The sequence below is a fragment of the Anomaloglossus baeobatrachus genome, chromosome 5 (assembly GCF_048569485.1).
Source record: "Anomaloglossus baeobatrachus isolate aAnoBae1 chromosome 5, aAnoBae1.hap1, whole genome shotgun sequence".
Lineage (NCBI taxonomy): Eukaryota > Metazoa > Chordata > Amphibia > Anura > Aromobatidae > Anomaloglossus > Anomaloglossus baeobatrachus.
Genome location: NC_134357.1, coordinates 316,141,923 through 316,214,011, shown reverse-complemented (window position 1 = coordinate 316,214,011; position 72,089 = coordinate 316,141,923). Strand labels below are relative to the sequence as shown.

Sequence of the window (72,089 nt, the reverse complement as noted above, 5' to 3'; positions counted from 1 at the left end):
ATCTAGCCACGCCAACCTCCTCCTTGGTCGGTGGCAGGCTCTCTCCACTTGGCGACGTATGGTTCTAACACGTCTCCGTTCAGTGGGGGCGGGATTATATCTCCCATGGCTACAGGATGGAATTCTGTCCACCCGCCAAACAGATTTTTTCTGTCAACTCCTCCCGGCTCCAAGGCCGCCGTCTTCTCACAGGCCGTGGCATTTCTTGCAGGCCAATGGAGTAATTGTACCGGTTCCCGACTGGGAACGGTTCTGAGATTTTTGCTCCGACCTGGATCTTTAGCTTTTCAAGCATGGTCAGGTGTGGCGTTTTCACATGGAGTCTCGGTCTTGTTCCGTGTGTTTTTTCACCGGATCAATCAAGAACCCAAGGAGATTCCCTAGCAGCCATCGGCATCAGAGATGCCTTTCTGCAGGGGTCAATCGCAGTTTCACACCAGCGTTGACTACGTTTTGCCATCGGAGTGGTCCAATTCGTGGCTCTTTCCTTGGAGTTAGCCACGGCCCCTCGAGTATTCTCATTGGGGCTGCTGTGATTAGGGTCCTGCACCCCTAGGGATTGGCAGTGATCGTTTGCCCTGGACGGCCTTCTTCTCGGGGCTTCATCCAGTGCAGACTCTTAGCAGAGTACTTTGCTTACTCTCGCCACGCTAACCTATTCGGGTGGCTTGTCATTCTGTCCAAGTCCACTCTGACTTCGAACCAGAGGTTCTCAGGGACGCAATTCGAGACTCTGTCGGCACTTGTGAAGCTGCTCTTAGTCGATCAGTAGTCCCTCCGCTGGCGGTCGACGTCGTTCTATCAGACACCAAATACAGGTGCTGGTCAGACGGTGGCGTCAATGGAAGCGATTCCTTGCCCAGTTTCTCCTGCGTCCTCTGAGACTGGATGTTTTCCGCTGTACACGCGAACTCCCTCCTTCCACGGGGTGGTGGCTTTGCCACTGACCAGGGGCTCGTTTCAGTGGTGGTTTCGGCCACTCTGTCTCAGGGACGCTCCTTCCTGGCCCCGTCCCGGGTGATCCTCACCAGGATGCTGGTCTTTCCACCTTGGGAGCAGTATATCTCCACCGTGGAGCGCAGGGCGCTTGGACTCTGTCCGAATCAGCCCTCTGGATCAATGTGCTGGAAATCAGAGCTGTATTTCTAGCTCTCTAAGCCTTCACCATCTGTTGGCGGCTAGGCACATTCGAGTCCAGTCGGACAACGTGACAGCGTTTTCCTACATCAACTTCCAGGGCGGGACACTCAGCCGCCTGGCAATCTTGGCGCCTCAACATTCTTCAGTGGACAAGGGACTCCTAGTCCACCGTATCCGCAGCCCACATCCTAGATGTGAAAACTGCGAGGCAGACTATTTCAGCTGTCCAACCGTGGTCCACAATCCTCAGGTTTTGCGGTAGACACACTGGTTCATGTTTGATCCCAGCTTCATCTCTACCTCTTGCCCAGAGTCCTGCGCAAGATCAGTAAAGGGGGCCGTCGGGTCATTCTCAAACTCCAGACTGACCCAGGCAGGCTTGGTACCCTGACCTGCTCCTTCTGTCCGTTGGGTTGCCATGGCATCTTCCGGACCGTCCAGACCTTTTCTCAAAAGGTCCGTTTTTTTCCGTCAGAATTCTGGATTCTCAGATTGACGGCGTAGCTATTGAGTCCTGGATCTTGGCGACTTCTGGTATCCTTCCTGAAGTCATCTCCGCTATGACTCGAGCTCCAAAGTGTCCTTTGACCTTTTTAGCCTTGCCGACCCTCCTGTCCCTTCCACAGTCCGGTCTACAGCTAGGACTATCCCTCATTAAGGGACAGGTCTCGGCTCTGTCAGTATGTGCCAGCGGCGTATCGTCCGGCTGGCTCCGGTGCGCTCCTTTAAGGGCGCATCTCACATCATTCCGCCTTTCCGGCGGCCTATGGAGCCCTGGGACCTTTAATCCGGTCCTCCCGGTTCCCGGAAACCCCCCTTTGCGCCTCTTAGGGAGGTTTCTTTGTTTCATCTTTCACAGAAAGTAGTCTTTCTAGTGGCTATAATTTCCCGCCAGAGAGTTCTGGCTGCACTCTCTCGGAGTCACCCCCTTTTTTGGTCTTTTGCATCAAGACAAGGTGGTCTCCGTCCGACTCCGGACTTTTTTCCCTAAGGTGGTTACTGCTTCCACCTTATCCGGGGCAATTTTCCTGCCTTCCTTTTGTCCGGCTCCTGTTCATCGCTTTGAGGAAGCGTTGCATATCCTGGATCTGGTGCGGGCGCTCCGGATCTATGTGTCTCGCACCGCCGTTATTAGGCGGTGCACCTCTCTCTGGTACTGACTGCTAGTCAGCGTAGCGGTCTCTCGGCATCTAAGCCGACCCTGGTTCGTTGGCTTAGGTCGGCCATTTCCGAGGCCTACAAGTGTACTCAAGTGCCTTCCCCGCCGGGGATCAGAGCACATTTGATCAGACCTGTCGGTGCCTTTTGGGCTTTCAGGCACCAGGCTACGGCTCAGTAGGTCTGTCAGACTGCAGCTCGAATTAGTCTGCATACTTTTTCTAAGCTCTATCCAAGGCATGCTCATGCTTTGGCAGACGCGGGCTTGGGCAGACGCATCTTTCAGGCGTCTGTCGCCCATTTGTGAAGTTAGGTTTGCCTGCTTCTCAGTTGTCTGTTTATTCCCACCCATGGACTGCTTTTGAACGTCCCATGGTCTGGGTCTCCCATAGGAACGATAAAGAAAAAGAGAATTTTGTTACTTACCGTAAATTCTTTTTCTTATAGTTCCGTCATGGGAGACCCAGCACCCTCCCTATTGCCTGTTGGCAGGTTTCTTGTTCCGTGTGTCTTCACCGGCTGTTATTGTTGTAGACAGAGGTTCCGGTTCTTCCGGATTTTACTCTGTCTCTTCTTGTGGGTGGATGTCCTCCTTCAGCTTTTGCACTAAACTGGCTAGGACTGGCTAGCAGGGGGTGTATATGCTAGGAGGGAGGAGCTACACGTTTTGAGTGTAGTAACTTTGTGTGTCCTCCGGGGGCAGTAGCTATACACCCATGGTCTTGGGTCTCCCATGACGGAACTATAAGAAAAAGAATTTACGGTAAGTAACAAAATTCTCTTTTTTCCGAAGCTTAGCAAAAAAATAAATCCTTTTTCCAAACTAGTGTTTGTTTGTTTTTTTTTTTTTCTTTTGTACCTGATCTACTTATAGACCTATTCCATTAGCAGGACTTGCCAGACACACATGGTGTCTTTACCAATTCCTGGGGGAGTGGACTTTGTCAGGACATTATTCTGTGTGGGACATAATGTTTAAGGGAGATGTGTGGGGGCATCATTCTCAGTGGGGACATACTCCTGTGCAGTGAGGCTATGTAGCCACCTACTGCGTCTTGGGTGGGGGGGGGGGGGGGTGGGGGGGGGGGGGGGTTTGGTGTCTGGGAACATCATACTGTATGTGGGGGGCATTGGTGAGCAGATGGTAGGCATCTTACTGTGTTGGAAGCTGTTGATCAAGGTAAATCAAGACTGAAAATCATGAACGTAGAAATTAGAGATAGGATTTACTACTTTTTAGATAATTTCCAATGGTTTTGAATAGTTGCTAATGCCCCCTGCCACAACATCACAAGTATTAATGTGATGCCCTGGCAAAATCAGGTAGTCACAGTTAGGCCCCTGCATTACACCAGTCTCTCATTAGGAAACACACAGCCAACCAGAAACCCTAGTCACCCCCCCCCCTCCTTAGGGAAAGATAGACACATCAGTGGGCGTGACCAGGTGGTTGGGACATGCCCACCAAGGGGTCCAGAGAGCCCGGGGTGGGAAAACAAGCAGTCTGAGTCAGATAAGCTTTAAGTTCCGTTTGGAGAGGAGTGTGGGCTGGAGCTAAGTGTAGCTCCAGCAGGAAAATCCAAGTTGAACAGTACCAGGGTAGGAGCCCTGGTGCCACTGGCTAGGAGGCAGACTGTCTCCGGAAGCAGGAGACGGGAAGACGGCTCGGCAGAACCGAGGTGGACCGGGACAGGGTTGTAGCCCGCCGCTACCGTCACGTGGAACCAACCCGGAAACCGTAGCACAAAGGGGGGTACTCGGACCCTGAAGCCAGGAGCGGAACTGGTTAATTAACCGATTGAGGCCAGGACTAGAGGTCCTGTCCCACCCAAAGTCCCTCATAGAAGACAAAAGCCCACCGATTAGGGATAAGAGGTTACCACCAGGGCCCATAGATCCCACGGGCCAGCGTCTGCGGGCACGGCTCCTTAGACCACATCCAGCCGGGAGCGAACTCCTGAGTTTCACACTAGGAAAGTCCCACCTTACACACAGCAGTGCAGGAAAAGGATAGAATGCAACTGGCCGTGGCACCGCCCACCATCACCTTGGTTTGCCAGAGACTTGTGTGTTTTACTAACAGTGAGTACACCAGCACCCCCTGCGGTCGCCATCCCCGCCACCGGGTCCTGGGGCCACCATCCCTACCCACGGAGGGGTTAACAACTTGCTGCAGAACATCTCCCCCAGGTGCCCCGTAACAGCAGTGGTGGTGTCCCACCTCACCACACACCGTGGGTGGCGTCACAAACTTACTATGGCCTAGCCCGTACATCTACGTCCCCCCATTTATTCAGCGTGTCCGCGAGACCCCTGGGTCCAGAGACCCTTGAGCCACCACCCCTGAAGGCCCGGATCCGAGCAGTGTCGGCTGCTGGCACGGGGGTGGCACATTAACAGTAGCAGTGAGTAAGCAGACTTAATTCTGAGTAGTATTAAGTGATATAAAGTAATAATAATGAGCAGAATTAAGTTTGACCGTTTGGTTCAGCCCTCCACAACAGTCTCAGTATCTGAGGCCTTGTGAAAAAATTGAATTACCCACCCCTGGCTTATATGGTCCATTACACTATTCATGTACTGCAGTGTGATATCCAGCCTAGGCAATGTTACACTGGCAGGTAGCCTATAATATGCCACCTCCAGCAATATCTAAGTATTTTTGGGCCTCTGTAGCCATAGCATGTATTGTGGAGTATTGATAAAGGCCACCTCCTCCCTCAGATGCTGTGGCTATTGACCATTAAACTGCTGGAATCAGAGCTAGCTCTGGCAACAGAAGATGCAACAATAGCTTAGCTGTATAATACGGCTATCTTCTCATGCTAACTATTGGGCCGGGTTCAGATGAGGAATGTAAAATTGTCTATTTCTGCAAGAAAAAGAGGAATTTTCATCTGTATTATCATTCACATTCCATCCGTATGTTCATCTTTTATATCCATATGCTATTGATATAATTGTACTTGCATCTATGCAACATCCATATGTCTGCTTTTTCCATCCATGTGCCATCTGCACACTCCTTTTTACATTCACATGCCATCCGTATGTCTATTTCTTTTTTTTTTTTTTTAACATTCATATATCCGTATATCCATTTTTCACATTCCATGTGTACGTCCATTTTTTAAATTCATCTGCCATCTGTATGTCTGTTTTCTTACATCCATGTACCATCCGTATGCTCGTTTTTCCATCTATATGCCAATTTTTGCGTTCGTATGCCATCTTATAGCTGTACACGATCAAGAGACAGCTTTCAGACCCTTTTGGTTTATTACTGTTTCTGCCTTCCCGATCGCTATATACACAGTGCTGAAGAAGCATTGCTTACAGTAATAAGGATGTATATTAGTGCTTTTTCTTCTAAAACTAGTGGTCATGTGATCACTGGGTGTATGGAGGAAGCAGGAGCTGTTGAGTCCTCTGAGACCCACATCAGCTTTACTATGCAGGAGGTTGCATTTCTACTGTAACTAGGGTTAATATACCAGGCCAAGTTATAGGGGAAATCGGATTTACAATTAAAATAAGTATTTAAAGAGTAGCTGTCCTTTCATCTCATAAATGAACCGTACACATGAAAATAAGCAACTTTGTAATATTCTAGTCTATGTAGACATGTGTGGGTAAAAGGAGAAGGGGACCTCTACTTCTAAATCCTTTTTCCCTAAAGAATCTTTTCAGTAGCAACTGCCATCTCCTATCTCCATAATGAATCAGTCCTGGAGGAGAAAGAGAAGCAAATATTTCTCTAATAAAATATATACAAAAGTTTCTCATGTTCCTGTGTGCTATTCATTCATGAGAGTAAAACCATAATCTTTAAATGCCCACCAGAGTTTTTGTTTGGCTTCATGGGGGGCACAAAATGTGATGTAATGTAAAATACATAAATTAAAAACAAGAGAAAATTAAATAAAAAAGCTACTGCCAATCCAAATCAGTGTCACTATGTCACTAGCCCCGTCCTGGTTGACAAAACAGAGTCCAATGTATAAAAATAATTTTACATTTTAAGATTTGGTCCCCTTTTTTGTATTTTAATGGTCCTTTGTGGTCATAAAAAAAGAATAAATTGAAAAAAATGTTAAAATACCGGTTTCATTTGTTATCCCGCTGATATCACCTGGTATCTTTAAAAAAATAAAATAAAAACAAAAAAATAATAATAATATAGAAGTTAAGTGCCATGTATCAGGAAATTTTATTATTTTTATGAATCAGAAAAAAGTTAGTTCTTTAAACTGCATGTATGAAAAAAATCGAAACACGTGCCTGGTCAGTATTCAGGGTTAACGGCCTAGTTAATGGGCAGTATGCATATACAGGGCAGTCTGTTATCCCAAATTGACAGTATAGCCCCTATTTATCCAGACTGGCGGTTTGCACAAGAATCTTGCTGGACAAAGGTGCACCAAATTCATTAAGAGCCGTGAACCTCTTAATGAATTTGGAAGATCTTTTAGCAGCTGTTCGCTACTTCTAGAAATGTACCAGAGTCAAAGCTTGGTGCACATTTCAGTTCTGACTTACACCACTTTTACAATGAATTTGTTTGGTGCGCTCACCTTCCAAGTTAATTTTCTAAAACGTTGGCGCAGCTGGTCGGCACTGGCTTAAAAACACAAACAAATTTAGCGATACTTTAAGCAGTTTTATGCCAGACAGTTGGTGTTTACTGCTTGACAATTCTTCCCTATGTGCTTTCATCTCCGTTCTACCGAAACTGAAGCTTAATCAAACATGCTAATTAGTGTGCTCGGCACAATGTTCTGCTCACTGGGTTTGCATGCCCACACCTGCCTCAGTGGTGACAGTACGCTTGCCCGGCGTGAGCACTGTCTGTATAGAAAACGCTGGCAAGTCATCACTGTCAATCACCAGGGAGAGAAGTGTGGGCATGAAAAGAGAGGGTGGAACTGGGCCTTGTGGCCATGTCAAGGGTGTGCCAAGCGCATTAATTAGGATATATTATTATATTTCTGACAGACCGCGATACACGGAACAGCTGTCGGTGTCCTGACTCGTACTCTACAACCTCATAAGCATGATACGAAGCTTGGGTCAGGAGACTCTGCGATTTACAAACTGATATCGAATGTGCATAGCCTGGTTTAGGTTGTAATCACATTACGTTTCTGCTTCACATCCACGATCTATCTGAATCTGTCGTGGGCGGGGGACAGATCACAACCGGGGGACTGCTCGAGGCACTCTGATTTGGGCGGTGGCTGTGGCTCGAGTGACAACCGGATCCGGGGCTCACGCAGCCATCCGTCGCCCACGAGTGAAAAGGGGATATTTACAGGGGAGTTGTCTCTGACGCCACCCGTGGGTTGCGGTGAGGGATGGTGACCCTGCCGCTGCCTTGTATGTGGGTGCCTGGGCTGATGGAGCGGGGCAGCAAGGTGGGATCCCCTCCATGGGTAGCGGAGGTGTAGTCCCGGGCCCAGAGTATTGTGTGGGATTGCAGGGAGCAAGAAACTCACAGGTCAGTTGTCGTGGTGCTGGATGAGCTGCTGATAACTTGGATGGTCAGTAACCACACACAGTCTGTATTGTAAACCAAATTGCTAATGGCTGGTCATCTTTGGCGGGTATCTTCGGGTCCCACACCCAGATATACAGCCAGGGGCCCTTCCTTCCACACTCTCTGCCTGTCTCTTGTCTGGACTAGTCCTCTTGAACGGCCTCCGGACCGGATCCCCTCTCTCGGCACCGGCGAGCTACAACCCTGCCCCGGTCTGCCTCAGGTTCCCCGTGACTGAATCTTCGTCACCTGTGGTCCTGACTACCACCTAGTCCGGTAGTCCAGGGCTCCAACCCTGACTACCACCTTCTCCAGGAAGCTCCAACTCCCTCCTGTCAGCTCTTCACTGACTACAGCACAAACTGAAACTTAACTCCTCTCTGCACTTACTAAGCTCTTCCCGATCCCTCCCATTTTCCTGGGGGGGATGGTGAGTAGGGCCTGATTGGCTGGTGTATATTTGTGTGGGGACTGTGTTGGTGCCTAGGAGGATTAACTGTTTTTGTGACTACCTGGTTTTGCCAGGGTGTCACATTAACCCTTGGTTGAATACAGCCCGTCCGCGGGCTGTCCGGCCCTGACTTTTTTTTTTATTTTAACTGCTTCTGAAAAGCAAAGAAGGTTACATGAAAAAAAAAAGCATTTCATCCCCCTAAAGGGGAGGCACATCACTTTAAACGTTTTAACTTTTAACTGTCCTGCCACCCTCCACCTGGGGGTCCAGATGGCCTCCTCACAGAACATGAGGACGTTCAACAAGGGTGCAGTCCTTAAACAGTCATTCTTTAAACTTTCAACTTGCGGGTAGCCGTCCATGTTCCGCTACTGCTGCTGCCGCTCCCAGTACGGGGCACGAGTTCCGTGCTCCACCTCCTGCTCAGGAGCCAGACCCACTCAGATACCCTCGGCGCCGGCTACAACCGGCTTCTCATACTGCCATGGGCCCCATCGCTCAGTGGCCTGCTCCTCCTCTCTGCAGGTGCACTCCGGCTGCTCCACAGCTGGGACGGGGTACCAGGGAGCGGCTGGCGCCGCATCTGGGGCAGGATTCCGGTCGGGTGCCGCCTCCGTTTCGGCCAGGCGGACTGCCGAAGCTGACGTCATCATTGTTGTGGCCAGGTGGACTGCCGGAGCTGACATCATCACCGTTGCGGCCATGCTCGGGACCGGGTGAGATGTCATCGGGGTTGCGGCCTGGCTCGGGGCCGGACGGGATGTCATCGGGGTTGCGGCCTGCTGTGATATCTTGCCGCTCTTGTGTCCAGGAACGGAATTTTGCAGAGTCCTGGCGTCCCTGCACTTTACAGTTCTGGTTACATGCCACTCCGTCCTCTCCTCCCCCTTGTTTTTTCAACAGCAGTCTCGCAGGACCCCCTGTCCTTTGCCACTTCCTGCTTTGGGAGTCACCGGGTTCCGCCCATGTTCTCGTAGGGCGGGGCTTTGGCTTTGCGCCTTTTTTGGGGAAGAAGATGATGGCGTTGTTGTTTTGGCGCCAAAGATGGCGGCAGTCCAAAATTTTGTAACGGTTCAAAAGAAGGCGCACGTCATCCAGGTCACGAATGGGGTAAGAATCCTGTTCGTGACACCAATTTGTAGCGGGCGGGGGACAGATCACAACCGGGGGGCTGCTCGAGGCACTCGGATCCGGGTGGTGGCTGTGGCTCGAGTGGCAACCGGATCCGGGGCTCGCGCAGCAGTCCGTCGCAAACGAGTGAAAATGGGATATTTATAGGGGAATTGTCTGTGATGCCACCCGTGGGTTGCGGTGAGGGAGGGTGACACCGCCGCTGCCTTGTATGTGGGTGCCCAGGCTGATGGAGCGAGGCAGCAAGGTGGGATCCCCTCCACGGGTAGCGGAGGTGTAGTCCCGGGGCCCAGAGTATTGTGAGGGATTGCAGGGAGCAAGAAACTCACAGGTCGGTTGTTGTGGTGCTGGATGAGCTGCTGATAACTTGGATGGTCAGTAACCACACACAGTCTGTATTGTAAACCAAATTGCCAATGGCTGGTCACCTTTGGCGGGTGTCTTCGGGTCCCACACCCAGATATACAGCCAGGGGCCCTTCCTTCCATGCTCTCTGCCTGTCTCTTTCTTGTCTGGACTAGTCCGCTTGAACGGCCTCCGGACCGGATCCCCTCTCTCGGCACCGGCGGGCTACAACCCTGCCCTGGTCGGCCTCAGGTTCCCCGCGACCGGATCTCGGTTGCCTGTGGCCCTCACTGCCACCTAGTCCGGTAGTCCAGGGCTCCAACCCCGACTACCACTTTACTGTGGAACCCCTGATCCATTAAATACAATGAGGCAAATGACATGCAAAGTCTGCAGTTTAGGACTCAGTTTAGTTTCCTTTCTGGTGGCATCCATCTTTCCAACCAGAGACAATAGTTATGCTATTATGTCCTGTTAAAATATACAGACTCCATTTGCATCATTATTCTCAATCATTCTATTGAGGGTCCCATTTGAATCTTGTTTTTTTGTGGGGATTGAAACAGAATCCCTGATGTAGTCATGGATAATGTGAATGTGGTCAGCAGATTCTGCTCCTGGTAAGGTCTCTTCACACTGCAGTCATTCGGGGTACATACTGCCACTGTATGGGTCCTCCGTCACACACAAGCTGCCATGTTATAAAGCACACAGTATAATGAGTTTTCACTGGATGCCTCTTTTTAGGTTAGTACAGCGTTGTACCTGGATACCTTGAAACTCATGGGTCTTAATGAAAAACTTAAAGCAGGGTCCCAACTATGGCATTGTCAACAGAATTGCTCTTCTCAAGTGGGCTTAAGGGACCTTTGGGCACACCTGAACTCCAGAACCTGGGTGTGACTTCTGGCTCTTAGCATAGAAGAAAAGAAATTATTCTGATATATATCAGTCTGGCAGAGGCAACCGAGCCATATTTTATTATTTAGTGAGTGATAATTTAAGGTGTTATAAGAAGAGTGGCACAAAGTCATTTATCAGACACACAGATAGGGATGTCCTGCATGTAAAACACTAGGACAGCATTTTATTAAATTTCACTTCTGGAGTGGTGCTTCTAAGCCCTGACACTAGTGTTATACTCATCCTCCAGCATCTTCATCTGTTTTCACTACCGCTAGGGTTGATCTTCTCCAGTTTGTGACCTGCCGGCAGCTCCAATGTTTCATGGAGTGCGCTGGAGGTCACAACTCAATAAAAGTCTATGAGAGCCTCGTTCTGGCTCTCAGAGTTGTATTGAGAGCTTGTGACATAACTTCAGAAGTTCTGGGCACAAGATGGCGCCACATATAATATACAAATAGAATGGGAAAATACATATGGGCATTACGCGCATCAAACACAGATCTCTTCAGCCTGGCCCAAGCTACAGTTAGGTCCAGAAATATTTGGACAGTGACACAAGTTTTGCTATTTTAGCTGTTTACAAAAACATGTTCAGAAATACAATTATATATATATAATATGGGCTGAAAGTGCACACTCCCAGCTGCAATATGAGCGTTTTCACATCCAAATCGGAGAAAGGGTTTAGGAATCATAGCTCTGTAATGCATAGCCTCCTCTTTTTCAAGGGACCAAAAGTAATTGGACAAGGGACTCTAAGGGCTGCAATTAACTCTGAAGGCGTCTTCCTCGTTAACCTGTAATCAATGAAGTAGTTAAAAGGCCTGGGGTTGATTACAGGTGTGTGGTTTTGCATTTGGAAGTTGTTGCTGTGACCAGACAACATGCGGTCTAAGGAACTCTCAATTGAGGTGAAGCAGAACATCCTGAGGCTGAAAAAAAAGAAAAAATCCATCAGAGAGATAGCAGACATGCTTGGAGTAGCAAAATCAACAGTCGGGTACATTCTGAGAAAAAAGGAATTGACTGGTGAGCTTGGGAACTCAAAAAGGCCTGGGCGTCCACGGATGACAACAGTGGTGGATGATCGCCGCATACTTTCTTTGGTGAAGAAGAACCCGTTCACAACATCAACTGAAGTTCAGAACACTCTCAGTGAAGTAGGTGTATCTGTCTCTAAGTCAACAGTAAAGAGAAGACTCCATGAAAGTAAACACAAAGGGTTCACATCTAGATGCAAACCATTCATCAATTCCAAAAATAGACAGGCCAGAGTTAAATTTGCTGAAAAACACCTCATGAAGCCAGCTCAGTTCTGGAAAAGTATTCTATGGACAGATGAGACAAAGATCAACCTGTACCAGAATGATGGGAAGAAAAAAGTTTGGAGAAGAAAGGGGACGGCACATGATCCAAGGCACACCACATCCTCTGTAAAACATGGTGGAGGCAACGTGATGGCATGGGCATGCATGGCTTTCAATGGCACTGGGTCACTTGTGTTTATTGATGACATAACAGCAGACAAGAGTAGCCGGATGAATTCTGAAGTGTACCGGGATATACTTTCAGCCCAGATTCAGCCAAATGCCGCAAAGTTGATCGGACGGCGCTTCATAGTACAGATGGACAATGACCCCAAGCATACAGCCAAAGCTACCCAGGAGTTGATGAGTGCAAAAAAGTGGAACATTCTGCAATGGCCAAGTCAATCACCAGATCTTAACCCAATTGAGCATGCATTTCACTTGCTCAAATCCAGACTTAAGACGGAAAAACCCACAAACAAGCAAGACCTGAAGGCTGCGGCTGTAAAGGCCTGGCAAAGCATTAAGAAGGAGGAAACCCAGCGTTTGGTGATGTCCATGGGTTCCAGACTTAAGGCAGTGATTGCCTCCAAAGGATTCGCAACAAAATATTGAAAATAAAAAATTTTTTTTGGGTTTGGTTTATTTGTCCAATTACTTTTGACCTCCTAAAATGTGGAGTGTTTGTAAAGAAATGTGTACAATTCCTACAATTTCTATCAGATATTTTTGTTCAAACCTTCAAATTAAACGTTACAATCTGCACTTGAATTCTGTTGTAGAGGTTTCATTTCAAATCCAATGTGGTGGCATGCAGAGCCCAACTCGCGAAAATTGTGTCACTGTCCAAATATTTCTGGACCTAACTGTACTTCTGGTCATCAAAAAAATAAAAATTGGACTTTTTTTAACAAATGGTAGATTTTATTAATTAAATCATATCAAAATCCATATAAAATCTACATAAAATATATAGGGAGAAAATGATAGAATGAACTGGATTAAAAATTTGACAAAATAATTAATGTAACCAATGTATAGATGTTAAATAGGTCAAATACACAATATTACACTAATCCACTAGATGGTAGCAGTGTACAACTGCGCTCATATCCACTGTAGTAAAAGACTGACACATTCAAAATTATTTTATTTACAAGCACAGGACCCAAATAGTATTCAAGTGTAAAGTACAAATAGTTTAACATAAGGAACCATGAGAGATGGCGGCATATAATTCAAGAACAAAAATACATATAATAACCATGGATAGGATAATAATAATGGATTGAGACTAAGAGCGGTGCACGCTCGAAACGCGTACCATCTACCATACCCCACATCTCCAAGGGGATTTTTATGCTCAGGATGTGACTCCTGTAATTTTAATGCATATCCAATAAAGAGAATTTTTTTTACTTCATATTATCTGGACGTGGGTGCTGGAAATCTTTTCCTCTGCTTGGATATAATAACCAGTATACATATAAATCCAAGTGTATTCCACAGACAGAAAGGTATACTAACCACAGTGCAAAGGATAGCCCAAGGCAGCCAGGAATGGACCCCGACACGCGTTTCGCAATAGCTTTGTCAATTTGGGGTGTTTGATCCCCATTTATAAACTGCACATATCAATATGTGAACATAATTGACATGGCAGTGGCAGGAATCAGCGCTCACATGGGCTAGATCACCGCCCAGACGCCCTGGACTCAGCATCTGACATCACCAGTCACCGCCCCCCACCACAAAAAGGGAGGAAAGCGAGGAGTGGAGACATCAGCAGACACCTCACCATGAGGACAGGCCAGTATCTGCCCATGTGAGTGTACACCGCAGGGAGAGTAACAACATAAGTGCATGTGTCGCCATAGGAGCGGTGATGTAAATGACATTAAATGATGGTAATTGTGACTAGATAAACGCACACTGCATTAAGCGGATCTATGTAGCAATGAAGTGAACAGATTCCCAACATATAAAGGGGAATAAAGGAATATATAAATGAATAAGTGAAAGAGAAACAATGTGCAAGATAAAACATGAATGAATGAAGTGCAGTAACATAGTATTACTGAGTGTAGAAAATGAAAAAATTGCATATTGTAAACTACAGTTTATAACTTTGGGGTCACCCAGACAATTTTGTCTTTTCCATGAAAAATCATACTTTTATTTATCAAATGAGTTGCATAATGACTAGAAAATATAGTCCAGACATTGAGTAGGTTACAAATAATGTTTTCTATTTGAAATAATAATTTTCTCCTTCAGACTTTGCTTTCGTCACAGAATGCTCCTTTGCAGCAATTCCAGCTTTGCAGAGCTTTGGCATTCTAGCTGTTAATTTGCGGAGGTAATCTGGAGATATTTCACCCCATGCTCCCCCAACCTCCCACTAGTTGGATTGGCTTGATGGGCACTTTTTGCGTACCATACGATCAAGCTGCTCCCACAACAGCTCAATAGGGTTGAGATCTGGTGACTAGGCTGGCCACTCCATTTCAGATAGAATACCAGCTGCCAGCTTCTTCCCTAAATAGTTCATGCAAGGAAATGTGCTTTGGGTCATTGTCCTGTTGTAGGATGTAATTGGCTCTAATCAAGTGCTATTCACAGGGTATGGCATGGCGTTGCCAAATGGAGTGATAGCCTTCCTTATTCAAAATCCTTTTTACCTTGTGCAAATCTCCCACTTTACCAGCACCAAAACAACCCCAGACCATCACATTACCTCCACCATGCTTTACAGATGGCGTCAGGCACTCTTCCAGCATCTTTTCAATAGTTCTGCGTCTCACAAATGTTCTTCTGTGTGATCCAAACAACTCAAACTTCAACTCGTCTTTCCATAACACTTTTTTCCAATCTTCCTCTGTCCAATGTTTGTGTTCCTTTGCCCATATTAATTTTTTCCTTTTATTAGCCAGTCTCAGATATGGCTTTTTCTTTGCCACTCTGCCCTGAAGGCCAGCATCCCGGAGTCGCCTCTTCACTGTAGACGTTGACACTGGCGTTTTGCGGATACTATTTAAAGAAGCTGCCAGTTGAGGACCTGTGAGGCATCGATTTCTCAAACTAGAGACTCTAATGTACTTTTCTTGTTGCTCAGTTGTGCAGCGGGGCCTCCCATTTCTCTTTCTACTCTGGTTAGAGCCTGTTTGTGCTCTCCTCTGAAGGGAATACTACACACCTTTCTAGGAAATCTTCAGTTTCTTGGCAATTTCTCGCATAGAATATCCTTCATTTTTAAAATCAAGAATAGACCGTCTAGTTTCACATGAAAGTTCTCTTTTTCTGGACATTTTGGGAGTTTAATGGAACCAACAAATGTAATGCTCCAGATTCTCAACTAGCTCAAAGAAAAGTAAATTTTATAGCTTCCCTAATCAGCAAAATGGTTTTCAGCTGTGCTAACATACTTGCCAAGGGTTTTCAAAACATCCATTAGCCTTCTAACACAGTTAGGAAATACAATGTACCATTAGAATACTCGAGTGGTGGTTGTTGGAAATGGGCCTCTATACACCTATGTAGATATTGCATGCAAAACCAGACGTTTGCAGCTAGAATAATCATTTACCACATTAACAATGTATAGAGTGTATTTATGTTTAATTTAATGTTAGTTTCACTGAAAAAAAATGTGCTTTTCTTTCAAAAATAAGGAAATATCTAAGTGATGCTAAAGTTTTGAACTGTAGTGTATATTAAAGATAAATATAAAACTTCTAAAAATCCCATATAAACAATCTTTTAAAATATAGACAAATGCATATACACATATAGATTAAAAAAATATATATGTACAAAAAATATACAGCATAACATATTTATATCAATGTACTGTAATTAGTCCATAGAATAGTGTCAAGAATATGTGCAAGTGAAAAAAAAACAACAAATATAAAAAGGGGAGAATAAATGTCACCAATTAGTGATATTAAATCACAAATTAGTGACATAAAATGCTTGAAGACATAAAGGATCAAGAACCGGCCACTCCAAGCTTCACAGAGATAAGGTCTTTTGCTTTGCCATATAACTAGACAGTGATACACGGTGAGAATCATACACACGCACATATTACATACAACATGATATATTAAACTAATACTCTGCAGTCACTCTATGTGTCACTCTATGTGGCTGTAGACTTGTCATTCCTTCCATTGCCCGCGGTGAGGATTTCCTGGTGTCGGCAGTAGGAGCATGGTATAAGATTTGTATACTTCTGGCCACATTCCAGCCTCTATCAACACACCTGAATTGACCCAGGCTTCACAATCTAGTGGGCACTTGATTACACGTATGCAAATCAAATACCACGCTCCCACTGCGGGCACAGGAGAATCCTCACAGCACGCAGTGCAGGCAAATTGACGACTCACAAGTGTGCACTCACATACAGTGACACAGATTGTCTGCAGACTTGTAGCTTAAAGGGGTTTTCCACTACTAATTTCATCCCATTTCATTAAACCTAAAGGCGGCATCACACGCAACGACGTATCTAACGATATGTCGTCGCAGTCACGGATTCCGTGACGCACATCCGGCATCGTTAGCGACGTCGTTGCATGTGACAACAACGAGCGAGTGTTAACGATGGAAAATACTCACCATATCGTCCATCGTTGTTCATTTTCAAAATATCGTTGATTGTAGACATCTCCGGTTGTTCGTCGTTCTCGAGGCAGCACACATCGCTACGTGTGACACCTCGGGAGCGACGAAGTACAGCTTACCTGCGGCTGCCGGCAATGTGGCAGGAAGGAGGTGGGCAGGATGTTACGTCCCGCTCATCTCCGCCCCTCCGCTTCTATTGCTCGGCTGACGTCGCTGTGACGCCGCACGAACCGCCCCCTTAAAAAGGAGGCGGTTCGCCGAACACAGCGACATTGCTAGGCAGGTCCCGTGTGACGGCTCCTAACAATGTTGCGCGCCACGGGCAGCGATTTGCCCGTGACGCACAGCGATATCGCTGCGTGTAACACCCCCTTAACTCTTCCTAACTAACACTTTCCTAATATTCTTCTGATACCTACCCTGCTCCTGTAAGGCCACGCTCACATCAGCAGTATTTTGCCGCAGGGCCGGATCTGGTACAAATGCGTTTCAGCTCAATTCACCAGAGTCGCAGCGGGATGCGGTCAAATGGACTTCATGTGACCGCGATTCCATAGGAAATGAATGGAACTGAAACGCATTTGTGCCAGATCCGGCTTTTCGGCAAAATACCGCTGATGTGAAGAAGAACGTTGATCTCACTGTGCCTCCTATATTCCAAAGTTGATATTCTGGCTTTGATTCTTGCGGTCCGGAGACCGGAATCGGACAAACTGAGCAGGGCACGTCACTTATGGGACTGACTTTCTGTGAGTTACAGCAGTCTCCTTTCAGCCTGGTTTATAGTGCAGTGCTTTTATGACAAGCGCTACGATGTATCGATCATTAGATAGTATATCACATCGCACGCAGGTTGAGAGGAGAGTGAAGAGTTATCCGGGCATGCATGCCCAGATTGCTGTCACTCAGAGAAGCAGCCCCTCCTCCCCCACCAATGATGTGCCCTGCTCAGTTTGTCCGGTTCCGGTCTCCAGACAGGAAAAAGGGTTACATTAGTAGTGGAAAACCTCATAAAGATTGGACCACTTTAACTCTTAAAACAATCCAGTAACTTATTGAAATCAATGCATAGATGCAATGTACTTTGATGCCAGCTTTTGATGTGGGTCTTTCTCTTCTGTGTGATGGTGCGGTAAGACCAGTGGCCCAAAGTGATATAACTTTTATAAACCACTTTTAAAACCACTAGTTATTTAAATCTGTAAAAATTGGCTATTTACCCAATTTGAGCCCAGCTCTGATGCCCAGAACTTGTCTTGGCTAGGCTGGAGTGACCCGTATAAGATGCAAGGCATGCTTATCCGTGTAACAGTGGTGATCACACGGCAGGCGTCCAATAGAAGCGGAGGGGCGGTGAGCAGCCGCATGAAAGACACGCCCACCTTGTTGCCAGAGGACGCAGGTACGCTGTTGTTCGTCGTTCCTGGGGTGTCACACGTAGCGATGTGTGCTACCTTAGGAACGACGAACAACATTCGTCCAAAATAAGCAATTATATTTGGGAAATGAACGACGTGTCAACGATCAACGATGTGGTGAGTTTTTTTGCTCATTAGCGGTTGCTCGCATGAGTTCCACGCAACGACGTCGCTAACAAGGCCGGATGTGCGTCAAGAAATTCCGTGATCCCAACGATATCTCGTAGCGACTTTGTTGCGTGTAAAGCGGCCTTAAGGCCATGTGGGAGATTAAACCTGCGGATTTATCTGCAGAAAACCCATGGATTTTCAGGATTTTCCAGATAAATCCACAGGTTTCAGCATGTACAGACACTCCCCATGTTATCCTATGGGACATGGGGAGTGCTGTGTCCATGCTGCGGATACGTGCGGCTGCGGAATATGCTGCGGATGTCCCCTAGCCGCATGTAATTGCATGACAATTCTTTCTGCGGAATTACCTGTGGAAACCCTGGCCCTCCACTATAGAGATAGAGGCCGGGACTTCTGCAGGTAATCCGCAGGAATATCCTCAGGTTTACCGCAGCTATTTTGCTGTACTACCGCAGCTAAAATTAAAAAAACAGAAAAATTAACACTTGTTGAACCCAGGATATTTTTATATCATTATCCATCTTTTTAATATTTTTCTTGTGTGTTTGTCTAATAAAATAATAAAGAATTTAATGTTTCATAAGAATTTGGGTCATTTGAATTATTTGGAATCGCAGCTAAAAATAGCTGCGGATTCCAGCGAGCAGCTGCGGGAAACCTGCGGCCGTACCTGTGGATATATCTGCAGGTACAAGCTCCCGTGGGCACATAGCCTTAGGACTCGTACAGACGGCTGTATTTTCAATCTGAATGTGATCCGACACGCATTGGATTGACTCAGGGCAGTTATTCAATGAGGCAGTTCACATGTCCGATTTTGTCCTCGAAGCAAGTGATCCGAAAAAAATAAAACAGTGCATGCATGCACACCATAATACAGTTAAGTGTAGCGGCAGGGACATAGTTGGCGTTCATGCTGCCCTAAGCACTTAAAAGAAACCAACCAGCAGGTTTTTTACATACAAAGTGCAGGCAGTGCTATACTGGCGCTAGGTTGCTGATTCAATTCAAACCTTCAGTTTAGAGATTGGATGCTTGATTGCAGAAAAACCCTCTATCAAACCTTCAGAAATGACGTCATTGGTGCAGTGGCTTGAGCATCAGGGTAGGACTTTGTGGGTCGGGTCCTCTGGAATGCTTCTTCCGACTGACTTGCCTCCTTTTCTTTATTTATATTTCATGCCGCTAGTGTCATTGCTGATTATGGTTGCGCGTGCGCTTTGCTAGTGTGGCATTGTCATCAATAAAATAGCGCCAGATTCAGCGCATGCGCCATTTTACTGAAGACACTGTGTAGACGAATGAGCGGCAGCACATGTGCAGATTACATTTTTATTTCATCAGCGCATCCGTCACTGCTCATAGTTATATCCACAGTGTCCTCAGTAAAATGGCGCCAGAAATCTTGATATGCTTATGCGCCAATTCTGGCGCTATTTTATTGAAGACATCACACTAGCAATGCGCACGCACCGCGCAAATCGAGTTGCTAAATATTTATGGAATACATGTAAACTATATTTTGCTAGATTTTTTTTTTATATGTTTTAAGATCTATTATTCTGAACAGATTAGTATGCGTCTCAGGACCCGGATCTCCACCGATCTGATCAGAATGAAAAGGCCTAAAACAAATAAAAAAAATCAGTTTACTAATGCTATTTTCAGATAGTGTTTTAGTCTGTTTAGTGGCTCTATCGCTTAAGTTCAAAGCAAAGCAGGATTCGGTAGAATGTGCTGTCGGGTCCATTTACACTAATGCAGAGTCACAATGAGCTGTCGGATATCATTTTCGGCCAGATACCCCTAGATGGGGAGCGCAGCAAGACGTAGACTTTATGTGACTGCAGACTGCTGAATTGTACAGCATGTGGGGTTCACGCTGTCACGATTCCCTAGTATTCGCAGTGTGAGCGCCGGCGGTCACATGACCTCATGCATGCGATTTGCATACTTACAGTCACGTGTCTTACTACTGTAGATTCAGCAGGCTTCTCTAAAGCTGCGGCCACCACCAGTGGGCTCTTATATACAGCATTCTAACATACTGTATATAAGAGCCCAGGCCGGGGGTATAATATAAAAAACACTTTATAATACTCACCTAAGCCGCTCGCTGCGGTGCTGGTAGGCCCGGTGGGCGGCGCTGTTCTCCGGGACTGGCGCCTCCTCTCTCGGCCATCTTGCTCCTCCGTCTTCTAAAGCCTGTGTGCATGACGCGTCCACGTCATACACACTCGTCGGCATTGAGGTCCTGAGCAGACGCACTTTGATCTGCCCTGTTCAGGGCAGATCAAAGTATTGTAGTGCGCCTGTGCAGGACCTCAGTGCCGGCGAGTGTGTATGATGTGGACGCGTCATGCACACAGGCTTTAGAAGAAGGAGGAGCAAGATGGCCGAGAGAGGAGGCGCCGGTCCCGGAGAACAGCGCCGCCCACCGGGCCAACCAGCACCGCAGCGACCGGTTTAGGTGAGTATTAGAAAGTGTTTTTTATGTTCTCACAGCGGCCTTGGCTCTTATATACAGCATGTTAGAATGCTGTATATAAGAGCCCACTGGTGGTGGCCGCAGCTTATAGGCCATAAAACTGGTGACAGGTTCCCTTTAAGAGAAGCTGAACACATTTAGGCTGGAGTCACACTTGCGATTAACTCGCACGAATGCAATACGAAAATCTCGCATTGCACTCGGACCAATGTCAATCAATGAGGCAGCTTCGATCTGCTATTTTTTTCTCAGCTCAAATCAGACTGAGAAAAAAAATCGAAGCATGCTGCGATTTGTAGTTTCTCGCGCAAGTCACTCCAATGCAAGTCTATGGGTGCGTGAAAAAAAAAAAAGGATGTCACACGGACGGCACACATACCATCCTAGTGACAAAGCTTTTCTCTAAATACATTTATTGCATGTTGCAGAAAATACTGGAAATGAGTGAGGTCTGTCGAGGTCGGTCAATCACTATCTCTGTCAGTCGGTCTCTCCCTCTCGGTCTCTATTCTCTCTCTGTCGGTCTCTCCCACCCCCTCTCTCATACTTACCGATCCCCGATCACCAGGGCTGCGCTGCACAGCTGTCACAAAGCTTCGGCGGCTTTTCCTCTTTTGAAAGCCGGCCGCTTATGATTCCATCATGTATTCACTGCTTTCCCTGCCCACCGGCGCCTATGATTGGTTGCAGTCAGACAAGCCCCCACGTTGAATGACAGCTGTCTCACTGCAACCAATCACAGCTGCCGGTGGGCGGGTCTATATCGTGCAGTAAATTAAATAAATTAAAAAAATGGCGTGCAGTCCCCACCAAGTTTCATACCAGCCAGGGTAAAGCCATACGGCTGGAGGCTGGTATTGTCAGGATGGGGAGCCCCATGTTATGGGGAGCTCGCCACCCTAAAAATATCAGCCAGCAGCCGCCCGGAATTGCCGCATCCATTAGATGTGACAGTCCCGGGACTGTACCCGGCTCATCCCGAATTGCCCTGGTGCGGTGGCAATCGAGGTAATAAGGAGTTAATGGCAGCAGCCCATAGCTGCCACTAAGTCCTAGGTTAATCATGGCAGGCGTCTCCCCGAGATACCTTCCATGATTAACCTGTTAGTTAAAGAAAATAAACACATACACCCAAAAATGCTTTATTTGAAATACATGACAAAAAAAACCACCCTCTTTCACTACTTTATTCAAGTCTCCAAAAACCCCTCCAGGTCCGACGTAATCCACAGAGGTCCCACGACGCTTTCAGCTCAGATACATCAGAAGCTGAGAGTGGTCACAGACCACGACTGTTCTCTGTGAGCTCCCCGCAGCAACTGAAGTGAGTCGCGCTATCAGCGATGACGTTACTTAGGTTACCCGCGGCCACAGATCTCAGCGGGAGGACTTCTGCTGTGGCAGCAGGTAACCTCAGTGACGGCACCGCTGATAGCGCAGATCACTTCAGTCACTCAGGGGATTTGCGGTCACCGGTGAGGCCATCACCAGTGACTGAAAATCAGGCCCCGACACACAGACAGAGCCGCAGGATGACAATGAAGTCGGGTGAAGTTCATGCGACTTCATTCTGATTGTGCGGCTCTGTCTGTGTCTGCTGTCAGTGGCTATTCAGCTCTGCTACATGGCTCTGTCTGTGGCTGCTGTCAGCGGCCATGTAGCAGAGTTGAATGGCAGATGACATAGCTGCTAAGAATAAAAACGGATCACACACGGATTGCACACGGACTACAATCAAGAGAAAAATCACAGAATTGCATTCCTGTTGCATTGCACACTGATCAACACTCAGACAGAGCTCATGCTACTTTCTAGCATAAGACTCGGTCTGATTTTCCAATCACAAGTGTGACTCCAGCCTTAGTCAGCAAATCGCAAGCAGTAGGTCACTGTATTCCTGCATCAGCGAATCACAATAGCGTACGCACCACAAGCTATTACGATTTGGCAGTATTATAGAGCAAATGCAGAGTGTCCCCGTATCCCACACAGACTGTACCCCTCTATCCTACCCCGCCTGTACCCTTCTACCACGACCCCTGTACCCCCATATCCCACTAGCCCATGCACACTGTACCCCCATATCCCATGCACACTGTTCCCCCAGTCCCCATATCCCATGCAGCCTGTACCCCCATATCCCAAGCACCCTGTATCCCTCTGACATCCTGCACCCTCATATCCCATGCACCCTGTACCCTCTATCACACAGTCTGCATCCCCATATCCCATGCAGACTGTACTCCTCTATGCCATGCACCCTGTACCCCTCTATCCATGCATCCTGTATCCCCACATCGCCTGCACCCCCACATCCCACACAGCCTGCACCCTACATACCCTGTACACCCTGCACCTGAATATCCCACACAACCTGTACCCCTGTATCCCACACAGCCAGCATCCCCATATCCCATGCAGACTGTACCCCTCTATTCTATGCAGCCTGCAGCCTCTATCCCACGCACCCTGTAACCCCAAATCTCACACAACCTGTACCACTCTATCCCATATTCCCTGTACCTCTATATCCTACACACCCTATACCCCTCTATCACACGCACCCTGTAACCCCATGTCCAACGCATCCTGCACCTGCATATCCAACACACTTTGCACTCCCACACAGCCTATACGTCATATCCCGCGCACACTTTTCCCCTCTCTCACACCCTGTACCCCTCTATCCTAAGCAACCTGTTCTCCCCTCTCTAGCACCCTGCACCCCACAATGTCCCCCTTTTCCACAATCTGTGAAGGAGCCCATACATTCTAGGCTCAACCATCTGCTTCTGGTCACGGGCCTCTTCGACCGCCCCTTTATTTAATTATTGTGATTGTTCTTCTTTCTTAGATTTTCTTTTTTACAGATCACAACAAACTGGAGGAACCAGAACCAACTTCAGCCCCGTAGTAAGGGCACATTGGGGACCTGCTGGTAGAGCAGTGACCGGCGGCAGCACCGGGGAGGAGCCGTGGCTTCCTCACTTTCTGCAGAGTGGACATTTTTTCTGCTACTTTGGTTAATAAACATCTGTGGATTCTCCCAGGATCCCGCGCCCCCCTGCGTCTGGAGTGCGCACCCCGGAGCCCCCTGCAGTCTCGTTATTCCCGTCAAGATGCAGATAGACTTCACGGGACACCGAGCTCTGGTCACCGGGGCAGGGAAGGGTGAGTGCAGGAGCCGGAGGCGCTGACATTGCCGCCCCTGCAGAGAATAACTGCGGCCTCTTCCTGCAGGTATCGGACGCGGCACAGTGAGAGCGCTGAGGGCTGCGGGAGCAGAAGTGATCGCCCTGAGCAGGAGCTCGGAAGACCTGGAGAGCCTGGCCCGGGAGGTAATCACTATGTTACACTGCCCTCTAGAGGGCCCGGGAGGTAATCGCTATGTTACACTGCCCTCTAGAGGGCCCGGGAGGTAATCACTATGTTACACTGCCCTCTAGAGGGCCCGGGAGGTAATCGCTATGTTACACTGCCCTCTAGAGGGCCCGGGAGGTAATCGCTATGTTACACTGCCCTCTAGAGGGCCCGGGAGGTAATCGCTATGTTACACTGCCCTCTAGAGGGCCCGGGAGGTAATCGCTATGTTACACTGCCCTCTAGAGGGCCCGGGAGGTAATCGCTATGTTACACTGCCCTCTAGAGGGCCCGGGAGGTAATCGCTATGTTACACTGCCCTCTAGAGGGCCCGGGAGGTAATCACTATGTTACACTGCCCTCTAGAGGGCCCGGGAGGTAATCGCTATGTTACACTGCCCTCTAGAGGGCCCGGGAGGTAATCACTATGTTACACTGCCCTCTAGAGGGCCCGGGAGGTAATCGCTATGTTACACTGCCCTCTAGAGGGCCCGGGAGGTAATCGCTATGTTACACTGCCCTCTAGAGGGCCCGGGAGGTAATCGCTATGTTACACTGCCCTCTAGAGGGCCCGGGAGGTAATCGCTATGTTACACTGCCCTCTAGAGGGCCCGGGAGGTAATCGCTATGTTACACTGCCCTCTAGAGGGCCCGGGAGGTAATCGCTATGTTACACTGCCCTCTAGAGGGCCCGGGAGGTAATCGCTATGTTACACTGCCCTCTAGAGGGCCCGGGAGGTAATCGCTATGTTACACTGCCCTCTAGAGGGCCCGGGAGGTAATCGCTATGTTACACTGCCCTCTAGAGGGCCCGGGAGGTAATCACTATGTTACACTGCCCTCTAGAGGGCCCGGGAGGTAATCACTATGTTACACTGGCCTCTAGAGGGCCCGGGAGGTAATCACTATGTTACACTGGCCTCTAGAGGGCCCGGGAGGTAATCGCTATGTTACACTGCCCTCTAGAGGGCCCGGGAGGTAATCACTATGTTACACTGGCCTCTAGAGGGCCCGGGAGGTAATCACTATGTTACACTGGCCTCTAGAGGGCCCGGGAGGTAATCGCTATGTTACACTGCCCTCTAGAGGGCCCGGGAGGTAATCGCTATGTTACACTGCCCTCTAGAGGGCCCGGGAGGTAATCACTATGTTACACTGCCCTCTAGAGGGCCCGGGAGGTAATCACTATGTTACACTGCCCTCTAGAGGGCCCGGGAGGTAATCACTATGTTACACTGGCCTCTAGAGGGCCCGGGAGGTAATCACTATGTTACACTGCCCTCTAGAGGGCCCGGGAGGTAATCACTATGTTACACTGCCCTCTAGAGGGCCCGGGAGGTAATCACTATGTTACACTGGCCTCTAGAGGGCCCGGGAGGTAATCACTATGTTACACTGCCCTCTAGAGGGCCCGGGAGGTAATCACTATGTTACACTGGCCTCTAGAGGGCCCGGGAGGTAATCACTATGTTACACTGCCCCCTAGAGGGCCCGGGAGGTAATCACTATGTTACACTGGCCTCTAGAGGGCCCGGGAGGTAATCACTATGTTACACTGCCCTCTAGAGGGCCCGGGAGGTAATCGCTATGTTACACTGCCCTCTAGAGGGCCCGGGAGGTAATCGCTATGTTACACTGCCCTCTAGAGGGCCCGGGAGGTAATCGCTGTGTTACACTGCCCTCTAGAGGGCCCGGGAGGTAATCACTGTGTTACACTGCCCTCTAGAGGGCCCGGGAGGTAATCGCTGTGTTACACTGCCCTCTAGAGGGCCCGGGAGGTAATCACTGTGTTACACTGCCCTCTAGAGGGCCAGGGAGGTAATCACTATGTTACACTGCCCTCTAGAGGGCCCGGGAGGTAATCACTATGTTACACTGGCCTCTAGAGGGCCCGGGAGGTAATCACTATGTTACACTGCCCTCTAGAGGGCCCGGGAGGTAATCACTATGTTACACTGGCCTCTAGAGGGCCCGGGAGGTAATCGCTATGTTACACTGGCCTCTAGAGGGCCCGGGAGGTAATCGCTATGTTACACTGGCCTCTAGAGAGCCCAGGAGGTAATCGCTATGTTACACTGCCCTCTAGAGGGCCCGGGAGGTAATCACTATATTACACTGCCCTCTAGAGGGCCCGGGAGGTAATCACTGTATTACACTGCCCCCTAGAGGGCCCGGGAGGTAATCACTATGTTACACTGCCCCCTAGAGGGCCCGGGAGGTAATCACTGTATTACACTGCCCTCTAGAGGGCCCGGGAGGTAATCACAATGTTACACTGCCCTCTAGAGGGCCTGGGAGGTAATCACTGTATTACACTGCCCTCTAGAGGGCCCGGGAGGTAATCACAATGTTACACTGCCCTCTAGAGGGCCCGGGAGGTAATCACTATGTTACACTGCCCTCTAGAGGGCCCGGGAGGTAATCACTATGTTACACTGCCCTCTAGAGGGCCCAGGAGTTAATCACTATGTTACACTGCCCTCTAGAGGGCCCGGGAGGTAATCACTGTATTACACTGCCCTCTAGAGGGCTTGGGAGGCAATCACTGTATTACACTGCCGTCTAGAGGGCTTGGGGGGCAATCACTGCATTACACTGCCCTTTAAAAGGCTTGGGAGGCAATCACTATGTTACACTGCCCTCTAGAGGGCCCAGGAGTTAATCACTATGTTACACTGCCCTCTAGAGGGCCCGGGAGGTAATCACTGTATTACACTGCCCTCTAGAGGGCTTGGGAGGCAATCACTGTATTACACTGCCGTCTAGAGGGCTTGGGGGGCAATCACTGCATTACACTGCCCTTTAAAAGGCTTGGGAGGCAATCACTATGTTACACTGCCCTCTAGAGGATCTGGGAGGTAATCACTATACTGTAGTATACTGCCCTCTTGAGGGCCATGAGGCTATCACTATATTACTCTTCTCTCTAGAGCACCTGGGAGGTAATCACTATATTACACTACCCTATAAAGGACCAAGGAGGTAATCTCTATATTACACTGCCTTCTAGCTGGTCGTGAAGGCAGTCATTATGCCCTCTAGGGGGTAATCACACTGAGGGCCCCTGAAGTAATTTTGCCTCCTGATTAGTGATGGGTTCATACCGAACTCCTAATGTCCGTGCATGGAACCCGAAAACTGACTTCTCAGGGAAGTCTGTATTACTGTTCGGGCTTGCCCCTCCCCCTGATAAAAGTAAAAAACAAGAAGCAAAATGGGGATTAAAGCAGGACAGTTATAATTACTTAGTCTCCGTGCAGCTGTCACACTGCTTTATTGTCTTCTAATTAAACCTTATGAATATGCACTGCTTACTAGAGTTGAGCGCGGTTCGAGGTTCTCCAGTTCTAGGCTCGAGTGATTTTTGGGGCTGTTCGAGATCGAACTAGAACTCGAGCTTTTTGCAAAAGCTCGATAGTTCTAGATACGTTCGAGAACGGTTCTAGCAGCAAAAAGCAGGGCTTTTTACAGCTACAGTGTGCAGGAGCCATCGCTGGCAGCCTGCCACAAGCTGGTAACCAAGATAAACATCGGGTATCCAAGCAAAGCGCTTTGGTTAGTAACCCGATGTTTATCTTAGTTACGTGCAGGAAGCCCACACTTCCCCGCTCAGCTCACTCCGCCCCCTCCTGCCCGCGGCATGTATACATACATATACACACACACACACACTCTCACTCACGCACACCCCCCCCTCCCAGCTACAGTGTGCAGGAGCCATCGCTGGCAGCCTGCCACAAGCTGGTAACCAAGATAAACATCGGGTATCCAAGCAAAGCGCTTTGGTTAGTAACCCGATGTTTATCTTAGTTACGTGCAGGAAGCCCACACTTCCCGCTCAGCTCGCTCCGCCCCCTCCTGCCCGCGGCATGTATACATACATATACACACACACGCACACACACACACACTCTCACACACGCACCCCCCCCCCCGCTCGGCTTACCTGCGGTGATGAAGTCCCGCCATCCCGACCTCAGCGCTGTCACTGTCCTCCATGGCCGCCGCTTGTCACATCACCTATCGCTGTTGACCCGAGACTGACACTGGCGGTGACGTCACGGACCTCTCGCGATACTTGATGTGAAGGCGCCGGTCATTGACCTCAGTGACAGGGGCTGTCAGTGTGCTGGAGATCAGCGCAGGTAATGTACCTCACTGACAGCAGCACTTGTCACCCCCCTGCAGTGACCTGGGCTGACCCATTGATGTTAGCTCAGGTCACTGCACTGCTCTCCCAGCCAATGGGGAACATCCTGCTCTTCATTGACTGGGACAGTGTGGATCGTCATGGCAACCCCTTGGATTACAGCAGACCTGGATTTGTTTTTCATTCTAATAAATTGGTTAAAGAGGGAATGTTTTGGGGAGTGTTTTTTCAAATAAAAATGTGTTTGTCGTCTATTTTTTTTATTACTGACTGGGTTGGTGATGTCGGGTATCTGATAGACGCCTGACCTCACCAACCCCAGGGCTTGATGCCAGGTGACATTACACATCTGGTATTAACCCCATATATTACCCCGTTTGCCACCGCACCAGGGCGCGTGATGAGCTGGGGCGAAGCACCAGGATTGGCGCATCTAATGGATGCGCCACTTCTGGGGCGGCTGCGGCCTGCTATTTTTAGGCTTGGGAGAGTCCAATAACCATGGACCTCCCTAGTCTGAGAATATCAGGCCCCACCTGTCTGCTTTACCTTGGCTGGTGATCCAATTTTGGGGGACCCCTACGTGTTTTTTTTTTTTTAAATTAATTATTTAATTTAAAATAACAGCGTGGGGTGCCCTCAGTTTTGGATTACCAGCCAAGGTGAGGTTGCCAGCTGTGGTCTGCAGGCTGCAGCCGTCTGCTTTACCCTAGCTGGCTACAAAACTAGGGGGAACCCTACGTCATTTTTATTTTTCATTTTTTTGGCTAAATACAAAGCTAAGCACCCCTTAGTGCTACATGAAAGGCACCAAAGGGTGCTCCACTTTTTCTCCATTTTTTCTCCACTTTTTCTCCACTTTTTCTCCACTTTTTCTCCACTTTTTCTCCACTTTTTCTCCACTTTTTCTCCACTTTTTCTCCACTTATTCTCCACTTATTCTCCACTTATTCTCCACTTATTCTCCACTTTTTCTCCACTTTTTCTCCATTTATTCTCCATTTATTCTCCATTTATTCTCCACTTTTTCTCCACTTTTTCTCCACTTTTTCTCCACTTTTTCTCCACTTATTCTCCACTTATTCTCCACTTATTCTCCACTTATTCTCCACTTATTCTCCACTTTTTTTCTCCATTTTTTTCTCCACTTATTCTCCACTTATTCTCCACTTATTCTCCACTTTTTCTCCATTTTTTTCTCCACTTTTTCTCCACTTTTTCTCCACTTTTTCTCCACTTTTTCTCCACTTTTTCTCCACTTTTTCTCCACTTATTCTCCACTTTTTCTCCACTTATTCTCCACTTTTTCTCCATTTTTTTCTCCACTTTTTCTCCACTTTTTCTCCACTTTTTCTCCACTTTTTCTCCACTTTTTCTCCACTTTTTCTCCACTTATTCTCCACTTTTTCTCCACTTATTCTCCACTTATTCTCCACTTATTCTCCACTTATTCTCCACTTATTCTCCACTTATTCTCCACTTTTTCTCCATTTTTTTCTCCACTTTTTCTCCACTTATTCTCCACTTATTCTCCACTTATTCTCCACTTATTCTCCACTTTTTCTCCACTTTTTCTCCATTTATTCTCCATTTATTCTCCATTTATTCTCCACTTTTTCTCCACTTTTTCTCCACTTTTTCTCCACTTTTTCTCCACTTATTCTCCACTTATTCTCCACTTATTCTCCACTTATTCTCCACTTATTCTCCACTTATTCTCCACTTATTCTCCACTTTTTCTCCATTTTTTTCTCCACTTTTTCTCCACTTATTCTCCACTTATTCTCCACTTATTCTCCACTTATTCTCCACTTATTCTCCACTTATTCTCCACTTATTCTCCACTTATTCTCCACTTATTCTCCACTTTTTCTCCACTTTTTCTCCATTTTTTTCTCCACTTTTTCTCCACTTTTTCTCCACTTTTTCTCCACTTTTTCTCCACTTTTTCTCCACTTTTTCTCCACTTATTCTCCACTTTTTCTCCACTTTTTCTCCATTTTTTTCTCCACTTTTTCTCCACTTTTTCTCCACTTTTTCTCCATTTATTCTCCACTTTTTCTCCATTTTTTCTCCACTTATTCTCCACTTTTTCTCCACTTATTCTCCACTTATTCTCCACTTTTTCTCCACTTTTTCTCCACTTTTTCTCCACTTTTTCTCCACTTTTTCTCCACTTTTTCTCCATTTTTTTCTCCACTTTTTCTCCATTTATTCTCCACTTTTTCTCCACTTTTTCTCCATTTTTTTCTCCACTTTTTCTCCACTTTTTCTCCATTTATTCTCCACTTTTTCTCCACTTTTTCTCCATTTTTTTCTCCACTTTTTCTCCACTTTTTCTCCACTTTTTCTCCACTTTTTCTCCACTTTTTCTCCACTTTTTCTCCTCTTTTTCTCCACTTTTTCTCCACTTTTTCTCCACTTTTTCTCCACTTTTTCTCCACTTTTTCTCCACTTTTTCTCCACTTTTTCTCCACTTTTTCTCCACTTTTTCTCCATTTTTTCTCCACTTTTTCTCCACTTTTTCTCCACTTTTTCTCCACTTTTTCTCCACTTTTTCTCCACTTTTTCTCCACTTTTTCTCCACTTTTTCTCCACTTTTTCTCCACTTATTCTCCACTTATTCTCCACTTTTTCTCCACTTTTTCTCCATTTTTTTCTCCACTTTTTCTCCACTTTTTCTCCACTTTTTCTCCACTTTTTCTCCACTTTTTCTCCACTTTTTCTCCACTTTTTCTCCACTTTTTCTCCATTTTTTTCTCCACTTTTTCTCCATTTATTCTCCACTTTTTCTCCACTTTTTCTCCATTTTTTTCTCCACTTTTTCTCCACTTTTTCTCCATTTATTCTCCACTTTTTCTCCACTTTTTCTCCATTTTTTTCTCCACTTTTTCTCCACTTTTTCTCCACTTTTTCTCCACTTTTTCTCCACTTTTTCTCCACTTTTTCTCCTCTTTTTCTCCACTTTTTCTCCACTTTTTCTCCACTTTTTCTCCACTTTTTCTCCACTTTTTCTCCATTTTTTCTCCACTTTTTCTCCACTTTTTCTCCATTTTTTCTCCACTTTTTCTCCACTTTTTCTCCACTTTTTCTCCATTTTTTCTCCACTTTTTCTCCACTTTTTCTCCACTTTTTCTCCACTTTTTCTCCACTTTTTCTCCACTTTTTCTCCACTTTTTCTCCACTTTTTCTCCACTTTTTCTCCACTTTTTCTCCACTTTTTCTCCACTTTTTCTCCACTTTTTCTCCACTTTTTCTCCACTTTTTCTCCACTTTTTCTCCACTTTTTCTCCACTTTTTCTCCACTTTTTCTCCACTTATTCTCTACTTATTCTCCACTTTTTTTCTCCATTTTTTTCTCCACTTATTCTCCACTTATTCTCCACTTATTCTCCACTTTTTCTCCATTTTTTTCTCCACTTTTTCTCCACTTATTCTCCACTTATTCTCCACTTATTCTCCACTTATTCTCCACTTATTCTCCACTTATTCTCCACTTATTCTCCACTTTTTCTCCACTTTTTCTCCATTTTTTTCTCCACTTTTTCTCCACTTTTTCTCCACTTTTTCTCCACTTTTTCTCCACTTTTTCTCCACTTATTCTCCACTTTTTCTCCACTTTTTCTCCATTTTTTTCTCCACTTTTTCTCCACTTTTTCTCCATTTATTCTCCACTTTTTCTCCATTTTTTTCTCCACTTTTTCTCCACTTATTCTCCACTTTTTCTCCACTTATTCTCCACTTATTCTCCACTTTTTCTCCACTTTTTCTCCACTTTTTCTCCACTTTTTCTCCACTTTTTCTCCACTTTTTCTCCATTTTTTTCTCCACTTTTTCTCCATTTATTCTCCACTTTTTCTCCACTTTTTCTCCATTTTTTTCTCCACTTTTTCTCCACTTTTTCTCCATTTATTCTCCACTTTTTCTCCACTTTTTCTCCATTTTTTTCTCCACTTTTTCTCCACTTTTTCTCCACTTTTTCTCCACTTTTTCTCCACTTTTTCTCCACTTTTTCTCCTCTTTTTCTCCACTTTTTCTCCACTTTTTCTCCACTTTTTCTCCATTTTTTTCTCCACTTTTTCTCCACTTTTTCTCCACTTTTTCTCCATTTTTTCTCCACTTTTTCTCCACTTTTTCTCCACTTTTTCTCCACTTTTTCTCCACTTTTTCTCCACTTTTTCTCCACTTTTTCTCCACTTTTTCTCCACTTTTTCTCCACTTTTTCTCCACTTTTTCTCCACTTTTTCTCCACTTTTTCTCCATTTTTTTCTCCACTTTTTCTCCACTTATTCTCCACTTATTCTCCACTTATTCTCCACTTATTCTCCACTTTTTCTCCACTTTTTCTCCATTTATTCTCCATTTATTCTCCATTTATTCTCCATTTATTCTCCATTTATTCTCCACTTTTTCTCCACTTTTTCTCCACTTTTTCTCCACTTTTTCTCCACTTTTTCTCCACTTATTCTCCACTTATTCTCCACTTATTCTCCACTTATTCTCCACTTTTTCTCCATTTTTTTCTCCACTTTTTCTCCACTTATTCTCCACTTATTCTCCACTTATTCTCCACTTATTCTCCACTTATTCTCCACTTTTTCTCCATTTTTTTCTCCACTTTTTCTCCACTTATTCTCCACTTATTCTCCACTTATTCTCCACTTTTTCTCCATTTTTTCTCCACTTTTTCTCCAGTTTTTCTCTGTTCTTTTTCTATGGTCGGTCTACCCATTAGCTCTGCCATGCATACTGTAGCTCTACACCTACTGCACATGTTACTTTATGATTGACATCTCTTTCGTACCAGAGCTGTCTAAGTCTACTCTGACCCCATATTTGTCATTACTATATTGTCCTTGTACTGTATTATGACATTTGTATCATGTGTTTCATTTCTTGCTGTGTTGCAATTTTTTTGCTGCATGCCAATTGTACCTCTACATTTTTCGAGTTTATGTTATTGTTCTCTCACTCTTATGTGATACTGATTATTGTCATTTTTCATGATTACATGCAGATAAGTCCAATCTGACAAAGGCTCAGGCCGAAACGTCAATTGTAACTTGTTTTGGACAAAAACATATATGCTTATGAAAAAAAAAATGTTCTTAATACGGACCAATAAAGAGTGATTTTGCATTACTATCCATTGGGACTTACTGACTTAGTCTGGGAGATTTAGAGTGCCGAGGTTACTCACTAATTTTATCTATTATTACCTCTGAGCACCTATATACCAGTGAGCCGAGCTTCCTCTACAGTAGTTCTCCTGATTAGGCATGCCCTTACCTCATGAGCAGGGCATTGCAGCTTTGGTAGCAACCATTACGACATGGACTCTGCTGCTGTGGACCCGGGGAGAGTGAGTGCAGATTCATTGCACCCACACTCCTCACATGAAGGGTCCGCACTCCTAGAAAATGGGGGATACGTTCCCTGAGTGTCTCCCCCCCATATTCTAGACGGTCCAGAGTCGTCGTGGGACCCCTTTATTTTTTTTCTTACAATAAATTGGTGAAAGAGGAAATGTTTTGGGGACTGTTTTTTCAAATAAATTTCTTTTGTCGATTTTTTTGTTTTTGTTAGTACTGACAGTTTATGATGTTGGGTATCTAATAGACGCCATGACATCACAAACTGCTGGGCTTGATCTCAGGTGACTTTACAGCTAGTATCAACCCGATTTATTACCCCGTTTGCCACTGCACCAGGGCACGGGATGAGCTGGGGTGAAGCGCCAGGATTGGCGCATCTAGTGGATGCGCCACGTCTGGGGTGCCTGCGGCCTGCTATTTTTAGGCTGTGAAGGCCCAATAACTATGGACCTTCCCACCCTGAGAATACCAGACCACAGCTGTCCGCTTTACCTTGGCTGGTGATCCAATTTGGAGGGGACCCTACTTTTTTTGTGTAATTATTAATATTTATAAAATAATTATAAAAAAGAGCCTGAGGGGACCTCCACATTGGATCCCCAACCACGGTAAAGCTGCCAGCTGTGGTTTTCAGGCTACAGCCGTCTGCTTTACCCTAGCTGGCTATCAAAAATGGGGGGACCCAACGTCATTTTTTTTTTTTTTAACTATTTTTTAAAAAGAAAAAATTAATGGGCTTCCCTGTATTTTGATTGCCAACCAAGGTAACGGCAGGCAGATGGGGGTGGCAACCCATAGCTGTCTGCTTTATCTGCGCTGAGAATCAAAAATACCGCGGAGCGCTACGTCATTTTTTTAAAGATTTATTTTTACAGCACTGTGATGTCCAGCAATCAAAATACAGGGAAGCCCATTTTATTTTTAGTTATTTATATAAATAATTAAAAAAAATAAATATGGGCTCCCGCTGCATTTTTTGTATTGCTAGCTAAGGGTAATCCAAGCAGCTACTGGGTGCTAACCCCCACTGCTTGGTGTTACCTTCACTGGCAATGGAAAATCCAGGGAAGCATTTTTTATTTTTTTTGCCAAAAAACTACAAAAAAAGGACGTGAGCTTCGCCATATTTTTGTATGCTAGCCAGGTATAGCAGGCAGGTGCTGGAAGAGTTGGATACAGCGCCAGAATATGGCGCTTCTATGAAAATGCCATTTTCTGAGGTGGCTGCAGACTGCAATTCGCAGCAGTGGGGCCCAGAAAGCTCAGGCCAACCTGTGCTGCGGATTCCAATCCCCAGCTGCCTAGTTGTACCTGGCTGGACACAAAAATGGGGCAAAGCCTACGTCATTTGTTTTCTAATTATTTCATGAAATTCATGAAATAATAAAAAAAGGGCTTCCCTTTATTTTTGGTTCCCAGCCGGGTACAAATAGGCAACTGGGGGTTGGGGGCAGCCGTACCTGCCTGCTGTACCTGGCTAGCATACAAAAATATGGCGAAGTCCACATAATTTTTTCAGGGGGCAAAAAACTTCTGCATACAGTCCTGGATGGAGTATGCTGAGCCTTGTAGTTCTGCAGCTGCTGTCTGTCTGTATGTAGAAGAGCAGACAGCAGCTGCAGAACTACAAGGCTCAGCATACTCCATCCAGGACTGTATGCAGAATTTTTTTGCCCACCAAAAAAATGACGTGGGCTTCGCCATATTTTTGTATGCTAGCCAGGTACAGCTGGCAGCCACGGGCTGCCTCCAACCCCCAGTTGCCTATTTGTACCCAGCTGGGAACCAAAAATATAGGGAAGCCCGTTTTTTTTTAATTATTTCACTTATTTCATGAAATAATTAAAAAACAAATGACGTGGGCTTCGCCCTATTTTTGTGTCCAGCCGGGTACAACTAGGCAGCTGGGGATTGGAATCTGCTGCACAGGTTAGCCCGAGGTTTGTGGGCGCCTCTGCTGCGGATTTCAGTCCGCAGCCGTCCCAGAAAATGGCGCTCTCATAGAAGCGCCATCATCTGGCGCTGTATCCAACTCTTCCAACAGCCCTGGAGCCGGGTGGCTTGTTGGGTAATCATGAGTTAATACTGGCTTTGTTTTACCAGCCAGTATTAAGCCAGAGATTCTTAATGTCAGGCACGTTTGACCCGGCCATTAAGAATCTCCAATAAAGGGTTAAAAAAAAGACACCACACAGAGAAAAAATACTTTAATAGAAATAAATACACAGACACATTAGAAACTCCATCTTTATTACCCCCTGTCAGTCCTCCACGATCCTGCTCTTCTGTCTTCTTTCTTTCTAGTGTAGTAGTAGTGACGATTGTAGTGAGGATGAGATTCACCAGCTCATCACTTGGGGCTGGGGAACCTCCATCCTCACTACAATCATCACTAGTGTAGTAGTAGTGACGATTGTAGTGAGGAAGGATGAGATTCACCAGCTCATCACTTGGGGCTGGGGAACCTCCATCCTCACTACAATCATCACTAGTGTAGTAGTAGTGACGATTGTAGTGAGGAAGGATGAGATTCACCAGCTCATCACTTGGGGCTGGGGAACCTCCATCCTCACTACAATCATCACTACAATCGGGAAGCAGCGTGCAGCCTTCACTCCGTGAGTGATCAGTGCTGGCTGCTAGCGGTAACGCTGACAGACGCGTTACCATAGCAACGGTGCTCTCGGAGCCGCGGTTAGCGGTGATGTCACCGCTAACTGCGTTGCTATGGCAACGGTGATCTCCGTTAATGACCGGCTGTGTCAGCCGGTCCCTAACGGAACGGGGAGTCGACCGTGTGCTAGAGCATGTCGCCGGTACACGGCGATACACATATGTGCACCGTGTACCGGAGAGATGCATTCGCAGGTCCTACATGACGTGTCATAGTCATGTGACCAGTCTGTAGCCAATGAGATAATAGCCACGTGACTGGTCACATGGCTATTTTGACGTCACGATAGGTCCTGCATCTCTGCTGGCAGTGCAGGTCACCGGGAGGATTCAGCGATCATCGGATGGAATAGCGGCAGGAGACAGAGTGCAGAAGGGATCGCGAGGACCGGTAAGTGTTATGGCAATGTTTATTAACTGTTTGTGTACATTTATAATGCATTTTTATGTGTTTGTGATTGCCTCCCATTCTAGCCTATACGTTCGAGTTCGGTTCGTCGAACGTTCGACGAACCGAACTCGAACGGGACCCCCGTTCGGCGAACCGGCCTCGAGCCGAACCGGGACCAGTTCGCTCATCTCTACTGCTTACCCCATTCACCCTCTGTGACCGCATCAGTGATTGGTTGCAGTGAGACTGCCAGAGTCTGAGATAGCTTTCTCTCACACGAGCTGTCTGGTTCCCTGAAGTGGTGTATAAATAAATAAATAATTGAAAATAATGAAAAAATAGTGTAGGCTGTAGGAGGGCCCGAAAACCATGGGCCTCCCCAACCTTAAATACCAGCCCCTAGCTGTCCACTTTATCTTGGCTGTCTATCAAAATGGGGTGGACCCCACACCATTTCTTTTAAAGATTTATTAAAATAATTTAAAAAACGCATGGTGTCCCCTGTATTTTGATACCCAGCACAAATAAAGCAGACAGCTGGAGGCTGCAGCCCTCAGCTGTGTGCGTTATCTTGGTTATGTATCAAAATACGAAGGACTCCATGCAGCATTTTTTTAAATTATTTGAATTGTCAGTATTCTATAACCTGTATGCCCATATTAATAGTGTAAAAAGGTCAAAGTAATGACAGATTCCCTTTAAAAAAAAATATATAATAATATTTATTCACTTATATAGCGCTGTTAATCCCACAGCGTACATACATTAGCAACAGGCTTACAATCTAAATTCCCTATTAGTATGTTTTTGGAGTGTGGGAAGAAACCGGAGGAAACCCATGCAAACTTGGGGAGAACATACAAACTCCTTGCAGATGACAACCTCTTTCTCCAATTTATTAACCCCCAAAACACCTCTGCAAGTCTTATATAATCCACAGACATGACGTCCTACGACGATCCCAGCTCTGCTACATCTGAGGTTGCAGTGTGCGGTCACATTAGAAAATGGGACCTAGCACTGCCGGTTTCTACGGTACCCCATCTGTAACCTCATTTTAACTCTATGAACTGAGTGAACTCACCACAGGTGAACTCAATGCCTGAGTATTTGATTGCAGAAAATTTAATATCTGCATCTCCTGTCAGAAAAAGGCACCAAAAAAATGCAATGCGGTTTTGACACAGTTTTGAAGCATTTTTCTACTAGGAAATGCGTTTTAGTGCAGAAATATGTTGCAGAAATTCTGACAGAAAAACACATCAAAGCCACTTCACGTTTTATGGCATGTTTTTCTGCCAGGAGATGCAGATTTTCATAGTTCACCTGAGATGAGTTAATTGAGTTCACAGCTGGGTACCGTAGGTACCGTGGGAGCTGACAGCTGTTACTTCAGGTGAACTCACTGATGTTACAGTTGGACATAGACCCATCTCCATTACTAAGCTCGGGAGTGATGACAGCTGTGACTTTTTGACACAGTTGTCATTAACCTTTCGTATATTACTCTGATTGCCACCGCTCCAGGTCAATCGTGATGAGCAGGGTAAAGAGCCAGGTTTGGTGTATCTAATGGATGCACCAATTTTGGGACTGCTGCTAGCTGCTAATTTTAGGCTGAGGAGGGCCCAATAACCATGGGGCTCCGAAGCCTGAGAATACCAGCCCCCAGCTGTACACTTTATCTTGGCTGGGTATTAAAGTGGGGGGGACCACACGCCGTTTTTTAAAATTATTTGTTTCAATAATTATAAAAAAGCCTTGTGGGGTCCCTCGTATTTTGATACAGAGCAAAGATAACGCACACAGCTGGGGGTTGCAGCATCCAGCTGTCTGCTTTATCTGCGCTTGGTATCAAAATAGGGGCACCCCAAACCATTTTTTCTAATTATTTATTTTTACACTCCACTCCGGGGACTCAGACAGCTAGTGTGAGGGTAACCAATCGCAGATGCCAGCAGACTGACCGCAACCAGTCACAGACGCTGTCACAGAGGGTGGGCGGGGGAAGCAGAGAATATACATGAAATTTAATTAGCGGACCAAGAAGCCGTGTGATAGCCATGCGGAGACTCGGTAAGTATAATTGTCTTGCTTTAATCCCCATTTTTCTTCCTTTTGCAGCCCACTAGCCCTTACTACTACCATTTTACAGCACACTGTTTGGGTTTCCATAGACTTTTATGGGGTTTAGGTCTGGGCTCATGTTCGGGTTCAAGTCCGGTCCCGAACATGACTTTTTTTTTTTTTTTTTTTAAGTCCGGCTTGACCCACTGAATCCAAACACTTGGAAAACCTGCAGGTTCACCGATCTCTATTCCTGAGAGGGCCATGCTATAATCACACTCACACACTGCTGTTTAGATCAATAGGAGGCGGATGTGCAGTACCTCGCCGCGGCTACCATCAGAAGACGGAGCAGCTCCAGAACTGAGCATTTCCGGCTGCCTGCTGCCGCTGCCGGGACTGAGAACAGCTGGTGTGCAGGGTGTCAGACCCCAGCGGATCAGACATTGATGACCGATCCTAAGGATAGGCCATCAATGTAAAAGTATTGGACAACCCCTGTAAGACCTAGCAGATATCACCTACACTCGTGTCCTGTCCTCTGAAACCTGTGATGTCAAGGACTGAGATTCTGGTACAGAAATAGGGGGCTCTTCCTTGTGAACAGAGTGTATTTTTCACTTGTATACTGTATGTAATTTATCCCATGTTTCCAAATTTGATGAATAGTAAGTACATTCCCCATAACATGTTATTAATAGACTCAACTGAATTTCACATGTTTATAATGGACAACACACGTCTGCAACACATGTCCGTTCACATCACCCACCTTTTTTATTGACGAACCAAACTCAGACAGGTCTCTGCCTTTTCTTTTGAGGACAATCTCCCACACAAAAATGTCCTTAGGCTAATATGTGTGTCATCCTTTATAAAAGCATTAGCTCTGATGTAATTTATTTGAGTAGGTGGTACTGGGATTGGGAACATTAAAGGGAACCTGCCATGATGAATATGTTATGTGATCTGCAGGCTGGATGTTATAGAGCAGGAGGAGCTGATCAGATAGATATCCATTGTTGTGGGAACATTTTCAGTAAAATTTTCATTTTATTCATTGAAATCACTGGTGCTTGTATAGGAGTCCAGTGGGCGGTCCTACTAGTGATTGCCAGTCATTCCTGTGTGACTGAATAGAGAGATAGCTGTCAATCACTAGTAGGACTAGTCCCACTGGACTTATGCTACAAACACCAGGGAAAAAAAATGTAAGTTATACTGAATCCTTTCCAACAAACCTATACATCATTCTGTTCAGCTTCTCCTTTATTCCATGTTGTCCATAGATCGGACTGCATGTACAACATCACAGGTTCCCCTTAAATGTACCTTCGAATGGTGGACTCTTCCTGTGAAATATTTTGCTACTTATTTGCAGTAGTATCAGTGTCAGAAATCCAAGGCTGAGTCGAGGATCTCTGCAGCGGATTTATCATTTCAGCTGCCGAAGGTCGGAATGCATGTGAACCCCATTCATTGGGGCTAATCTGCATGTGCTTTCTAGGCAGAATATGTGCAGATATCCTCCAACAACTGGCCCTTCACTTTTCGAATCTGCAGCAGAACAGTCTGAGGTCTGATTTCTCATTGACAGTGGAAGGTGATTTTCTTGTGAATTTCTTTTTGAAATCCACGGCAAAATCTGTGTAAAAGTAGCTTATGAAACACCACAGAAGAAGAGGTATCAGAATCGTGCATGGAGACAGTTGCAGCCCTGAAGAAATAGTCATATGAAAAAGTTTGGGCACCCCTATTAATGTTAACCTTTTTTAATGTTAACAGCTATTTCAGTTTCATATATGTAATAACTGATGGACTGAGTAATATTTCTGGATTGAAATGAGGTTTATTGTACTAACAGAAAATGTGCAATCCGCATGTAAACAAAATTTGACCGGTGCAAAAGTATGGGCACCTCAACATAAAAGTGACATTAATATTTTGTAGATCCAATTTTTCAAAAATAACAGCCTCTAGTCGCTTCCTGTAGCTTTTAATGAGTTCCTGGATCCTGGGTGAAGGTATATTTGACCATTCCTGTTTACAAAACAATTCCAGTTCAGTTAAGTTTGATGGTCGCCGAGCATGGACAGCACGCTTCAAATCATCCCACAGATTTTCAATGATATTCAGGTCTGGGGACTGGGATGGCCATTCCAGAACATTGTAATTGTTCCTCTGCATGAATGCCTGAGTATATTTGGAGCGGTGTTTTGGATCATTGTCTTGCTGAAATATCCATCCCCTGCGTAACTTCAACTTCGTCACTGATTCTTGCACATTGGTGTCAAGAATCTGCTGATACTGAGTTGAATCCATGCGACCCTCAACTTTAAGAAGATTCCCGGTGCTAGCATTGGCCACACAGCCCCAAAGCATGATGGAACCTCCACCAAATTTTACTGTGGGTAGCAAGTGCTTTTCTTGGAATGCCGTTTTTTTTGCCTCCATGCATAACGCCTTTTTGTATGACCAAACAACTCAATCTTTGATTCATCAGTCCACAGGACCTTCTTCCAAAATGTAACTGGCTTGTCCAAATGGACTTTTCCATACCTCAGGCGACTCTGTTTGTGGTGTGCTTGCAGAAACGGTTTCTTTCGCATCACTCTCCCATACAGCTTCTCCTTGTGCAACGTGCGCTGTATTGTTGACCGATACACATTGACACCATCTGCAGCAAGATGATGCTGCAGGTCTTTGGAGGTGGTCTGTGGATTGTCCTTGACTGTTCTCACCATTCTTCTCTGCCTTTCTGATATTTTTCTTGGCCTGCCACTTCTGGGCTTAACAAGAACTGTACCTGTGTACTTCTATTTCCTTACTATGTTCCTCACAGTGGAAACTGACAGTTTAAATCTCTGAGACAACTTTTTGTATCCTTCCCTTGAACAACTATGTTGAATAATCTTTGTTTTCAGATCATTTGAGAGTTGTTTTGAGGAGCCCATGATGCCACTCTTCATAGGAGATTCAAATAGGAGAACAACTTGCAAGTGGCCACCTTAAATAACTTTCTCATGATTGGATACACCTGCCTATGAAGTTCAAAGCTCAATGAGGTTACAAAACCAATTTAGTGCTTCAGTAAGTCAGTAAAAAGTAGTTAGGAGTGTTCAAATCAAGAAATTGATAAGGGAGCCAATACTTTTGCACCGGTCAAATTTTGTTTAAATGCGGATTGCACATTTTCTGTTAGTACAATAAACCTCATTTCAATCCAGAAATATTACTCAGTCCATCAGTTATTAGATATATGAAACTGAAATAGCTGTTGCAAAAAACCCAAATTTTTATAAAGAAAAAAGGTTAACATTAATAGGGGTGCCCAACTTTTTCATATGACTGTAGGATGAAATTCTCTGAAACAAAAACTCAGAAGTAAAAACGGGTATTGGTGATACCTGTTTTTATTTTTGAGAACCACAGAAGAAGAAGAAGTCCCAATCATCAGTGTACAGGCTAGTAAGAAAAGGTGTCGCTGAAGGTTACCTGTACAGAACGCACTCTGCCCTGTACAAATATTATTATTATTATTATTATTATTATTATTACTATTAATTATTTATAGAGCACCATTGATTCCATGGTGCTGTACATGAGAAGAGGTTACATACAGAATACATATCCAAGTTACAATAGACAGACTGGTACAGAGGGAAGAAGACGCTGCTCTTGCGAGCTAACATTCTATAGGATTTTGGGGAGGAGACAGTAGGTGGGGTGTTGATCCGGCGGCAGCTCCACACGGTGGTGAGGCGGCAGCTCCACATGGTGGTGAGGCGGCAGCTGCTCCGCACGGTGGTGAGGCGGCGGCAGCTCCACACGGTGGTGAGGCGGCAGCAGCTCCGCGCGGTGGTGAGGCGGTGGTAGCTCCGCATGGTGGTGAGGCGGCGGCAGCTCCGCACAGTGGTGAGGCGGTGGCAGCTTCGTACGGTGGTGAGGCGGTGGCAGCTCCGCACGGTGGTGAGGCGGTGGCAGCTCCGTACGGTGGTGAGGCGGTGGCAGCAGCTCCGCACGGTGGTAAATGAAGTAAATTAAAAATGACCAACTTATCACGAGGCACGAATAAGTTTGCTGGAAGTGACTGATAAGTGTCTCCTTAATTATCTGGGGGAGCATTTATTTTACAAACATTTTTACATACACATTAGCTTGGATGATCACATGGATGATCTCGGTATTTTCTCAGAATCTGGAAAAGTAGCTTTTCCCTGGATTGCGGACCCTCTGCTCCATATGTTATCTCAGCCATGCTTGTCCTGTGTCAACTACACTCTGACCCCATCACGAACGAGGTCTTGTCTGCCAAGTTTTGATGAAGGCTGCTCTGGAGAAAGATTGACAATTCCATCAAGATTCAAGAGGCGTGCTGCTCTTAATCAATGTAATGTGCCTTCTAGGGCCCATGTGTCACCGCTAGAAATGTTACTCCAGGTATATTTCTGTTGTAATTGACACCTTTTTTTTGGGTCAAAATGTTAATAAGTTTGTCGGCACCTATGCCTCCAGGCCAAGCTCCACTCACTTTTCAAAGAATAGGTTGGTGCTGTCTAGGACTGGCATAAAATACCAAAACATGTAAAAATGTTGCACAAAAATTGGAAAATGACTAACTGCTTGATGAATCAAGACCTCTAGCTATAGTTTCTTTCCTCCGTAGTGCCCAGGAGTAGAGACCGTCTGTGTGGACCTGGGGGACTGGTCAGCCACAGAGGCTGCCCTGAGTAACCTCAGACCAGTGGACCTGCTGGTGAACAATGCCGGGGTTGCTTTGCTGCAGCCCTTTCTAGAAGTTACAGCGGAAGCATTTGACAGGTATTTGGAGTATACTGGACATGAACAACATCTTCTGTACATTTCCAGTTATACACAATTATGGTGACTACAGCTCTCAGGATGATCTCACTTCATGTTTTATCATATGTCTACACTATTATTTTCTAGGAGCTTTGATGTGAATGTGAGAGCTGCCATCTTGGTGTCCCAGGTAAGTCGTGGGTTCAGTATAACACGGTACATAGGAGATCACGTCTTCATCCTAAATGCCCCCTATATTCCCCAGATTGTTGCCCGTCAGATGATTAAGCGCAGAGTGGGAGGTGCTATCGTCAACGTGTCCAGTCAGGCATCGCAGGTGGCATTACAGAACCACTCAGTCTATTGTAAGTATGGCACTGCGCTCCAGGTATAAAGGAGAAAACGGGGTAATAACTGCTCCTGTAGCTGTACAAAAATGGGCAACAAGTGAAATCTACTTACTGCTGAAAGTCTGACCCCAATTGCCAGCTCTGTTGTAGCAAGAAGTAACCAGTGATGTTTGTAGTAATGGCTAGTAGGAAATAAGCAATATAATAAAAGCAATATTAGGGCCGCTCAACACTCAGTCTGAATGGGGTCATAAAAAAAACCTCACAGACTTCTGGCTTTTGTAATCATGAGATCTCACTGTAATTCCTTAATTCCCGGGAACAAATCTGCACCCAAGTTAACGTTTTTTTTGAGGGGGTTTGGATAACCCCTTTTCAGTTAAAAAACAAACAGCAAAAGGTTCTTTGCTCACCCTCCCTGAATCCTACACTGAGGCTTTGTCGCTGCTCCCAGTGTCTGTTATTATTTGTAGTGCTGACATTATCTCGACGCCGTGGCAGCCAGTAACTGAGCTTAGCAACTCCCTGATTGGCTGCAGTGTTGTCGATACAATGTTAGTGCTGCAGACAATAAAAGACAGAGGGAAAATTGGTGGAGGACGGGTTTTCCCAAACGAGAAAGTTCCTTGATGATTCCCTATTTCATAGCAGTGATAAATCTGCACCTACTATTTAAGCCCCTTTGGTCAATCAGTAGCACTGAGATGGTTCATGTATAGACATTTCTATCGCTCATAGACCTATTCTAAGGAGGGACATCTCTATACTAGTGATAGGAACATGACCCGGAGCCCACCGTGGTAATATCTGGCTGAGTGGGCTCATAGACTGTTTAGAGATAGCACACTCGGGATTTAATCGATTCTTCCCCTGAACTCTTGTCACGGTTGTCGCTCGGTCTTCGGAGACTAGTGACAGTTTCAGGACTTAAGTCACTCATTACCACCTAAGACTATATATTAAACGTAGATTCAATTCTTTTGTGGCCTAAGGAGTTAATGTCATTTTTTTTTTTTTTTTTACAGCAGCACGTAGCAGTGCATTTCAGCTGCAACTGCTTTGTAGTCACGCCCCTGTTGGTTTAAGTAGTGCTATTTCCCAGCAATCCCTGCTGAAGATACAAATGCATTGTACTCTGGCTGCTTAGATGGAAGGTCCTGTGAAGGACTGTTCCAAAAGTTGGACTTTATCCTTTTTTGTTGCTGTTTTCCTTTGTTTGTCTTACCTTTCCCTGTGTATATTAATGCAGCGGTGAAGCTAGTTTCCCTCAACTGCAAACACACTAGTCAGGGTAACTACAGGGCTTTTTAGGGTCACAAGTTCCTGCTCAGCGACTGATGAGGAGACTGCATAGGGCCTGGCTAGGAGAGTAGAGACAGCTGCAGGTGAGTTCAGGAGGTGGCCCATCTACCCCTCTCACTAGCGCTAGGGCCCACCATTGTTCTAGTGTCCCCTGTGTTCCCCTTTACTTGTGGTATTGTTTGTTGTTTTTTTGTTGTGCATCAGGTTCCCCGTTGATCTGAATGCACATGCCTCACTTGTCATACTTGACAAGCGTGACAGCTCTACGTAGATTACAAGGCATTTATTGGCTCATCTCTACCAGAAAATCAAGTAAATGTCTTCCCTTCAAACTGTCCCATTTAATAATGAATATATATTTATTATAAGTAGACTTTCTACTCATGGAAAATAACAACAATGTCATCAGAATAGTCATTAATTACCAACCTGTGAGAGTCTCAATATCAGGTCCCCATAGATTCTCAGAATAAACTAACTGCAGCAAAATCATAGACTTTCAATGTTAACTGAATCTTTGGGAAATAACTTTTTATATTGTGAGTCCTCAGGTGCCACTAAAGGAGCCCTGGATATGTTAACTAAGGTGATGGCTCTTGAACTGGGACCCAAAAAGGTGAATATTAATTTCTAGTACTGAATTAATGTGACGACATATGGTATATGCATATCTATATATATAATTGCCTTATTCTGTCTGTCTGTCTGTCTGTCTGTCTGTCTGTCTGTCTGTCTGTCTGTCTGTCATGCTCCGAAATTGTGTCCTTACGGTGACACAAAGCTGATTGGCCGCTGGGCTCGCCATGGCCCCGCCCCCCCCCACGGATTGGCCCCTCGCCCCGGCTCTCTGCAGGCCCCGCCCCCCTCACGCAATGCACGCTCGCTCTGGCCCAACTGACACGGAGCTCCGATTCCCAGGTGAGTACACACACACATCAGATCACACTCACTCTCACACTCACTCTCACACACACCTCACACATCACAACATGCTGGGATATCGCTTGCTTCTACACCGGCTCCGTCAGGATCCCGGCAGCGCCAGACATAACCTTGCGATGCTGGGATCTTGACGGAGGCCGTGAAAGCTGGTAACCATTATAAACATCGGGTAACTAAGGTCCCTTAGTTACCCGATGTGTATCATAGTTACCAGTGTACACCGGCTCACACTCACTCTCACACACACCTCACACACACATCACATCGCATCCACACATCAAGGTCCTGCAGCTGCGGAACATACACACACATAACAGCACACACAAACACACATACACACACAAATCAGATCACTCTCACACACACCTCACACATCACATCGCATCCACATACTCACAACATCCTGGGATATCGCTTGCTTCTCGGCGGCGATACTTTGCTGTTGTGAGCTTCCAGGACCTGCCGGGGGATCACATGGCCAGAAGCATGTGATATCCCCGGATGTTGTGAGTATCAGCGCGTATGTGCAATATCGTCAGTGTGTGTGTCTTTGTGTGTGAGTGTATGCGATCGGGTGTGTGTCCCTGTACTGTGCATCCATATATTAATAATGTCCCCGTACTGTGCATCCATATATTAATAATGTCCCCGTACTGTGCATCCATATATTAATAATGTCCCCGTACTGTGCATCCATATATTAATAATACCCCGTACTGTGCATCCATATATTAATAATGTCCCCGTACGGTGCATCCATATATTAATAATGTCCCCGTACTGTGCATCCATATATTAATAATGCCCCCGTACTGTGCATCCATATATTAATAATGTCCCCGTACTGTGCATCCATATATTAATAATACCCCGTACTGTGCATCCATATATTAATAATGTCCCCGTACTGTGCATCCATATATTAATAATGCCCCGTACTGTGCATCCATATATTAATAATGCCCCGTACTGTGCATCCATATATTAATAATGCCCCGTACTGTGCATCCATATATTAATAATGTCCCCGTACTGTGCATCCATATATTAATAATGTCCCCGTACTGTGCATCCATATATTAATAATGTCCCCGTACTGTGCATCCATATATTAATAATACCCCGTACTGTGCATCCATATATTAATAATGTCCCCGTACTGTGCATCCATATATTAATAATACCCCGTACTGTGCATCCATATATTAATAATGTCCCCGTACTGTGCATCCATATATTAATAATGCCCCGTACTGTGCATCCATATATTAATAATGCCCCGTACTGTGCATCCATATATTAATAATGTCCCCGTACTGTGCATCCATATATTAATAATGTCCCCGTACTGTGCATCCATATATTAATAATGCCCCGTACTGTGCATCCATATATTAATAATGTCCCCGTACTGTGCATCCATATATTAATAATGTTCCCATACTGTGCATCCATATATTAATAATACCCCCGTAATGTGCATCCATATATTAATAATGCCCCGTACTGTGCATCCATATATTAATAATGTCCCCGTACTGTGTATCCATATATTAATAATGCCCCCGTACTGTGCATCCATATATTAATAATGCACCCGTACTGTGCATCCATATATTAATAATGTCCCCATACTGTGCATCCATATATTAATAATGCCCCGTACTGTGCATCCATATATTAATAATGTCCCCGTACTGTGCATCCATATATTAATAATACCCCCGTACTGTGCATCTATATATTAAAAATACCCCCGTACTGTGCATCCATATATTAATAATGCCCCCGTACTGTGCATCCATATATTAATAATGGCTGATGCTGAGGACAGAGAGGCTGATGCTGGGGACAGAGAGGCTGATGCTGGAGACAGAGAAGCTGATGCTGGGGACAGAGAGGCTGATGCTGGGGACAGAGAGGCTGATGCTGGGGACAGAGAGGCTGATGCTGGGGACAGAGAGGCTGATGCTGGGGACAGAGGCTGATGCTGGGGACAGAGAGGCTGATGCTGGGGACAGAGAGGCTGATGCTGGCGACAGAGAGGCTGATGCTGGCGACAGAGAGGCTGATGCTGGAGACAGAGAGGCTGATGCTGGAGACAGAGAGGCTGATGCTGGAGACAGAGAGGCTGATGCTGGAGACAGAGAGGCTGATGCTGGAGACAGAGAGGCTGATGCTGGGAGGAGAGAGGCTGATGCTGCAGGTAGAGAGGCTGATGCTGGCGCAGCATGGCGGATGGAGCACCTTTGGGAGTGCGCAGCATGGCGGATGGAGCACGTTTGGGAGTGCGCAGCATGGCGGATGGAGCACGTTTGGGAGTGCGCAGCATGGCGGATGGAGCACGTTTGGGAGTGCGCAGCATGGCGGATGGAGCACGTTTGGGAGTGTGCAGCATGGCGGATGGAGCACGTTTGGAAATGCGCAGCATGGCGGATGGAGCACGTTTGGGAGTGCGCAGCATGGGGGATGCAGCACGATGGGGAGTGCGCAGCATGGCGGATGGACCACGTTTGGGAGTGCGCAGCATGGCGGATGGAGCACGTTTGGGAGTGCGCAGCATGGGAGATGGAGCACGATGGGGAGTGCGCAGCATGGCGGATGGAGCACGTTTGGGAGTGCGCAGCATGGAGGATGGAGCACGATGGGGAGTGCGCAGCATGGCGGATGGAGCACGTTTGGGAGTGCGCAGCATGGCGGATGGAGCACGTTTGGGAGTGCGCAGCATGGGGGATGGAGCACGTTTGGGAGTGCGCAGCATGGCGGATGGAGCACGTTTGGGAGTGCGCAGCATGGGAGATGGAGCACGATGGGGAGTGCGCAGCATGGCGGATGGAGCACGTTTGGGAGTGCGCAGCATGGGGGATGGAGCACGATGGGGAGTGCGCTGCATGGCGGATGGAGCACGTTTGGGAGTGCGCAGGATGGGAGATGGAGCACGATAGGGGGTGCGCAGCATACGGGATGGAGCACGATGGGGAGTGCGCTGCATGGGGGATGGAGCACGATGGGAAGTGCACACCTCCCCCCAACACACACACATACGCGCGCGCACTGCACAACACACCACACCACACACACACACTGGGAACCACAAACAACTGCCCTACACAGACACCCACACACACAGACAACGCTGCACACACAAATATACGCACATACCGCACAACACGCACATTGCACAAAACATACCTCCCCCCAAAACACACCACACACACACAAACTGCGCAACACACACACAACGCTACAGACACACAGCGCTCCACAAACAACGCAACACACAAACAACACAGCTCTCACCCCCCATCACACCCAGACAACATCCAGAACATGTACAGCGCCCTACACAAACACTTGGTAACTACACACAACAACATCTATATATATATATATATATATATATATATATATATATATATATATATATATATATAAACAAAAATCATACATGAGCTACACAATACGTAAATTCTAGAATACCCGATGCGTAGAATCGGGCCACCTTCTAGTTATTATATAACTCCAGATCACATGCATGATCACAAGTGACACAAGGACTCAACAGGAGATTCAGTAGTGCCACCCACGATGGTTGCTATTTGATCTTTGCTTAAGGAGGTTTTCTGGGCACAACCCCCTCCCCCCAGAAAATTAACAATTTGGCTGTGCCTTTAATGAAAAATAATCCCTGTTGCTTTTATTTTCCATTTTTAACTCTCCCTCAGCCATCTTTTAGGTCTTATATTGTTGTTATGGACTTCTAGACAGCACTCCCTCTGTGCCTCTAGATGACGTCTCATAGGACACAGTACACAATGGCTTTTCTGCCAGAGCTGTATTCACCCCACTGCTCACACACTCACCCCCAGTGGCCGCGCCATTTAAAAATCACCATCCTGAGACTCCTATAAAATCTCAAGGTGGATAACTTGCTGATAAGTTTTTCATCCTAACTTTATTCCCACTTCACCTAGTATACAATATCCTGACACATTCCTACAGACTGTAATGTTACTTACTGGTGCTGACATTGGCATCACACAGGCTCAGTTTAATATAGGGAAGCCGTAAGTCATATTACATTTTTTCTAATGGAATCTATCACTTTGGGACACCCAGCACTGTCCCCTCTGTACACTACCTAATAAGCTTACTAATCTTTTTTGTGCGTCGTTCACGATTGATCCTGTACAAAGAGCCAGCTACCGTATGTGAATAATGGAAGCCGGTACCCCAGTGAGAGACACCTATAGTCTCTGAATGGCTTTTCTTGGGGTTTAAATCCAGGTGTTCAATGGCTTAAAGCCCTTGGGTTGGTGGGGTTTCAGCTGTGATGATCTTAAATATGTGTTTACCTGTGGTTAGGGTAATAGTCATCCTTTTGAGATCCAAAAGAGTTGTCTCTTTTTGATGAGGGGAACCACCAAATGATCCAGATCTCCAAAAAGAGCTGCTCTGCCCATCACTACTTAGTGGGACTTCCAGTGCCTCTGCGGCTTCTGCTCTCCCTCCCTGTGCACATGCCTGGTCACTCACAACTTGCAGAGTTGTCTGGCAGCACCCCCTATGACATGTACATTCAGAGCTGGGTGAATCCTGCCCCATACATGCAGGGCTGAGCCTTACTACCAGGTTAGGATCCATTCAAAGAACAAACAAAAATCTCCGTACTTTCAAGAGACCGCTGCAGGAAGTAGGGACCTGGAGGTCACATGACCACATGTAATGTCTCAGGAATAGAGCAGAATGTTACCAGTATGGGAATTATGAAGCTTCTTCACATAGGCTTTACTGTTAATCTGCCTGGAAAACCTCTTTAACAAACAAAGGAAATGCAAAATGTATATATTCTGGAGGCTGTGACAATTAATATGAATGTAAAATAGAAAACTTAATATTTCTATCCCTTTAAGAGGCGCTCAGATAACAAGAGATAAATTATATAATCCTAGCGACTGACTCATGGATTTTCAGTTAAGGGGAATCTGTCAAGACAGGATGATTGGTCAAACCAAGTACAGGTACTCGGTGCCATCTTACCGTGGCCAAACAATTAAGTGCACCTTCCCACCTAATTGTTTTCCCCCTATCTCCGCCCATCTCATCTTTGATTGACAGTTATGGCTTCATATAGCCTGGGAAGGGCGGAGATAGCTGGAAAAAAAGCCAATGAGAAGGTTGCACTTAAATGTTTGGCCCCTCCATAATGCACCAAGTGTCTGTGCTTGGTTTAAACAGTCATTCTGTGCTGACAGTGTTCTAATCAATAGGAGCCGGATGTGCAGTAACCGGGCGCAGCCGCTATAGGAAGATGGAGCAGATCCGGAACTGAGAATTTCCGGCTGCCTGCTGCTGCCGCCGCTGGGACCAGGAACAGCTGATCACAGGGGTGCAGCGTGTCGGACTCTGGCCGATCAGACAGTGATGATCTATCCTAAGGATAGTCCATCAATGTCAGAGTAGTGGACAACCCCGTTAATGACACTATTTTGGGGTACATACTATATAACATATTGAAAGACTTTGTTTAGGAGGGGAGATTGAAAATCAATAAAACTATCCTGTAATTTTTTTATGCTGTTCCATGTACGGTATAAGTAACATAACTTTATTCTCTGGATCAGATCAACTACAGAGATAATTTTTTTTTTTTTCACGTTTTGCTACTTTTGCACAATAAAAACACCAAAAAACTAGTTTCACATTATTCTCAGAGCGATAACTTTCAATCATTTGAGCTGTATGAGGGATTTTTATTAAAGGTGTGTTGACTGTACGGATTAAATACCTTTATATTTTCATAGGCAGGGTCTTTATGGATATGAGGATATCAATTACACTTGGTTCGTATGGGGTTTTTTTTATGAAAGAGAAAAAGGTGGGGGTTTTTTATACTTCTTTTTTCTTTATATTTTAACTACTTTTGTTCTTTATTTTCAGAACATGTGTCTCCTAGCTGCAGTTTGGTAAAATAAAATCTACTGCCCATGACCAATACTGTGTATCCGACACTGCCCCTGATGTATGTTAGTATCTACAGCACTGATATCTAGTCAACAACGCTGCAGCTAATCAGTGAGCTGAGTCTGCTTGGGCAGAGCTGCTGATCTCACCGATTACCTCTTTTGGTGAGGAGCTATACTTACAACGCACAGGAACTGCTATGGGAAGCAAAATGGCACCACAGTATGCCAACCTTTTCATGACTAAACTGAAAAATTACTTTTTAGCATCCTGCAACCTTAAACCATTGGCTAACATTTTCACCTGCAGAAATAACACACGCCAGAAAAAGCAGCGGAGAACCAACACTGAAAGCAGAGAAAGTGAGGGAAGCTGTTTTTTAAAAAAAAAAACATTTTGAACTTGGTACAGGGATTTTCTGCAACTGAAAAGCCCCTTTAAGTTTTGTTTTACTTCATATTTTAATCCATCTAGAGGAAATTTACTTGGTTGAGCCTATTTCTCAGTGTAATACATCTGTATTACAGCATGTTACGACTGTCAGCATATCGCTGACATGCATTCCATCAGACTCAGCCTTTTGAAGGCTCTATTATAAAGTCCACAATTGCATTATAGGGGGCCATTTTTAGATCCTTTGCTGGAATTACAACACTAAGTCAACCCACAGTGGACTGACAGGAGAGGACTCTGATTAACCGTTCAGATGCTGCAGTCTCTATGAACTGCAGCATCTAAATGGTTGAACTATGGGAATCTAATTCTTCATAATGACTGCAGTTTCTGTGTGGACTTCTACTACTGATCTCAAGAGGAAATGAATAGGATTACTCTGACATGTACAGCTGTGAAAGAAGAAGAATTAAACCCTGCTCATTAGATCTAATAGTGTTAGGGTGTCAATATGAATGTGTCTACTCTTCAGTAAATATATAGAACAGACCTTAGATGCATCCTTTAGTGTTGGTGTATTTAACACTAAACCACGCTGCAGGTACCTATGTAGGCAGGAATATAGTTGGACTTTCCTTTTAGTTATTCAATACTTGTTTTGCAGATTCGGGTAAACTGTGTGAACCCCACCGTTGTAATGACTGACATGGGACGTGCTAACTGGAGTGACGCTGACAAAGCTGCCCCAATGCTGAATCGGATCCCATTAGGTCGCTTTGCTGGTAAGTAATGATTATTCAGAATTGGTATTATATGCAGTCATGGCCAAAGTAATTTCACCCTTAAATTTTTTTCAATAAAGTATTTCACACAGACATTTATTGCAATTACACATGTTTTGTCATACACGTTTATATCCTTTTGTGTATATTGGAACAACACAAAAAAATAAGAAAAAAGGCAAATTGGACATAATTTCACACAAACTCCTAAAATGGGCCAGACAAAATTGTTCGCACCTTTCTAAAATTGTGGGTAAACAACTTAGTTTCAAGCATGTGATGCTCGTTCAATCTCACCTATGGCAAGTAACAGGTGAGGGTAATATCACCATTACACCTGAAACCAGACAAAATGGAGAGAAACTGAGTCAGTGTATGAATTTTGTCTGTGTGTGCCACACTAAACACAGAGAACAGAAAGGGAATAGAACTGTCTGAGGACTTGAGAACCAAAATTGTTGAAAAATATCAACAATCTCAATGTTACAAGTCCATCTCCAGAGATATTGATGTTCCTTTGTCCACAGCGCGCAACATAATCAAGAAGTTTACAACTCATGGCACTGTAGCTAATTTCTTTTTTTTTTAAACTTTGAATTTTTATTGAGATTTTCAATTTACGTTTTTCAAACATAAAATAAAACATAAAATTCACAATTCTTATCGAACCTAGACAAACAATGACAGGACAGGTGAGGAGGGTTAGGAGGGGAGAGGATAAATAGGAGGGAAGAGGGAAGGATTTCAAGAGTCCATGCTCCTTCCATAGGACCCATAGGCCTCAGTCTCACAGATCCTCCTGTCCCGCAAAGTAGTCCCATGGTGCCCACACGGCCTGGAAACGGTCAACTGTGTCATGCAATAGTGCCGTGAGATGTTCCATGCGTCTAACGTCCAGTAATCTATACTTGAGGCTCTGGAGTGAGGGTGTCCCTGGCTGCCTCCAATTCTTTGCAATTAAGCATCTGGCCGCCGTAAGGATGTGGGACAAAAGCTTAGAGGCCGTTTTTCCCAATCCCCCATTCCCAAGACCCAGAACATAGATCAGGGGATCAAGATCAACCTCTATATATAGTACTTTATGGATCAATCCTCTAACCCGCTCCCAGAAGGGGACTATCCCTGGACAGGACCAGAATATGTGCAGAATGGTGCCCCTGCCTCCCCCGCATCTCCAGCAACAAGCCGGTATGGAGGGGTCTATGCCATGAAGGAAATCTGGAGTGTGGTACCAAAATAGCAAAATTTTATAGATATTTTCCTTATATAGTGTGCATATTGACGTCTTGGCGGCGTTTCCTCAGATTGCTGCCCATTCCTGAGGAAGTATCCGCCTTCCCAATAGAGACTCCCATTTCCGCATGTATGGAAAAGACCCCTCGGGCCCCTCCCGTGACTCAGAAAGCAAAATGTAAATTTCCGAAACCAGTCCCTTAGTATCAGTGCCCCTTCTGCAAATTTTCTCAAAATCTGTGGGAATCGAGGCCCCTGCCCTGCCAAACAAGGAGCCAGCCAAGTCTCTGATCTGCAGATATTGGAAAAACTCTCGATTAGAGAGAGAGAATTTATCTCTAAGGTACTCAAAGGAATGGATCTGCATTGTACTTCCATCTATAATGTCTGCAAATCTGAATAGACCTGCCTTGAGCCAGGGGTGCGCCATGTCCGACTCCAGACTGCTTGGGAGCAAGGGTTGGTATATGAAGGACACCAGAGGGGAGCAGGGGGATGCCAAAGGAAATCTTCTAATGCAAAATGCCCAGAGGTCCCTAGTGAACTGCATCGGTCCAAGAAGAGGGGGGGCGAATCACACCGGGCCAGGGGCCACAGGAGCGCGTTTGGATGTATAGGCGCCAGCCAAAGCTTTTCAATCTCAGTCCACCTGTTGTATGCCCAAAGGGACACCCAACAGGGGATCCTCCTAAGATGGGCTGCCCAATAGTATTTTAGGATGTCCAGGACAGAAAGCCCCCCCCTGTTTCTCCGAGCCATCAACACCTCCCTGGCCACCCTATGACGTTTGTTACACCAAAGAAATCTAAGGATAGCCGCCTGAAGGGACTTCAGCTCCTTTATTGGTACCTTAACTGGGAGGGTTTCAAAGAAATATAATAATTTTGGGAGCAAGCTCATTTTAACCGCCGCAATGCGCCCCATCCACGAAAGAGGGAGGGGCAACCACTTGCTCAAAAGAGTTCTCAGCTCTCGGAAAAGGGGGGGAAGTTAAGGTTATAGAGGGAATCATAAGTAGATGTGAGGTTAACCCCCAGGTACTTGACCGCATCTGTCTTCCAACGAAACTTAAAATTCAAACGCAGGTAATCCAGGGCCACCGGGTCGAGATTCAAGGGCATTGCCTCCGTTTTGCTAGAGTTGATCTTATACCCCGAAAGGCTCCCGTACCTACCCAAGGTGCACATTAAAATTGGAAGGGACACATGGATGTTAGTAAGTGTAATGAGCACATTGTCGGCAAAAAGCGAGATTTTAAACAGTTTATTCCTGACCAGGACCCCCGAGATGTCTGGGTTGCTCCTGACCGAGGCCGCGAGGGGCTCTATGCATAGCGCAAAAAGGAGGGGGGACAGGGGGCACCCCTGCCTGGTGCCATTGGAGATGAGAAAAGGCTTAGAGATGTGGAGGGGGAGTTTGATAGAGGCCGTAGGAGCGCTATACAGGGACTTCAAGGCCCGCATAAAGCCACCCGAGATCCCAAAGACCTCCAGTGTCTTGAAGAGAAAAGGCCACGCAAGGCGGTCAAAAGCCTTCTCTGCATCTAGACTCAACACCAACGCCTGTTGCTAAGTCCGATTTGCCACATCCACCAGGTCTATGACCTTCCTGGTGTTGTCCCCCCCCCTGACGGCAAGGGACAAAACCACCTGGTCTTTATACACGAGTTGGGGCAACCATCGATTAAGCCTGGCCGCCAAGAGCTTGGTGAACATCTTCAAATCGGAGTTCAAAAGGGCTATTGGTCTATAATTAGCACAGTCCAATGGGTCCCTGGGTGGCTTGGGCAGGAGGTTTAAATGGGAGTGTAGCATGGATGGAGGGATAGGGTCACCCTGAAGGAAAGAGTTAAACAAGGCGGCCATGTGTGGGAGGAGCTCCGCCGCAAACACCTTGTAATAAAAATAAGTAAAGCCGTCCGGGCCCGGTGACTTCCCGCCAGGCAGGGCTTCCAGAACTTGCTCCAGTTCCTCTGTAGTAATCTCTTCATTCAAAGCCGCGGTTGCTCCGCAAGGCAGTGAAGGGAGCTCAAGGGCCGAAAAATAGTCCCCAAGTGCCCCAGCCCCGCGCGAAGCCATGCCCGGGGGAACCAGAAGGTTATAAAGCTTGTTGTAGTAATTGAAAAAAATGTCAGCTATTGAAGCGGGGTGATAGTGGATAGTGCCCTTTTCGTCGCGCAGAGCCTGAGGGCATGAGGATGTAGCGCGCTCCTTAAGCTGCCTGGCGAGTAAGGTATGAGCCTTATTACTCCTTTCATAGTATCTTTGTTTGGAAAAGGTTAGCAATTTTTCTGCTCTGCCAATTGCCAAGTCTCTCAACTTTTCCCTAAGGCTGATGACTCTCCTAAGAATAGTCAGTGATGGGGCAGCCGCCAGTCTCCCCTCCTGTAGCTTAAGATGGGCCGTTATAGAGTCCCGCTGACTTGTGGCATTCTTTTTAGCCCTGGCGCCCTCTCTAATGCATAGTCCCCTCATCACTGCCTTGTGAGCTTCCCAGAGTGTTGCCGGCGACGTGACCGTGCCCGTGTTCAACTGAAAGAATTCGACCAGTTGCTTATTTAAAAAGGCCCTAGTGTCGGGATTTTTGATCAGAGATTCATTAAGGCGCCAATGCTGAGGCCTAGGTCGAGGACCATCTTTCTTGAAGTCCATTATGAGTGGGGAATGGTCTGACCACGTAATGGATCCCATCTCCACCCTCTCAAGACGCCCCAGCAGCTGTGAGTCAATGAAAAAATAGTCTATTCTGGTGTGCGTCTGATGCGGATGCGAGTAGAAGGAAAAGGCCTTCTCTCCCGGGTGGTCCACCCTCCAAGCGTCATATAAAGCCCCTGATCTAATGAGCCTACGAAAGTCCCGGGACAAATTTTTCAAAGCACCCGATGGAGGGTGTCCACCCACAGAGAGTCTGTCGGCCACCTCCGAAAAAGGGATGTTAAAGTCTCTCCCCAACACCGTAGAGGCCGGTGCCAGTCCGCCTATCAGATCGAGTATTTTCTTAAGAAAGCGTATCTGCCCTTCATTAGGTGCATAAATGTTGGCCAGTAGGATCCCCCCAGTTGGCCCTCCAGAATCACATATCTACCCTCTGGATCGCAGTGAGAACCCGTAATTTGTAGAGGACAACTGGAGGATATTAAAATAGCAACTCTCCCCCCTCTTGGAGCCCGAGTAAGCCGAGTAATGGATGGGAAAGCGGTGGGACGCAAATTTGAAAGTGTTTGATTCCACAAAATGTGTTTCTTGGATAAAGGCTATGTCTGCACCTGATGTTTTCAGTTCCTGTAGCAGCAATTTCCTCTTACGGGGTGAATTCAGACCTTTTACGTTAATAGAGATAATGCGGGTCATATCTAAAACTTAGAAGTAAGAAAAAGCTAATGGCACACCTATACCGTCGGGGGCATGACTTCCCCTGTGAAGCCGGCCAGAGGAGACGGTCCATACGACAAAGGGCCGCAGCTCCCAGGGACTCTAGAAGGGGTGGTACCTGAAAGGACACATAAGGAAAAAACATCGGGGAGGGGGGAAGACAAGGACAAACATAGAAATGAACATGAATTAAGAACATTAACCAAAATGCAGAAACCTTAGGCATAGATTCCCGGGGGGTCAACCCGGAAGGGAGAGACCTAAAGGGAGGTTCCCCAACCCGTCTGGGCTGAGAGAGCCACCCACCTCACTCCCCAGTAGCCCTCCCACGGGGGTCAGTCCAGTGGGCACGGGCCCGTGCCAAAAGGAAACAAGGGAGAAAAAAACCCCAAAAAACCTCAACCACTAACTCCAAGTAAGGGGACCGGGCTCCCGCCAACTCCCCTACCCCCCACGGCATCATTGTGGCTACAGCCCCCCCCCCTTATGCAGCTCAACAGACCCAGAGGGCCGCAGATGACACAAGGGACAGTCAGAGGCTTGCTGTAGAGAGAGTCACAGTATCACAAAGCATGCTCAGCCCCTGGAACTCAGAGGGTATAAGAAATAGGCACCAACCAGGTTAAGGAGTGTCCTCAACAGCGAGCCGGGGAGGGGAGCGACCCGCGGCCCCTACCTCCTCTCCCCCCTAAAGCCCCACGCCCTCCACCCCTCACCTTGGACCACACGGGAGGGGGCGGCCCTTCCAACCTTTGCAAGTCCCAATCTGGGATACAGACCACTGGAATGGCCAGTGCTTCACAGAACAGAGTAGTATCTGCTGGAGTGCGAAGGGTCGCCGATTTACCCCCTCTGCGCGCTGTTAGTGCAAACGGGTAACCCCAGCGGTATGGAACCTGGTGCTCCTTCAGGCTCGTGAGGAGGGGTTTGAGGTGCCGCCTTTTCTGGAGTGTGATGCGAGAAAGATCCGAGAAAAGCTGGATTTCCTTGCCATTGAACACAGGTGCCATGCGCCTCATTCTAGCCTTAGCCATGATCAGTTCTTTGGTGGAGAAGTCGTGAATGCAACAAATGATGTCCCGGGGTTGGGTGGATAAATTCTTCGGCTGTAAAGCCCTGTGTGCCCTGTCCAGCTTGATGATGTTAGAAGGGGGAGCGTCCAACACTTCATTAAAGATGGATTGTAGTATGGAGTTTGTGTCCTCGGGCCCATCTGACTCTGGGACCCCCCTCACACGGACATTGCAACGGCGTCCTCTGTTTTCGAGATCCTCTATGTGAGACTGCATATCCTCCATAATTTTTTGTTGCGATGTTGCCAGTTTGTGTAATTCTGATACATGGGATCTGGTGATGTCATGCTCTTCCTCCAGGGATTCAATTCTGCCAGACAATTGCTGCAAATCTCTCCTCACTTCAGCTATTTCTGACCTGCAAGTTGCTTTAACCTCATGTATGAGGCATTGAAAGTCCTCTTTAGAAGGAAGTTTACTTATGAAATCATTCATGTCCTTATAGGAGGTGTCTGGCCCTTTAAGGTGAGCACCTGCAGTAATAGACGCTGGAGTTTTAGTTTGGTGCTGGGAAAGCTGGGAAGGTTGATCTCCACACCGAGGCCCAGAGGGGGGAAGCAGGCTGCTCTGTTCCCTGATATTACCAGCTGTGGCTGCAGTCCCTTCTTCTCCCGGCAGTGGGGAGGGCTGCCCCCCGACCTCCACCTTATCTCCCACCGCCACTATGTGCTCCTGGGCCTGCTGCTGCTGTGCCTGAGGATCCGATGCAGTACAGGGCTGCTGAGCCAAGGCATCCCCTGTTGGAACTGCTGCAGGGATTCCTCCACTCCCCCCTGTGTCCCCGCTCACCCACTCCTCCTTCTCTTGCTGCTTAGCAGGCCGGGCCGGTGCCTCCATTTCCCCTCCATGCTCCTGGAAAGATGGCGTCCGGGCCTCCCCTGGACCCTGTTCCAGGCCCAAGAAAGTATCCAGCGCCGTGGTGTGCAGCGGGGGGGGGGCACCGATGCCTGCTGCGACGGTTTAATCCTCCGTGGTCCCATCCTGAGAGCCGGTGAGTAGGTTTGTGCTTATGATAAGTGCTGATTTAGCTGAGGGTCAACAGGAGCTCCTCTTCCCCACGTCCACTCAGCTCAGCATCCTGGACACGCCCCCTGTAGCTAATTTCTTACGTGAATAGCAGAGAACAATTGTTGAAGGATTGTAACACAGGATAGTCCAAATGGTGGATAAGCAGCCCTAATCAAGTTTGAAATAAATTAAAGCTGTCCTGCAGACTCAGGTTGCATCAGTTTCAGCGCAAACTATCCTTTATATTTGAATGAAATGAAACACTATGGCAGGAGACCCAGGACAACCTCACTGCTCACACAGAAACTTAAAGTGAACCAACCAGTAGGATTTTTATATCTATAAAGTAAAGCCAGTGCTATACTGTCGTTAATCTTAGCATACCTTTTTTTCAGAGATTAGATGTTTTCTTTCAGAAATATGTGCAAGTAAAGTATCAGCAATGCATTGTGATATGATTGACAGGTGCAACAGGAAGGGAATATGTGGGTCTTGCTATCTATTCCTGCCCCTGTTTGCCTGCCTGGCCTTTCTACTCAAGTCGCTGTCATAGATGTTAATTCTGGCGCAGGCAGGCAGCTAGGGGCGGGAATAGATAGAAAGACCCTTCCTGTTGCTCCTGTCAATCAAATAGCAGTGCATTGCTTGAACTTTACTTGCACATATTTATGAATTAAAGCATCCAATCTCAGAACAAAAGTCATGCTTAGATTCAGTGTTCTTGTGCCAGTATAACATTAGCTTTACTTTTAATATGAAAATCCTGCTGGCTTGTTCCCTTTAAAAAAGCTAAACTACAGTCTGCCAAAATGTACGTGAGTAAGACAAAATCCTTCTGAGAAAGTGTCTTGTGGGCAGATGAGACAAAGATAAAGATTTTTGGTAAAGCACATAATCTACTGTTTACCAAAAACAGAATGAGGCCTACAAAGAAAAGAACACTGCACCTACAGTCAAATATGGTGAAAGTTCAAAGATATTTTTAGGTTGGTTTGTTGCCTCTGGCATTGGATACCTTGACTGTGTGCAAAGCGTCATGAAATCTGAAGATTACCAAAGGATTTTGGGTCACCATGTAGTGCCCAGTGTCAGAAAGATGGGTTTGCATCCTACGTTATTGGTGTTCAAGCAGGACAATGATCCCAAACATACTGGAAACAAGGCACTGGGGAGTTCTGAAGTGGCAGCAATAAGTCCGGATCTAAATCCCATTGAGCACGTGTGGAGATTGGGAGAAGGCACCTTCAAATATGAGAGACTTGGAGCAGTCTGCAAAAGAAGAGTGGTCCAAAATCCCAGTTGAGAGGTGTAAGAAGCTTGTTGATGGTTATAGGAAGCAATTGATTGCAGTTTTTTTGTTTTTTTTTTTTAAAGTGTATAATGAAATATTAAGTTGAGGGTACCATGATTTTTGGGGTTTTGTGTGAAATTATGTCCAATTTAACACTTTTTTTTTTTCTATTTTTATTTTTGCCAATACACACAAATGAAATAAATGTGTATAACAACATGTAATTGCAATAATTTTCTGGTAGAAATAATTAATTTTCTGATACAACTTCAGGTGTGTCAACACTTTCAACCATGACTGTATATAGTGCCTATAGGAGGGCATGCTTTGGGTGGATTTCGTAGCTTACCGTTACTAGGACATCTAATAAACATTTGGTGACCCATTTTCATTGAAGGGGTTTTCTAAATGTCTGTGTCGATAACTTATGCTTGTGTTAGGTCATCAATGTATATTTTGTGAGGGTAACACCTCCAGGACCCATACCAATCAACAAACAAAGGCACTTTTCATTTGGACAGAAATATATATTTAGCGGTGCCTGTAACCGCCAGATATGTTTCTCCAGTCAGGGACCACTTTAATGTTGTAAATCATCGTGAATTAGTCAAGGGTGGTTTGTCACAGCCTGCCAGGAATGGTATAAAAGTGCCAAAAAATATCACATTTTCGAGAGTAAAAATGTGTTGATGAACCGGGGCCTAAATTCGCATAACTTTCAGGTCGGATTTCTCGGAGGTCATCAGCATTAAAGGGGTATTCCCATCTCCAAGATCCTATCCCAATCTGTCGTAAGTGTAATAATATTAGCAAACATCGCCAGTTAAAAATGTAGTATAGTTCTCCTGATTCACTATGTGGCATATTTCATGTTCAGGGCACTGCAGGACCTTAGGTATTCATGGTTATGACCACTAGCAACTAACTAGCTGTGACTATATGTGTGATCGTAACCATGAATACGGTCCTGAAGCGCCCTGAACATGCGGTAAATGACATAGTGAATCAGAAGAACTAGACTACTTTTCTAATTTGTAGTATTTGCGAATAATATTATTACTTTTATATGGGGATAGCATCTTGGAGATGGGAATACCACTTTAAGTTAGGCACTGGCACTCCAATTCAGGAGCCCTATTTACAGTGGCCAATGATTCCCTTCATACAATACAGAATTTGATCCAACTTATCATATCCAAACCTGTCCAGTCCTATGTGGTGGTAACAAATCGCTCCACTACTGCCATAAAGACCACATGAATTGAAGGAACCATGTTTAATCAGCGTACAGTATGGGTCCTCTGGATTTGCACTAATTGTCACCTGTATGTGCCGATAATCTATGTCCTTTGCTGTCTTTCAGAGGTGGATGAGGTGGTTCACAGCATTCTCTTCTTGCTCAGTGATAAAAGTACCATGATCACTGGCTCCTGCCTTCCTGTGGATGGAGGATACTTGGTAACTTGACCGATTGAAAACTGATTCCTTAGGATGGCAGAAATGCCTCAAAACAAACCTGGAAGCTTACAGCTAGAAGTTAGAGAGCTCTCATTACTGGATACACTTGTTTGTGCTTTAGGCTTTCCTGGCAGGAAATGTGATTATAGCTAGGACACGCTGGTATAATGAAAAGCTATATCTGGAGCATCAGCGAGCGGATCACTGCCTGCCTTACCATCTAATCAATAAACCATTACTGGAAACGCGCCGGGTCTGGTTAATTGTGTACATTTCCACAGGCTCAGGGAGGGATAGTGATGAAAGTGGAAGTGAAAAGCTCCAGACCAACGAGATTTATTTTTTTTATTTGTGGTCCTATTTCTCTAATCTGTATCGGTACTTCAATCTTATGTTGTCTCCAGTCACAGCATAAAATTTACTGTAAAGAACATGAATATGATATATTCGTATATGGCCAATATTGTTTACACAAACCATCCATCCTTTTGGTACGGGGAGCGGGAGGAATAGATTCTTCTTAAAGGGTTTGTCCTATGTTCCTTCTTCAGGACATCACTGCTTTAGTTCCTCTCAGCTTCCTCCTTGCTAGGGAACTGTGTGTTCCTGATGATTGACAGTTCAGGCGAGTGTCATGGTTGCCCTGTTGGCTAGACTGCACTCTTCAGATCAGCAGTAAGAGGCAGCTTGGCCTCTACGGTATTGGAGGCATGCATGGTCACTAAAGCTGGCTGGACCAATCCGGCAAGCTTCATAGCTTATGAGCTCTTTAGCAAATAAATAGGATAGACCACAGTGGTGAACAGTAATCTAGCCAACCTTAAACATCATTTAGTATCTCAACGATATAAATAAAATAAATCTTTATTTTTATATAGCGCTAACATATTCCGCATCACTTTACATACATCAGGAACACTGTCACCATTGGGGCTCACAATCTAAATTCCCTATCTGTATGTCTTTGGAGTGTGGGAGGAAACCAGAGGAGACACACGCAAGCATGGGGAGAACGTACAAACTCCTTGCAGATGTTGTCCTTGGTGGGATTCGAACCCAGGACCCCAGCGCTGCAAGGCTACAGAGCTAACCACTGAGCCACTGTGCCGCCCTGATATCAGTACCAAGGTGCCTTTGTTTGTACATGACCATCAGGAAAACTTTTCAGATAATATATCTTTACAAGTCCAGGACCCCTTGATGCCTTTTATGCTTTTTGCCCCACATATAGCATAAATACTTTCAACCCAAAACTTTCTATACTTCTGTATCAGTATTATACATCCTTGTAAAATGTAGGGTGATGGTTACTTTAGAAAAACAAACTAAACCTCACTGAGAACCATTATATATATATATATATATATATATATATATATATATATATATATATATTATATATATAATATTACTTACTTAAACACAATGCATTAAAAAAGTATGCATACCCCATGTATTTTTCCACAGTTTTTCACATTAAACCCACAAACTTAAAAGTATTTTATTGGGATTTTATGTGCTATAGCAACACTATGTAGCAAGTATTTGTGAAGTGTAAAGGAAATGATATAGTTTTATAAATATTTTACCCCTTCACAACCGATGACATACATGGATATTATTGGCAGTGTCCCTGCCTTTGATGCAGACACACAGGCTGATATTGCATTTTTCTCACCACTTGACAGCTGATTTAATCAGCCATCAGGTGCCTCTAAAAGCCGAGGGGTGTTAACCAGTTAAATGCAGCTGTCAAGCTCTGAACAGGAAGCACATCACTAGTCCCGCTCATTGGTGCTCTTGTCACATTATCGCGTGGCGCCAATGGGTTGTCATGACAATCGGGGGTCAGTCGATGAACCCCATGCCTGTTACTATGATTCTCCTGTGAACACCGGCAATAAGCTGTCATTCATAGGAAATCTAGATTTTAGCTATACAGAGCGGTGCTGATGCACTGATCTCTGCGGCACAAGAGATCGGAGGATCGCAGTTTCAAGTCCCCTAAGGAAAATATTAAATATTGTAAAAAGTGAAAAAAAAATAAAAAAAACACAAATTCAAATCACTCTCTTTTGCCCCATTAAAAAAAATGAAAAATGGAGGGGAGCCAGCACTGCTTATGAGTGGCATGCAACAATGAAAAAGTAAAAAGTGTAATATTCACAAATTCATTCCTACTGTCACAATTCAATGAGATTTTTGGCAAATAATTGATCAATGATTTGAGCCCCCCTGCCCTGTTACGGCAAATCTCTATAAGGGGGGTCCCTACACTACAGTTATAATATACATACGTACCATAAGGTCTCGTGTAATGCGCAGGACCATATGAGAACATCACCTACCTGAGAAGTGTCAGAACCGCTCCCATGCTGCAAGGGCTGACAACTGCGAGTAGAAGGGCAGTCCAGGTGCCGGTGCGTGCGGCAGAACCACACACACCAGCACAATGTCAGAACTAGCCCCCACAGTGTCAGACCAGCAGACATGGATGAAGGGCGGAACAGCCCCAGGCAGGTGGTGCTTAAGTAATAATGCCTATGGAACAGGAGGCGGTGGCTGTATGTGAACAGGCACCAACATAAATTTTGATGGCAACAGAAGGAATTTGCAAACCACACTGGGCGTGCACGGCATGGTGGCGGTCAACCACCTGACCAGTAAACGAAAAATGGAGGGGAGCCAGCACTGCTTATGAGTGGCATGCAACAATGGAAAAGTAAAAAGTGTAATATTCACAAATTCATTCCTACTGTAACAATTCAATGAGATTTTTGGCAAATAATTGATCAATGATTTGAGCCCCCCTGCCCCGTCACGGCAAATCTCTATAAGGGTGGTCCCTACACTACAGTTATAATATACATACGTTTTTAAAAAAAAATAAACACATACACATTGGGCAATTCTGAGCTCAACTATACCAAATCTATCAAAATATAAAACAAATTAATCTTATCTGTTAAAAGCGAAATGAGGAAAAAAAATAGAACTCCAGAATTACGGGGTTTTTTGGGTCCCGCAACATTGCGATAAAAGGCGATCAAAACATTGTATCTGCCCAAAAATGGTTTCAGTAAAAAAGTCAACTCAAAAAAAATGAGACCTCACACAGCCCCAGATCCCAAAAGATGAAAATGTTACGGGTAAAAACTCGGAGGAATTGCACTTTTTTTTTGCAATGTCACCGTACGTTGATTTTTTTTCCCCATTTTCCAGTACACTGTGGCAGAATGTATGGTGTCATTCAAAAGTACAACAGTTAGCAAAAAGCCATGTAGGGGACACAACTAACATGGAAGAAAGTGCTCTGGTCAGATGAGACCAAAGTAATAATATGCAAAATGCTATATGTGGCAGAACACGAACACTGCAAAACACCATCCCCACCATCAACCATGGTGGCAGTATCATGCTGTGGGGATGTTTTTCTTTAGCAATGACAGAGAAGCTACCCATATTTGATGGATAGATAGATGGGTCTAAATACAGGGTAGTCTTGGAGGGAAACCTGATACAGGCTGCAAAAGACTTGAGGCTGGCTGTAGGTTCACCTTCCAACAATGGAATGGTTTACATCAAAGCATATTCATGTGTGTGTGAATCACCCAAAGTCCAGACCAAAATCCCATTGAGAATATGTGGCAAGACCTGAAAATTGCTGATCACAGACGCCTCCATCCAATCTCACTGAGCTAGAGCAACTATTTCAGCTTCTAAATGCGCAAAAGTGGTGGAGACAACACAAAAGACTTGAAACAGTAATGCAGCGAATGGTGATTATACGAGTACAGAGTATTGACTCAGGAAGGCTGAATACAAATGTACAGTTTTCAGATTTATATTTTTAAAATATTTAGAAAACCATGTATCATTTTTATATTTTTAAAATATTTAGAAAACCATGTATCATTTCCCTTAGGCTTCACAAATACTTGTTACTTTGTGTTGTTATAGTAAATACCAATAAAATACATACTGTATATGTTTGTAGGTATATCTTGGAGAAAATGTGGAAACGTTCACAGGATATGGATACTTTCTCAAAACACTATAGTGCCACAGGACTTTACAGACACCACAGCTTCCATTGGGGCTCACACCTATGTTCCAGAGTACCAGGAGGAAATCTAAAAACTCTTTCCAGATGTTGTCCTTGGTGGGTTTGAACCAGGACCCAGTAGTACAAGGATACCACTAGGCTATCGTGCTGTTTCATTATCTCCAAATGGAGAGGATGAAGCAATGTAGTGTGGTCGACCTACCAAAATGTCTGCATAGAGGCACCCTAAAAAAATGGTCATAAAGCATCTTGAAAAAGTCTTAAAAAAACCCAAAAAACTTCAGGCTTTTTGAGCTTCAGCTAATATCCCTCTTCACAATAAGGCTGTATTCACACCTTTGTATGGACTTTTCATTTTAGGAATAAGTGAAAGGTTGTATCAGTCATGAAAATGGAAGCAGAACAGTTTTATTATGGGGTTTGTTTTTAGTCTGTTTTTAGAATGTGAAAAAAGTCCTTCATGCAGAGGTTTTTCTTCCATTCTAAAAAATGAAATTCAGAATAAACCCTTTATGAAAATGGGGTCCTTCTGTATAATGATACAAAAGATCACTTCTTCCATTTGCTGTTCCTAAAACAGAATCCCATGGGGGATGAGGCTTTTCTCAGCTCTATATATTCTTCCTGTACGATATATTTTTATTTTGTGGATGACAGTTTTTGGTGAACATTTTCTATTCTATATTAACGATGAACTTTGCACCAAGAGTTGCTGAATTGGTTAAATATTTTGGCCGTACAGTCTAGCTCTCTACAAATGAACAACCTGAGTCGATCAAGGTACATTCACTTTTAGGGTCTAGTTAATGACTGATGCTCTTTAATAAATATGAAGTTTGTAGCAAAGGTAGGATAAAGAAAGTACAGCCCTCACAAAATACATTTCAGTTCCAAAACACGTTATATCTATGTAAAAGCCTCTCTGGATGACTAGGAGGAGCTGGAACGTGGAGAACCACCTATCGCATTTGTGTAAGGACGTGCCAACAAACTGTATGACCTACCGTACTCAGCATGTGCATTCTCACTGTTGTGCCTGACTGCTGAACAACCTCTTGGGTGAGAAAACACCCTTTCCTTGCTTGTTCCTTACCACACAGAAAATATTGAATTATTGCAGCAAATATGTAAAACAGAAATGTATATCTTGGACAATCACTCCACTAGCGGGGTGAATGGGTGGAGACTAATTGAGAAGGGGCAGAGTTTGGTTGACCAGCTTTGGTGGCTATGTGAGGCTTCCTATGGAGTTTCTGCTGAAGGAAGAAGAAGAGATATGTGCTTGATGTTCATGATGCTTGTAATCAGTGACGTGTTAGGTTCCTTATGTTTAGAGATTATTCTGATTATATCTAGTATGTAACTGATATGTGTGTCAGGTAAGTGACTGGCTGTATGCCATGTGTCTAGTGTGTATCTATTCTATAACTGGCATGTGTCTAGTATGTGACTGGTGTTCATCTGGTGTGTATCTATAGTATAACTGGCATGTGTCCAGTATGTGTTGGCGCTATAGAAATAAAACTTATCATTATATGTGACTGGTGTGTATTATTATTATTTCTTATTATCGTGCCATTTTTTCCATGGTGCTTTACATGTGAAAAGGGGTATACATATTAAGGACATGTACAATAATCATAAACAATACAAGGCACAGACAGGTACAGGAGGTGAGAGGACCCTGCCGACAGGCTCACAATCTACAAGGGATGGGTGGGGATACAGTAGGTGAGAGTGGAGAGGGTCATGCAATGCTTTCATCCGACTAAAGCCTGATTTACATGTTACGATTTCGCATATGATATCGTATGCGATCGTAACCGCCCCCATCATATGTGCGGCATGTTTTGTTGAATGTGCCACACAAACGATTAACCCCCGTCACACGTACCCGTCCATACGACCTCGATGTGGGCGGCGAACGTCCACTTCCTAGAGTGGGAGGGACGTTCGGCGCCACATCGACGTCACGCGGCAGCCGGCCAATAGAAGCGGAGGGGCGGAGATGAGCGGGACATAAACATCCCGCCCACCTCCTTCCTTCCGCATTGCTGGCCGGGAGCCGCAGGACGCAGGTAAGATCTGTTCATCGTTCCCGGGGTGTCACACACTGCGATGTGTACTACCCCGGGTACGATGAACAACCTGACGTTCAATTTATGAGGAATGAATGACGTGCGTGTGATGAACGTTTTACCGTTCATTCGCAATCGCACGTAGCTGTTACACATTACAATGTACCTTACGATGCCAGATGTGCGTCACTTACGACGTGACCCCGCCGACACATCGTAAGATATATTGTAGTGTGTAAAGCGGGCTTTAGGGTTACTGCAGGTTTGTAGGCTTGTTGGAAGTGGTGGGATTTCAGGTTCCTTTTGAAGCTTTCCAAAGTAGACAAGAGTGTGATATGATGAAGGCAGAGAGTTCCAGAGTATGAGGGATGCATGGGAGAACTCTTGGATGCAATTGTGGGAAGAAGAGAAACAAGGGGAGTAGAGAAGGAGATCTTGTGAGAATCAGAGATTACATGCAGGTAAGTACCAGGAAATTAGGTCACAGATGTATGGAGGAGACAGGTTGTGGATGGCTCTGTATGTCATGGTTAGGGTTTTGAACTTGAGTCGTTGGGCGATGGGAAGCCAGTAAAAAGATTGGGACAGAGGAGAGGTCGGGGAGTAGTGGGGGGACAGGTGGATTAGAATAGATTGTAGGGGTGCAAGTGTGTTAGAAGGTAGGTCACAGAGCAGGGGGTTGCAATAGTCCAGGCGGGAGATAATGAGGGCATTCACTAGTGTTTTTGCAGCTTCTTGGTTAAGGAATGTACAAATTGGAGAAATATTTTTGAGTTGGAGTTGTCAGGAGGTGAAGAGGGCTTGGATGAGTGGCTTGAAGGAGAGAGCAAAGTCAAGAGTTACCCCCAGTCAGTGAGCACGTGGGACTGGGGAGAGTGAGCAGCCATCGACTTTGATGGATAGGTCTGTTGGGGGGGGCTTGATAGAGGAGGAAAGATTATGAACTCTGTTTTGTCCATGTTAAGTTTTAGAAATCGAGCACAGAAAAAGGATGTGGGATACTGGTTAGTAAAGAGGTGATGTCAGGTCCCGAAAGGTAGATCTGCGTATCATCAGCATAGAGATGATACTGAAAGCAGTGGGCCTCTATGAGCTGTCCCAGGCCGAAGGTGTAGATGGAGAGCAGCAGTGGTCCAAGAGCTGAATCTCGGGGGACACCGACATATAGTGGGCGAGATGAGGAAGTGATGTGAGAGTGGGAGACGCTGAAACTTTGGTGGGTTAGGTCTGAAGAGATCAAAAATATAGTCAATTCTGTGATGCCCAGAGATGAGAGAATCTGTAGTAGTAGGTAATGGTACACTGTGTTGAAGGCAGAGGACAGAGTAGTGTCGCTTGGCTTTGGCGGTTAGTAGGTCACTAGTGACTTTAGTTAGTTGAGTTTTAGTGGAATGATGTGGTTGGAAGCCAGATTGTAGTTGGTCAAAAAGGGAGCAGGCGGAGAAGTAGGAGGATAGTTCAAGTTGGACATGCTGTTCCAGTAGTTTTGAGGCATAGGAGAGAAGTGATATGGTGCAATAGTTCGACATAGAGGAAGGGTCAAGGGAGGTCTTTTTGAGGATGGGTGTGATCAAGGCATGTTTAAAGCATGACGGGAATACACCAGTTGTTAGTGATAGGCTGAAGAGATGGGTTAAGGTGGGGACAAAGACTGCTGTGGGATAGGGGATGAGGTGCGACGGGAGCGGGTCAAGTGGACAGGTGGTGAGATATGAGAGGAGAGTAGAGAGGAAAGATGATCTTCTGCCATGGTGGATAAGCTGGATTTGGAGGCAGGGGGCTGAGTAGTTATGAGGAGGATTGTGCTGTGGGGATTCTGGGCCAAAGCTTACTCTGAAGTTGTCAATCTTCTGCTTGAAGAAAGAGGCAACATCTACAGCTGAGATGAGGCGCCGGGGGAAGGAGAAGAGAGTTGAAAGTGTTGAATGGCTGTTTCAGGTTGTGAGATAGGCAAGATATGACATAAGAAGTAGGTTTGCTTTGCATCAGTGAGTGTGGCCTTGAAAGTGGTGAGACACTGTTTGTATGCAATGGAGTGCTTGGTGGAATGAGGCCTCTTCCATCTTCGCTCAGCAATCCTGGAAGCTCATCTCAGTTCTTTAGTTAGGCTTGTGTGTCAGGGTTGTCTGTTACGGGTTTTGGTATGTGTGAGGAGGGTGGTCGATTCAAGAGCTGCAGAGATTGTTGTGTTATATATAAAGTGGCAGTAACATCTGAATCATGTAAAGAACCTATGTCTGCAAGACAGAAGGGACTGAGAAAGTGAGTGTAGCTTAAAGGTGTTTGATATTTCTGCAAGGGTGTGTAAATATTTGGAGTGGATATGTATGTAGCATGATCCTAATGTATGTCTGGTGTGTCTATAACTGTATGTGACTGCTGTGTATGTCGCATAATCCTAGTGTGTTTCTCGTGTGTATCTAGTGTATAACTGTTGTCTGTCTAGAATGTCACTGGTGTGTATGTAGCATGATCCTAGTGTATGTCTGGCGTGTGTCTAGTATATAACTGGTGTGTATGTAGCATGATCCTAGTGTATGTCTGGTGTGTATCTAGTGTATGTCTGGTGTGTGTTTACTATGTGACTGGTGTGTATGTAGCATGATCTTAGTGCATAACTAGCGTGTCTAGTATGTGACTTACTGTATGTGACTTGTGTGACTGTCATGTATTTGTCACCATAAGAGGATACGGGCACAAACACATTTTTTGCATAGAGGTTCCACACTGTCAGAAAGCAACTCTGTATAAGGGAATGTTCACAATAGAAGATTTGCTGCAATCTTTTTCACAACATATTTTTAGGCTATCAGCAGCAAAATCCATGTTATGGTATGGTTCTACTTGCGTTTTGCATGGACGAATACAATCCAATAAAACATCGAATTGCACTCGCACCAGTGCAAAACTATGAGGCAGTGTCCATCTGCGATTGATTTCTCATGTCATAGTGGCATGGGGAATGAATCACAGCATGCTGCGTTTGGCAATGATTCTCGGCTCGCGTCTTTGAGAGCGTGTGAAACATCGCACTGCACTCGAATGTCATTAGACCGCAGTGCGATGTATGTAGCGACAGGCCGGGGAGGAGATGGGGAGAAAGTGCTCCCTCCCTCTTCTCCGCACCTGTCATGCGATCGCAAGATCGCATCACAGTCGCATGACCCTTGGCTGACACTTGCAGCAGAGGATCATTAGCATATCGCTTCCAATGCTCTCGCATTGGAAGCTATGCGCAAGTGGAACCATACCCTTACACATAAACTTTCCTGTAGACTTTGTTACAGACATGCCATAGATTGTATTGTA

General features: G+C 45.6%; 1 protein-coding gene across 1 annotated transcript; it reads left to right on the top strand.

Moving 5' to 3' along the window:
- Window positions 1-23,602: 23,602 nt before the first annotated feature.
- Window positions 23,603-63,067, top strand: DCXR (dicarbonyl and L-xylulose reductase). The gene is made up of 8 exons (XM_075349730.1): window positions 23,603-23,821; window positions 23,891-23,988; window positions 43,333-43,487; window positions 43,617-43,659; window positions 43,735-43,834; window positions 45,673-45,737; window positions 53,085-53,202; window positions 62,542-63,067. The coding sequence occupies exons 1-8, from the start codon at window positions 23,770-23,772 to the stop codon at window positions 62,643-62,645; spliced, it is 735 nt and encodes a 244-aa protein (XP_075205845.1). The 5' UTR covers window positions 23,603-23,769; the 3' UTR covers window positions 62,646-63,067.
- Window positions 63,068-72,089: the final 9,022 nt, after the last annotated feature.

Excerpts from the sequence above, each read along its gene's own strand:
- DCXR (XM_075349730.1), top strand. The coding sequence starts at position 23,770 with ATGCAGATAGACTTCACGGGACACCGAGCTCTGGTCACCGGGGCAGGG. Across the intron at positions 43,660-43,734 it reads CTGCCATCTTGGTGTCCCAG|ATTGTTGCCCGTCAGATGAT; the intron begins GTAAGTCGTGGG and ends TATATTCCCCAG. Across the intron at positions 43,835-45,672 it reads ACAGAACCACTCAGTCTATT|GTGCCACTAAAGGAGCCCTG; the intron begins GTAAGTATGGCA and ends GTGAGTCCTCAG.